This window comes from Rutidosis leptorrhynchoides, chromosome 4 (genome assembly GCF_046630445.1).
Source record: "Rutidosis leptorrhynchoides isolate AG116_Rl617_1_P2 chromosome 4, CSIRO_AGI_Rlap_v1, whole genome shotgun sequence".
Classification (NCBI taxonomy): domain Eukaryota; kingdom Viridiplantae; phylum Streptophyta; class Magnoliopsida; order Asterales; family Asteraceae; genus Rutidosis; species Rutidosis leptorrhynchoides.
The window spans coordinates 407147681-407219769 of record NC_092336.1 but is presented as its reverse complement, the minus strand read 5'-3'; the positions used below and the strand labels follow the sequence as shown (position 1 = coordinate 407219769).

General features: G+C 32.1%; 1 long non-coding RNA gene across 2 annotated transcripts; it reads left to right on the top strand.

The window, feature by feature from the left end:
* Positions 1 to 48349: 48349 nt before the first annotated feature.
* Positions 48350 to 53068, top strand: LOC139844130 (uncharacterized). 2 transcript variants are annotated; one of them, XR_011757834.1, is made up of 5 exons: positions 48350 to 48532; positions 52318 to 52444; positions 52555 to 52619; positions 52725 to 52877; positions 52960 to 53068. It is a non-coding gene; the product is annotated as an uncharacterized lncRNA (long non-coding RNA). The 2 variants fall into 2 exon arrangements; XR_011757833.1 differs by having other exon boundaries at positions 52283 to 52444.
* Positions 53069 to 72089: the final 19021 nt, after the last annotated feature.

The following is a 72089-nucleotide window of genomic DNA, read 5'->3' as shown; positions in this document are numbered from 1 at the left end:
TTGTTGACGTTTAAAGCATGTTTATTCTCAGGTTAATACTAAGAGCTTCCGCTGTTGCATACTAAAATAAGGACAAGATTTGAAGTCCATGTTTGTATGATATTGTGTAAAAACTGCATTCAAGAAACATATGTCGATGTTGTGATGACCCGGGAATTTTCGACCAAATTTAAACTTAATCTTTATATGATTCTGACACGATAAGCAAAGTCTGTAATGTTGAGTCTCAATTTTTAAAACAGTTTACATGAATTCATTTGACTTTGACCGATTCCGACGATTCACGAACAATGGTTATAAATAAATATATACATATAAATATAAATGTAAGTAGTGGAAATAATAAGATATAATTGAATCATTAAAATTTAATGTGTAAATTAACAAATAGAATAAATAAGTTATTAATGTATATGTGTGTGTATATATATATATATATATATATATATATATATATATACATATATATATATATATACATATATATATATATACATATATATATATATACATACATACATACATATATATATATATATATATATGAATCTATATACGATTTCTATTAATAAGTATAAACATATTGTATTATATTTAAAAGATATAAATCTTATGTGTTGAAATCTATAATACCTATTTCTATTATGAAATAATATATTATAGAAAATAGATATATAATATTATATATATATATATATATATATATATATATATATATATATATATATATATATATATATATATATATATATATATATATATATATATATATATATATATATATATATATATATATATATAACATTATTAATGTATTAATATTTACATATATAATATATGATGTAACAACAAGTTAAAAAGTATAATAGTAATGACAAACTATATTACTACTACTTTCATTATTATCAATATCATTATTAGGAATATTAAAATATGTTATATATTAAAATTTTAATAAATTTAAGATTATGATTATCAAAATAAATACTTAAATATAAACATTACTAAAAGAATGACTAAAATTTATATTTAGTTGTAAATTAAATATTATCTGCTATCATGATTTAAATTATTATTGATACTTTTATCATTATTTTTATTACCATTTTCATATAAAAACACTATTAGCAATACTTTTAGCATTATCCTCATTGTTATCATTATTATCATTATTATCAAAATTATTATTATTAATAGCATTTTTAACAATATTATTAACTAATATTATTACTATTATTATTATTTATTGTTAGTAATATTAAAAGTATTATAATAATTGTATTTTATTAAGTACTAATATTATTTATATGAAAATTATACATACAGATGGAAAAGAATTCGTGGAAGTTCAATAATCAGATTGTGTAAAATTTTGTCCCTGTCTAATAATGGATCACAAAATCGTACGAAATTAGTTGGCCATCTCTATCTACTTTATTTCTTTTTGTATTCAACTCCCTGGCTCCAATATGTGTCGACTGATTCCAAATCATATGAGTCGAATAGTTTATGTTTGAGGAGAATTATTTAACTTTCTATCATCAATATGCAAATGATAACTGGTACCAGTTTAGTCAAATAAATCAAAACAGAAATTTTATTTTATTTTTTCTCCTCGACACCTCTGTTATATCACTTTTAATCAAAACCTCAAATTAGTGTTAAATTTCAAAATTTGTAATCGCAGTGTTGTTAGGAATCCCATGTGACGACCCGGAAATTTTTGACCAAATTTAAACTTTAATCTTTATATTATTCCGACACGATAAGAAAAGTTTGTTAAGTTAAATCTCAAGAATTTTAAACTGTGTTTATACATTCATTATAACCTCGACCAAATTATGACGATTCACGAACCGTTATATATAAATAGATATGTATATGTATGTATATATATATATATATATATATATATATATATATATATATATATTATAACTTGAGAATATTAATAAAGTATTAAACGTATAATACTTTACAAGAACGAATTTGTTTCAATATGATTTTCGACGAAATTAAAAAAAATATATTAAATGATTGAATTATCAGAAACATTGAATTATGATTACAAGTCTCTGTTGAGAGGTCCACTATGATTTGAGAAAATCTATTCCTCTTAACGATATTCAGAATAATTTGTAAAGCTATTTATAAATAAAAACAAAAAGTGTCATTTACGAAAGTTAGACAAAAGTTAGTGGAAAATTGGTTTCCATAATATTCTATTAATCTATTTTCAAACGTACAAAGACGTTTTCAGTTTAAAAAGAACTTTATTATTAAAACGTATATAACTTTTATAAATATCTAGAATCACTTTTGACAACTCATTACTTAACCAGTATAATAAATATAATGATATTTATATTTTATTTTATTAAATATATATAATGATTTAAATAAATATTATATATATTTATACGTGTATTATACGTATATAGTTTTATACTTTTACTATACTTTAACTTTACCTTTACTTTACTTTTACTTTACTTTAACTTTAATAATTCATACTTTAATAATTCACTTTAATAATTCATACTTTAATAATTCACTTTAATAATTCATACTTTAATAATTCACTTTAATAATTTACTTTAATAATTCATACTTTAATAATTCACTTTAATAATTCACTTTAATAATTCATACTTTAATAATTCACTTTAATAATTCACTTTAATAATTCATACTTTAATAATTTACTTTAATAATTCATACTTTAATAATTCACTTTAATAATTCAAAAATCTATTATAAATAGAATTGAATAGGTTTCATTATTTCATAGAAACTTGAAAATATATTTCTCTAAACTCTCTCAATCGAATTACATATATATATTTTCTTTGTATTATTTCAACATATTATTAGTATACATAAAATACTACAACGGAGTTATACTCAGACGATTTCAAAATAAGTTTTCAAACGGGATAGAGCTAAGAAAATTATGGGTTATAGCTATGGAGGTTATGGGTATTGATCGAGGGTATTGCTCGTGAGGTCAACCTAACGTTTATCATTTTCGTTGCGTCTACGTACTTTCCTGCAATATTGAATTACAATATTGATACGTTCGTGAATCTGAGACAAACCCTGCACTTGTTCAGTGCCGTCATATACATAATTGCTACGAAATACAGTATTATGAGTTTCATTTGCTCCCTTTTATATATATTTTTGGGCTGAGAATACATGTGCTGTTTTATAAATGTTTTACGAAGTAGGCACAAGTACTAAAACTAATTCTATGTGGGTTTAAACCAGAAATATACCCTTAGCTTAGTAACATTAAACTACTTATCTATGTACGGTAGGCGCGAATCCTAAAGATAGATATATTGGGCCTGACAAACCCCATCCTGACTATGGGATGCTTTAGTACTTCGAGGTTATTTTAAACACACCTGATCTGGTGTACTTCAGAGGGTAAAACATGAACGTTAAGACTTGTTACCGGGTGCCTACAACTTATAGAATACTTTTATACACTTGCGAGTGTACATATATTTATAAACGGAAATCTTGTGGTCTATTAATATATTGAAATGATTGTTATGATAAACCTATGAACTCACCAACCTTTTGGTTAACACTTTAAAGCATGTTTATTCTCAGGTATTAAGGAAATCTTCCGCTGTGCATTAGCTCATTTTAAGGATATTACTTGGAGTCATTCATGGCATATTTTGAAAGACGTTGCATTCGAGTCATTGAGTTCATCAAGATTATTATTAAGCCAATTATAGTTTGATGTATTATGAAATGGTGTGCATGCCGTCAACTTTCGTTGTAAAGAAAGTTTGTCTTTTAAAAACGAATGCAATGTTTGTAAAATGTATCATATAGAGGTCAAATACCTCGCGATGTAATCAACTATTGTGAATCGTTTATAATGTATATGAACGGGTCCTTTCAGTTGGTATCAGAGCGGTGGTCTTAGCAAACCAGGCTTGCATTAGTGTGTCTAACTGATAGTCGTTAGGATGCATTAGTGAGTCTGGACTTCGACCGTGTCTGCAAGTAAAAAGTTTTGCTCATCATTTTTGTCGGAAATTACCTGCTTATCATTCTTAGTCTAGACACATCTTATTGCATTGATTGCATGAATAGTGTATAGACAAAATTCATATCTTAGCGTATCTGCTAATTCATATCTTAGCGTATATGTTACTGTAAACTTTGCATGACATATTCCGTAAATTCCTCCGTAATCTACGAAACCTTTTGCTCTATATAATTAGAATACCACCCGATAACCGGAAAATCATTTCATATCGAAAAATTCTTTATTCAATCGTACGAAATAGAATTCGTCATTAGTTCAAGTCCCTCAGATTCCGAAATGGAATCCCACTCAAGTTCCGAAAGCAGTGTGACCGGAATGGATTAACCAATTATGTAGTGACCCGTCCTAATCCATCTGGACGAAGTCTTCAACAGTTGGTCCCATTGCGAGGTTCTGACCTCTATATGTCATGAACGACTCCATGTAATATGAGCAAATGCACAGCGGAAGATTTCTTTCATACCTGAGAATAAACATGCTTTCAAGTGTCAACCAAAAGGTTGGTGAGTTCATAAGTTTATCATAAAACAATAAAATTCATCATTTTGATAGACCACAAGATTTAAATCCTGCATGGTACAGATGGGCCCGAATCCTATACCCACCTGTAATGTACATGCGATATCTTTTAAATACAGTATACCTTTCTCGTGTACGAAATCATCTTTCATAAATTTTAGTAACCGTACACATATCTTGTGCACAAAATAACATACACATAACCTGTGTATAAAATCATTCTCTCGATACATAACATTCATATCAATTGGTGGCAATTATCATGTCCACATAATTCAATGGTGACAATTTTCATGTCCACATAATTCAATGGTGGCAATTATCATGTCCACATAATTCAATGGTGGCAATTATCATGTCCACATAATTCAACAATAATCCGCAGAACTTCTGTCTGCATAATAATTCATTCGAGGAATGTTTTGCTTGTGTCTATCTCGTCAAACATTTATAAAAGCATTTCATGTATTCGCATTTCAAAATATATTTCAAAAGCATTTAGTAAAGCAGTTGTAAAAGTAGCGCATGTATTCTCAGTCCCAAAAATGTAAAGAGTAAAAGAGAGCTAATGAACTCACTATACGATATTTGTAGTATAATATGCATACGACAGAACTGAGTAATGCAAGGTTGGCCTCGGATTCACGAACCTATATCATTTGTATATATATTAACACATATAATCAAAATTGAACAGGTTTTTATATTATATCTTAAATTATGTATTATATATATATATATTTAATTTGTGTATATAATTAAAATAATTAATATTTATATAGTTATAAAAATATATATATATATATATATATATATATATATATATATATATATATATATATATATATTGATAATAATAGTTTTTAATAAAAATAATACTTTTACTAAAATGATACTTTTCATAATAATTCTAATAATGATAGTTTTAGAAATAATGATGTTTATAATAATAATGATAATAATAAATTTACTACTAATGATAATAATATTAATTTTATTAATTTAGTACTAGTAACAATTAACTTAATCAATAATAATAATAATAATACTTATATTACTAATGATAATAATAATAATAATAATAATAATAATAATAATAATAATAATAATAATAATAATAATAATAATAATAATAATAATAATAATAATAATAATAATAATAATAATAATAATAATAATAATAGAAAACTACCTCAAAGACTAAGTCCCAAAAATAAGTGTCCTTGCCCGGGCTCGAACCCGCGACCTCTCATTCCCCGATCACACGCCTAACCATTCCTCTGCTTATTTAATTTCTGTTTTAATCCCTAAACTAAACCCTTTAAACCCTTATTTGTTCTTATAACATCACTATGACTATCCTCATCATACATGAATTATAATCATTTTTCTAATCATCGAATCTTTATCATTATACACTGTCATCATCGCCATCAACATATATCATCATCTTCAAATATAAAATATGATGAAGTTCAATTGTAATCTAATTAAAACCCAAATGACCCATGTGATATTTTGGCCCAACAATCAGTCCAATAATCTTAATAATTCGACAGCCCAACTCAATATGTTCTTATGATTTCTTGTCGATAGAAAGTAAATCAAATCGTAAGGTAACCACAACATCACTAACATCGATCATCATCTTCATTGTTGTCTCTCATCAACATCATGATCATCACTTTACTATTTATCATCTTCTCGGATCATCATCAACCTCATCACTATACATCGTAATTCACATCGCTAGTCACCACCATCATCATCATATCATCTTCAACGGTTATCATCATCATTATTTTCCATCATAGTCGCTATCATCATCCTCCATTACTGTACATCATCATCTTTATCATCGGGCACCATCAACTTCCCACCATCTCACCATCTTCTTCATCGCCATCATGCACGATATCATCAATGGTTTCGATGGTTTTGTTTTAAGATGGACTGAAAGAGAAACAGCGAACCAGCAATATAGCAGCTCGAACATAGCAGCAATCATCGTGATAGTTTTTCATGGTGGTTTGTGGTGGTTCATGTTGCTCGACCAAAACAGAAACAGAAGAATATCGCATCAAAAAGAAAATGGGTTTTCGATGAAGAAAATGATGACGGTCGTGGTGGTTACTTAATGTGGTTGTCGTGAGGATGAAGGTGGTGGATGGTAATGTAGGGTGTATGTTGGTGGTTCGAAGATGATGATGGTACACAATAGTAGCTCGAAATAGCAGGCGAGATATTTGTGGGTTTGTGTCTCGTTGGCAACATGGTGATGGTTTTGATTTTACTTAACACTCAAAAAGAAAGACACAAGTGATTGTGGTTGATGGGTGTTGTGTTGTGTGATCAGAGAGTTGGTGCATATATATAAATATATACACATATGAAAATTACAAGTAAAAATTATGTGTAGAGTTTAAACGAATTTAAAGACACCAATATGCTATTATTGTGGTGGTGGGGTTAGAGATATGAAAATAATTGTCATGAGTAGATTTATAAGCAGAAAGTAGGAAAAAATTGGCTTGTGGGTCTTGTTATGTTTAAAGGAGTACATAATTATATATAAAGAGTTAAACAACCCATTAAAGTTGTTTGTTTTGAAAGTGAGGAAAAAAAATGAATGGTGATGGTTATTTGATCGTGCATGAAATAGAAATCAAGTAATATGTATGGGCATGTATCTATATGTAAATATAATATACTAATACTAATCTTATTTAACACCCAAGTAAATGACAAGTTATATTAATACTAATCTTATTTAACACCCAAGTAAATGACAAGTTAGAGTTGAAGTGATTTGTAACAGAAAGGAATTTGTGCAGAAACATAGTGGGGTTATGTGATAACTAAAGTCAAAAGTTGAGTATAATGTTGATAATGGATGTCCATTTACCTTCACACAAAAACTATATTAATCATTTGCTATAATTGCCCAACTTTGCAATAAGCGTCATATATTAATTAAACAAGTGCTTAGATCTTAATATTTGTCTAAATTTCTTTCCTACACACTAATTTATGTTCAATGGGGTGAACCAATAGCTTTACTTAACCAGAAACATCCTTACATCAATACTTAAAAGAAAGTCCACCCACATAGTTGCTATTAAAACTTCTATACTTACATAGAAGCTCAATTGTTACGGACCTTGATCAAAAAGATTCGTTAATTATTTATTTTATGTTCCAAATAATATGTACATAGTGCTAAAATTTAATCTAAAAAGGAAAAAATATTTTTCTCAAACCTAAAGTCTTCATAATCTATTTACAGTACAACTTTTATTTTAGATCTTCATAAACTCGTATTAGATCTATATCAACACTAGCAAAATGCCAACCGAGTATTATAATCGTTTACTATTTAAGCTCGAAATTATTTATTTTCAATATACTATATGTATATATAATTACATTTTAATATCATGTTTTTATATATAATTAAATATTTTAAATATATATTTTCAAATAAATAAATTTAATATTTAATCTTATATATTTACAATTAATATTCATGTATATATACATATACATATATATATTTATATATAATAATATTTCTCATTACATCGTATATTATTTTACATTTCTATTTCCAACAATTTAATCATATATTATTTCAAATAATATTTCAAATTATATTTCCAATTAATATATGTACATACACACATATTTATCTTCAATTTAGTGTTCGTGAATCGTCGGGAATAGTTGAAGTTAAATGAATGTAACTCAACCTAACAGACTTTGCTCATCGTGTCAAAATCATAATAAGATTAGGTTTAAATTTGATCGAAAATTTATGGGTCGTCACAGTACCTACCCGTTAAAGAAATTTCGTCCCGAAATTTGAGTAAGGTCGTCATGGATAACAATAAAAATGTTTTCATGACGAATATGAGTTGATTAATAGAGTTTTATTACCATAGAGTAATTTAGATGAAAAAATTGGATTGCTCGAAGAGTACGAGTGAAGCTATCGTAAAAGAGTGAAATGAGAAAAATAAAATTTCGTCTTATCTTTTGACGTAGGTACGATTGATTTCCGGAAATCAATGGATTTAAAGGAATCTTTGAAATCTGAGTGAGATCTGATTCTTCGGTGAATAAGGAGATTAAGATCTCTTCATTTAAATGCGATGATCTGCCTCGATAGCTTTGTCTGATATTTTCACTATAAATTTATCCTTTTCCGTTCCATTAGTTTTCACCACTTCATTAATTTCTTTCTTAATTCCCATTTCCAAAGAGTTTGGAAATGCTTAATCCGGTTCTAATCCTTGTACTTATCCTGACTATTGTATCTGTCATTCTTCTTTTCCATTTACCACCGGAGGAATCTATTCACTTCTACTATTTTCTTGGGGTTATAGTATTTTTTATTCTCCCGTGTCTTTATATTGCTATACGCATTGATATACACGGTTTGTAATTCCTGTACTGTTATCGGGCTTTATATTTTCTTTTATATTTCGGAGCTCCATGATTTCGTTTTCTCCTCCTGACTTCAAATCAAGAAATTAATGGTCCAGAATTCATAGGTATAGAGTTTCGAATGATACTGATGTTCCAGGCAGAGAGGAATGTAATAGCATGATTTGATTTGTCAAATTACTGGAATAACTGGGAAAGATAGAACTATCGAGTAATTATGTTCTTGATATGTTTAGAGGTTAATCAGAATGAAAGAGTTATGTAACATGACACACGATGATGGTATGATCTACTGTGAACCATCATCTCGTTTCATTAGAAATTTAGCATGACTTGCTGTAATATAATCACGTTGGCCGGGCGTCATTATATTATACTAACCCATGCTTCAATTCCCAACACTTCTCCATAATTCATTCATAATTTATATTTAGATTTTACAGAAGTTTCCAATATAATGGAATACTGAAGACACGAAAAGGTAGATAATTTCGGACAAGAATATTTATGAAAATATCCTCAGAAATATCGAAGATATTTATGATGATATTTTGGAATTTCTAAGTTCGAAGGTTGATGAACATGACTTCGGAGCAAGATATTCTCTAAAGATTTCATCGGACCCAGAATTATCTGGATTCTTTGAATATAGGGTTTGGTCCTTGTATTTGTCCTTGGTCTCCTTCATGGTTAGCTCAATCTGTTTTTCAATACCAAATTTTCTATCGAGCGTCCCCAACACTCCATTCTTTATCATTAAACTCTTGGCCATTTAGGCCATCGACAATTTTACTGTTTCCTCTGCATTTAATGCAGCCATATCTGAATCATCGGTTATCAATCCGAAGTGGTTTTAAGAGAATTGTGTTTTTAGATGATTAAACGCTGATGGTAATCGTCAAGATACGAATGATTGTTTAGGATGAAATCAAGTGGCAAACTTATATATCCAAATTATAATAAGGCTAATTCGAATGAAAGTCGAAGTTGATTTGCTGGAGCTGTGACAAAATTGGCTAATTTTGGAAAGGTATTGTAAAGTTATTTTCGGTAATAACACGCCAATGGATCTGGCACAGTTTTGAATTCAAAGTATGGCTTTGAAAGATGTATGAATCTAAAAGTGATGTATTCTGTTAAATCTTTGACTTGGATTTTGATCGGTCAAAATCCGAATATGAAATTAAATTTGAATGAAAATGGTTATTCTTTGGTGAACGGATACATATATCTGTGGTTGTAAGTAGGATAGTAAATGATTGTTGAATCAGATTTGAAGAATGTACAGTGCAACTGTTAATGTGAGATCTAAATTTTTCCTCGGGTATTACCTACCCGTTAAAATATTTTCACCATTAACAGTTTGTAAAAAAGAATTTTTAATTACAATTTTTATGAAAATATACCTAGATATATATTTTCTTTAGATGTAATCATGGATTGAATGAGTTAATATGATATTAATCTCATTTGATTTATTGTTAGAACTAGAGTACCTAATCTCTAAAACATTAGAGATTACATAATCGCCATGTCGAACGAAGATAAATGAGATAGAGCGGTACGTAGAACGAAGATAATTGATGTATAATAAGATGTAGAACGAAGATTATACTCGAGGTATAGAATGAGATGTTAAGGCATGTGATGTTGAAACTTAGGTTGTTAGTGGTACTGGTGGTGCTGGTGATGTTGCTGAAGCTGGTAAGTTTTGCACCATGTTTTCCAAATTGATTACTCGAGCGCGAAGCTCGTTTACTTCCTCCATTACTCCAGGATGATTGTCGTTCGGGACGAGCGGATGAATAAGGTTTAGAATTTTTGTTAAAATATAATGGTGTTTTGGACTGGTTCGCTGGTAAGTGCTTCAGGTTCTTTGCCAAGAGGGAAAGTCGATGTATGAAAAGGATTGCTTTCTTCTTGTCTCCATTGGTTTAGTCGACTACGAACCCATCCCCAATTCGTCCAGAATTGGTGATGACTGATTGGTTGATCCATTCTGGTTACACTGCTTTCGGAGCTCAAGTGTGTATCCATATCAGAATAGCTGTCGGAATAACTATCGGAATAGCTTATCGGAATCCGAGGGACTCGAACTGGTTGAGGGATTCATCTTGTACGATCAGGGAATTGATTTTCGATATGAAATAGATTATAGGACTTAGATTGATATTCTAAAATCCCATATGTTACGGAGGATTCTTCAAAACTGTCAGGCAAAGTTTACAATAATAGATACGCTATGATATGAATTTGTCTATACACTATCAATGCAGTAAGTGCAGTAAGACGTGTCTAGACTTTACGGATGATAAGCAAATAATTTTTGACACGAAATGATAAGCAAAACTTTTGACATGCAGCCACGGTCGAAGTCCAGACCCACTAATGCATCTAAACAACTATCAGTTAGACACACTAATGCAAGACCTGGTTCGCTAAGACCACCGCTCTGATACCACCTGTAGTGACCCGTCCTAATCCATCTGGACGAAGTCTTCAACAGTTGGTCCCATTGCGAGGTTCTGACCTCTATATGTCATGAACGACTCCATGTAATATGAGCAAATGCACAGCGGAAGATTTCTTTCATACCTGAGAATAAACATGCTTTCAAGTGTCAACCAAAAGGTTGGTGAGTTCATAAGTTTATCATAAAACAATAAAATTCATCATTTTGATAGACCACAAGATTTAAATCCTGCATGGTACAGATGGGCCCGAATCCTATACCCACCTGTAATGTACATGCGATATCTTTTAAATACAGTATACCTTTCTCGTGTACGAAATCATCTTTCATAAATTTTAGTAACCGTACACATATCTTGTGAAATGTCCCGTTCTTATTGATTAAAAACGTTCCATATTAATTGATTTTGTTGCGGGGTTTAAAAACAAACCATAACCTTTATTTCATCAATAAAGGTTTAAAAAGCTTTACGTAGATTATCAAATAATGATAATCTAAAATATCCTGTTTACACACGACCATTACATAATGGTTTACAATACAAATTTGTTACAACAAAATAAGTTTCTTGAATGCAGTTTTTACACAATATCATACAAGCATGGACTCCAATTCTCGTCCTTATTTAAGTATGCGACAGCGGAAGCTCTTAATAATCACCTGAGAATAAACATGCTTAAAACGTCAACAAAAATGTTGGTGAGTTATAGGTTTAACCTATATATATCAAATCATAATAATAGACCACAAGATTTCATATTTCAATACACATCCCATACATAGAGATAAAAATCATTCATATGGTGAACACCTGGTAACCGACAATGACAAGATGCATATATAAGAATATCCCCATCATTCCGGGACACCCTTCGGATATGATATAAATTTCGAAGTACTAAAGCATCCGGTACTTTGGATGGGGTTTGTTAGGCCCAATAGATCTATCTTTAGGATTCGCGTCAATTAGGGTGTCTGTTCCCTAATTCTTAGATTACCAGACTTAATAAAAAGGGGCATATTCGATTTCGATAATTCAACCATAGAATGTAGTTTCACGTACTTGTGTCTATTTTGTAAATCATTTATAAAACCTGCATGTATTCTCATCCCAAAAATATTAGATTTTAAAAGTGGGACTATAACTCACTTTCACAGATTTTTACTTCGTCGGGAAGTAAGACTTGGCCACTGGTTGATTCACGAACCTATAACAATATATACATATATATCAAAGTATGTTCAAAATATATTTACAACACTTTTAATATATTTTGATGTTTTAAGTTTATTAAGTCAGCTGTCCTCGTTAGTAACCTACAACTAGTTGTCCACAGTTAGATGTACAGAAATAAATCGATAAATATTATCTTGAATCAATCCACGACCCAGTGTATACGTATCTCAGTATTGATCACAACTCAAACTATATATATTTTGGAATCAACCTCAACCCTGTATAGCTAACTCCAACATTCACATATAGAGTGTCTATGGTTGTTCCGAAATATATATAGATGTGTCGACATGATAGGTCGAAACATTGTATACGTGTCTATGGTATCTCAAGATTACATAATATATAATACAAGTTGATTAAGTTATGGTTGGAATATATTTGTTACCAATTTTCACGTAGCTAAAATGAGAAAAATTATCCAATCTTGTTTTACCCATAACTTCTTCATTTTAAATCCGTTTTGAGTGAATCAAATTGCTATGGTTTCATATTGAACTCTATTTTATGAATCTAAACAAAAAAAGTATAGGTTTATAGTCGGAAAAATAAGTTACAAGTCGTTTTTGTAAAGGTAGTCATTTCAGTCGAAAGAACGACGTCTAGATGACCATTTTAGAAAACATACTTCCACTTTGAGTTTAACCATAATTTTTGGATATAGTTTCATGTTCATAATAAAAATCATTTTATCAGAATAACAACTTTTAAATCAAAGTTTATCATAGTTTTTAATTAACTAACCCAAAACAGCCCGCGGTGTTACTACGACGGCGTAAATCCGGTTTTACGGTGTTTTTCGTGTTTCCAGGTTTTAAATCATTAAGTTAGCATATCATATAGATATAGAACATGTGTTTAGTTGATTTTAAAAGTCAAGTTAGAAGGATTAACTTTTGTTTGCGAACAAGTTTAGAATTAACTAAACTATGTTCTAGTGATTACAAGTTTAAACCTTCGAATAAGATAGCTTTATATGTATGAATCGAATGATGTTATGAACATCATTACTACCTTAAGTTCCTTGGATAAACCTACTGGAAAAGAGGAAAATGGATCTAGCTTCAATGGATCCTTGGATGGCTCGAAGTTCTTGAAGCAGAATCATGACACGAAAACAAGTTCAAGTAAGATCATCACTTGAAATAAGATTGTTATAGTTATAGAAATTGAACCAAAGTTTGAATATGATTATTACCTTGTATTAGAATGATAACCTACTGTAAGAAACAAAGATTTCTTGAGGTTGGATGATCACCTTACAAGATTGGAAGTGAGCTAGCAAACTTGAAAGTATTCTTGATTTTATGAAACTAGAACTTTTGGAATTTATGAAGAACACTTAGAACTTGAAGATAGAACTTGAGAGAGATCAATTAGATGAAGAAAATTGAAGAATTAAAGTGTTTGTAGGTGTTTTTGGTCGTTGGTGTATGGATTAGATATAAAGGATATGTTATTTTGTTTTCATGTAAATAAGTCATGAATGATTACTCATATTTTTGTAATTTTATGAGATATTTCATGCTAGTTGCCAAATGATGGTTCCCACATGTGTTAGGTGATTCACATGGGCTGCTAAGAGCTGATCATTGGAGTGTATATACCAATAGTACATACATCTAAAAGCTGTGTATTGTACGAGTACGAATACGGGTGCATACGAGTAGAATTGTTGATGAAACTGAACGAGGATGTAATTGTAAGCATTTTTGTTAAGTAGAAGTATTTTGATAAGTGTCTTGAAGTCTTTCAAAAGTGTATGAATACATATTAAAACACTACATGTATATACATTTTAACTGAGTCGTTAAGTCATCGTTAGTCGTTACATGTAAATGTTGTTTTGAAACCTTTAGGTTAACGATCTTGTTAAATGTTGTTAACCCAATGTTTATAATATCAAAAGAGATTTTAAATTATTATATTATCATGATATTATGATGTACGAATATCTCTTAATATGATATATATACATTAAATGTCGTTACAACGATAAACGTTACATATATGTCTCGTTTCAAAATCATTAAGTTAGTAGTCTTGTTTTTACATATGTAGTTCATTGTTAATATAATTAATGATATGTTTACTTATCATAATATCATGTTAACTATATATATAACCATATATATGTCATCATATAGTTTTTTTACAAGTTTTAACGTTCGTGAATCACCGGTCAACTTGGGTGGTTAATTGTCTATATGAAACCTATTTCAATTAATCAAGTCTTAACAAGTTTGATTTCTTAACATGTTGGAAACATTTAATCATGTAAATATCAATCTAAATTAATATATATAAACATGGAAAAGTTCGGGTCACTACAGTACCTACCCGTTAAATAAATTTCGTCCCGAAATTTTAAGCTGATGAAGGTGTTGACGAATCTTCTGGAAATAGATGCGGGTATTTCTTCTTCATCTGATCTTCCCGCTCCCAGGTGAACTCGGGTCCTCTACAAGCATTCCATCGAACCTTAACAATTGGTATCTTGTTTTGCTTAAGTCTTTTAACCTCACGATCCATTATTTCGACGGGTTCTTCGATGAATTGAAGTTTTTTGTTGATTTGGATTTCATCTAACGGAATAGTGAGATCTTCTTTAGCAAAACATTTCTTCAAATTCGAGACGTGGAAAGTGTTATGTACAGCCGCGAGTTGTTGAGGTAACTCAAGTCGGTAAGCTACTGGTCCGACACGATCAATAATCTTGAATGGTCCAATATACCTTGGATTTAATTTCCCTCGTTTACCAAATCGAACAACGCCTTTCCAAGGTGCAACTTTAAGCATGACCATCTCTCCAATTTCAAATTCTATATCTTTTCTTTTAATGTCAGCGTAGCTCTTTTGTCGACTTTGGGCGGTTTTCAACCGTTGTTGAATTTGGATGATCTTCTCGGTAGTTTCTTGTATAATCTCCGGACCCGTAATCTGTCTATCCCCCACTTCACTCCAACAAATTGGAGACCTGCACTTTCTACCATAAAGTGCTTCAAACGGCGCCATCTCAATGCTTGAATGGTAGCTGTTGTTGTAGGAAAATTCTGCTGATGGTAGATGTCGATCCCAACTGTTTCCGAAATCAATAACACATGCTCGTAGCATGTCTTCAAGCGTTTGTATCGTCCTTTCGCTCTGCCCATCAGTTTGTGGATGATAGGCAATACTCATGTCTAGACGAGTTCCTAATGCTTGCTGTAATGTCTGCCAGAATCTTGAAATAAATCTACCATCCCTATTAGAGATAATAGAGATTGGTATTCCATGTCTGGAGATGACTTCCTTCAAATACAGTCGTGCTAACTTCTCCATCTTGTCATCTTCTCTTATTGGCGGGAAGTGTGCTGATTTGGTGAGACGATCAACTATTACCCAAATAGTATCAAAACCACTTGCAGTCCTTGGCAATTTAGTGATGAAATCCATGGTAATGTTTTCCCATTTCCATTCTGGGATTTCGGGTTGTTGAAGTAGACCTGATGGTTTCTGATGCTCAGCTTTGACTTTAGAACACGTCAAACATTCTCCTACGTATTTAGCAACATCGGCTTTCATACCCGGCCACCAAAAATGTTTCTTGAGATCCTTGTACATCTTTCCCGTTCCAGGATGTATTGAGTATCTGGTTTTATGAGCTTCTCTAAGTACCATTTCTCTCATATCTCCAAATTTTGGTACCCAAATCCTTTCTGCCCTATACCGGGTTCCGTCTTCCCGAATATTAAGATGCTTCTCCGATCCTTTGGGTATTTCATCCTTTAAATTTCCCTTTTTTAAAACTCCTTGTTGCGCCTCCTTTATTTGAGTAGTAAGGTTATTATGAATCATTATATTCATAGATTTTACTCGAATGGGTTCTCTGTCCTTCCTGCTCAAGGCATCGGCTACCACATTTGCCTTCCCCGGGTGGTAACGAATCTCAAAGTCGTAATCATTCAATAATTCAATCCACCTACGCTGCCTCATATTCAGTTGTTTCTGATTAAATATGTGTTGAAGACTTTTGTGGTCGGTATATATAATACTTTTGACCCCATATAAGTAGTGCCTCCAAGTCTTTAATGCAAAAACAACCGCGCCTAATTCCAAATCATGCGTCGTATAATTTTGTTCGTGAATCTTCAATTGTCTAGACGCATAAGCAATCACCTTCGTTCGTTGCATTAATACACAACCGAGACCTTGCTTTGATGCGTCACAATAAATCACAAAATCATCATTCCCTTCAGGCAATGACAATATAGGTGCCGTAGTTAGCTTTTTCTTCAATAACTGAAACGCTTTCTCTTGTTCATCATTCCATTCAAATTTCTTCCCTTTATGCGTTAATGCAGTCAAGGGTTTTGCTATTCTGGAAAAGTCTTGGATGAACCTTCTGTAGTAACCAGCTAGTCCTAAAAACTGGCGTATGTGTTTCGGAGTTTTCGGAGTTTCCCACTTTTCAACAGTTTCTATCTTTGCCGGATCCACCTTAATACCTTCTTTGTTCACTATGTGACCGAGGAATTGAACTTCTTCCAACCAAAATGCACACTTTGAAAACTTAGCGTACAATTTTTCCTTCCTCAATACTTCTAACACCTTTCTCAAATGTTCACCGTGTTCTTGGTCATTCTTTGAGTAAATAAGTATGTCATCAATGAAAACAATGACAAACTTGTCAAGGTATGGTCCACACACTCGGTTCATAAGGTCCATGAACACAGCTGGTGCATTAGTTAAACCAAACGGCATGACCATAAACTCGTAATGACCGTAACGTGTTCTGAAAGCAGTCTCTGGAATATCATCTTCTTTCACCCGCATTTGATGATACCCGGAACGTAAGTCAATCTTTGAATAAACAGACGAGCCTTGTAGTTGATCAAATAAGTCGTCGATTCTCGGTAGTGGGTAGCGGTTCTTGATGGTAAGTTTGTTCAACTCTCGGTAGTCGATACACAACCTGAATGTACCATCTTTCTTCTTGACAAACAAAACAGGAGCTCCCCACGGTGATGTGCTTGGTCGAATGAAACCACGCTCTAAAAGTTCTTGTAATTGGCTTTGCAGTTCTTTCATCTCGCTGGGTGCGAGTCTGTAAGGAGCACGAGCTATTGGTGCAGCTCCTGGTACAAGATCTATTTGAAATTCAACGGATCGATGTGGGGGTAATCCCGGTAATTCTTTCAGAAATACATCGGGAAATTCTTTTGCAATGGGAACATCATTGATGCTCTTTTCTTCAGTTTGTACTTTCTCGACGTGTGCTAGAACAGCATAGCAACCTTTTCTTATTAGTTTTTGTGCCTTCAAATTACTAATAAGATGTAGCTTCGTGTTGCCCTTTTCTCCGTACACCATTAAGGGTTTTCCTTTTTCTCGTATAATGCGAATTGCATTTTTGTAACAAACGATCTCTGCTTTCACTTCTTTCAACCAGTCCATACCGATTATCACATCAAAACTCCCTAACTCTACTGGTATCAAATCAATCTTAAATGTTTCGCTAACCAGTTTAATTTCTCGATTCCTACATATATTATCTGCTGAAATTAATTTACCATTTGCTAATTTGAGTAAAAATTTACTATCCAAAGGCGTCAATGGACAACTTAATTTAGCACAAAAATCCCTACTCATATAGCTTCTATCCGCACCCGAATCAAATAAAACGTAAGCAGATTTATTGTCAATAAGAAACGTACCCGTAACAAGCTCCGGGTCTTCCTGTGCCTCTGCCGCATTAATATTGAAAACTCTTCCGCGGCCTTGTCCATTCGTGTTCTCCTGGTTTGGGCAATTTCTAATAATGTGGCCCGGTTTTCTACATTTATAACAAACTACATTGGCATAACTTGCTCCGACACTACTTGCTCCGCCATTACTCGTTCTGACACCATTTGTTCCTTTCGTTCTATTAACCCCTGGTCCGTAGACCTCACACTTCACCGCGCTATGACCATTTCTTTTACACTTGTTGCAAAATTTGGTGCAGAACCCCGAGTGATACTTTTCACACCTTTGGCATAGCTGCTTCTGATTGTTGTTGTTGTTGCGGTTATTATTGTTGTTGGGATGATTGTTGTAGTTGCTGTTGCTGTTGTTGTTGTTGTTGTTGTTGGGCCGTTTGTTGTAGTTGTGATTGATGTTGCGATTATTGTTGTAATTGCTGTTGTTGTTGTATTGGTGATTCTTATCACCGTTTTCCTCCCACTTTCTTTTGACTTGCTTCACATTGGTCTCTTCAGCAGTCTGTTCTTTAATTCTTTCTTCAATCTGGTTCACTAGTTTGTGAGCCATTCTACATGCCTGTTGTATGGAGGCGGGCTCGTGTGAACTTATATCTTCTTGGATTCTTTCCGGTAATCCTTTCACAAACGCGTCGATCTTCTCTTCCTCATCTTCGAATGCTCCCGGACACAATAGGCACAATTCTGTGAATCGTCTTTCATACGTGGTAATATCAAATCCTTGGGTTCGTAACCCTCTAAGTTCTGTCTTGAGCTTATTGACCTCGGTTCTGGGACGGTACTTCTCGTTCATCAAGTGCTTGAATGCTGACCACGGTAGTGCGTACGCATCGTCTTGTCCCACTTGCTCTAGATAGGTATTCCACCATGTTAACGCAGAACCTGTGAAGGTATGCGTAGCGTACTTCACTTTGTCCTCTTCAGTACACTTACTTATGGAAAACACCGATTCGACCTTCTCGGTCCACCGTTTCAATCCGATTGGTCCTTCGGTTCCATCAAATTCCAAAGGTTTGCAGGCAGTGAATTCTTTGTAGGTGCATCCTACACGATTTTCTGTACTGCTAGATCCAAGGTTATTGTTGGTATGTAGCGCAGCCTGTACTGCAGCTATGTTTGAAGCTAGAAAAGTACGGAATTCCTCTTCATTCATATTCACGGTGTGTCGAGTAGTCGGTGCCATTTCCTTCAAAATAGTCAAATGGAACAAGTTAATCATACAGAATATTAAGAGTAGTTAATAGTATTTCGTAGCATAATATGAACTCATTTATAAAAGCTTTTTCTTCATATTAGCGTTTTATAAGTTTAAATTCGGGTAGTACCTACCCGTTAAGTTCATACTTAGTAGCTAATATACAATTCAACTACTACAATTCTATATGAAAAACTGATTATAATAATATTTCGCGTTCAAACTTTTATACAATATTTTACAAACTTACAATACCGCTTATTTTACATAAAGCATGAAATATAGCACACAATAACTTTGATACAAGATAGTTGTGAAGATAATTCTAGCTAGTACACAAGTCGTTCAGCAAAGGCAATAAAGACACGTAATTCATACGTCCAGAAACAAGTCATGCATTCTGGTTTTACTAGGACTACTTCCCATCCTTGGTCTTGTGGAACATAACCGTGATGGCCGTTGATAAGACAGCGTGTTGTAACGTCATCAAAGGGACGAGGGTTACGTAATGACCAACAGTCTCGTAATAACCTAAAAACCTCATTTCTTACCCCAATTACCGACTCCGTCACTTGTGGGAACGTTTTGTTTAATAGTTGTAGCCCGATGTTCTTGTTCTCACTTTGGTGAGAAGCGAACATTACTAACCCGTAAGCATAACATGCTTCTTTATGTTGCATGTTAGCCGCTTTTTCTAAATCACGAAGTCCTATATTCGGATATACTGAGTCAAAATAATTTCTTAACCCGTTGCGTAAAATAGCATTTGGGTTCCCCGCAATATATGCGTCAAAGTAAACACATCGTAACTTATGGATTTCCCAATGTGATATTCCCCATCTTCCGAACGAAAGCCTTTTATAAACCAAGGCATTCTTGGAACGTTCTTCGAATGTCTTACAAACTGATCTTGCCTTAAATAGTTGTGCCGAGGAATTCTGACCGACTCTAGACAAGATTTCATCAATCATGTCTCCGGGTAGGTCTCTTAAAATATTGGGTTGTCTATCCATTTTGTGTTTTTATACTGTAAAATAGACAAGAGTTAGATTCATAAAAAAAATACTTATTAATACAAGCAATTTTTACATATATCATAAAGCATAAGCACACTATATTACATATATTACACCACACGAATATAACTATCTTATTCCGACTCGCTCATTTCTTCTTGTTCGGTTTTGGTTCGTTTTGCCAAGTTTCTAGGGATATATGATGTTCCCCTAATACGAGCCGTCGTTATCCACATTGGTTTAGAAAAACCTGGTGGTTTAGAGGTTCCCGGGTCATTGTTACAACTTAAGGACTTCGGGGGTTGACGATACATATAAAGTTCATCGGGGTTGGAATTAGATTTCTCTATTTTTATGCCCTTTCCCTTATTATTTTCTTTTGCCTTTTTAAATTCAGTTGGGGTAATTTCTATAACATCATCGGAATTCTCGTCGGAATCCGATTCATCGGAGAATTGGTAATCCTCCCAATATTTTGCTTCCTTGGCGGAAACACCATTGACCATGATTAACCTTGGTCGGTTGGTTGAGGATTCTCTTTTACTTAACCGTTTTATTATTTCCCCCACCGATTCTATTTCTTCTTCCGGTTCCGATTCTTCTTCCGGTTCCGATTCTTCTTCCGGTTCCGACTCTTCTTCCGGTTCCTCTTCGGGAACTTGTGAATCAGTCCACGAATCATTCCAATTTACATTTGACTCTTCATTATTATTAGGTGAGTCAATGGGACTTGTTCTAGAGGTAGACATCTATCGCATAATATCAAACACGATAAGAGATTAATATATCACATAATATTCATATGTTAAAAATATATAGTTTCCAACAAAAATGTTAAGCAATCATTTTTAAAGAAAACACGGTCGAAGTCCAGACTCACTAATGCATCCTAACAAACTCGATAAGACACACTAATGCAAATTTTCTGGTTCTCTAAGACCAACGCTCGGATACCAACTGAAATGTCCCGTTCTTATTGATTAAAAACGTTCCATATTAATTGATTTTGTTGCGAGGTCTTGACCTCTATATGAGACGTTTTTCAAAGACTGCATTCATTTTAAAACAAACCATAACCTTTATTTCATCAATAAAGGTTTAAAAAGCTTTACGTAGATTATCAAATAATGATAATCTAAAATATCCTGTTTACACACGACCATTACATAATGGTTTACAATACAAATATGTTACAACAAAATAAGTTTCTTGAATGCAGTTTTTACACAATATCATACAAGCATGGACTCCAATTCTCGTCCTTATTTAAGTATGCGACAGCGGAAGCTCTTAATAATCACCTGAGAATAAACATGCTTAAAACGTCAACAAAAATGTTGGTGAGTTATAGGTTTAACCTATATATATCAAATCATAATAATAGACCACAAGATTTCATATTTCAATACACATCCCATACATAGAGATAAAAATCATTCATATGGTGAACACCTGGTAACCGACAATGACAAGATGCATATATAAGAATATCCCCATCATTCCGGGACACCCTTCGGATATGATATAAATTTCGAAGTACTAAAGCATCCGGTACTTTGGATGGGGTTTGTTAGGCCCAATAGATCTATCTTTAGGATTCGCGTCAATTAGGGTGTCTGTTCCCTAATTCTTAGATTACCAGACTTAATAAAAAGGGGCATATTCGATTTCGATAATTCAACCATAGAATGTAGTTTCACGTACTTGTGTCTATTTTGTAAATCATTTATAAAACCTGCATGTATTCTCATCCCAAAAATATTAGATTTTAAAAGTGGGACTATAACTCACTTTCACAGATTTTTACTTTGTCGGGAAGTAAGACTTGGCCACTGGTTGATTCACGAACCTATAACAATATATACATATATATCAAAGTATGTTCAAAATATATTTACAACACTTTTAATATATTTTGATGTTTTAAGTTTATTAAGTCAGCTGTCCTCGTTAGTAACCTACAACTAGTTGTCCACAGTTAGATGTACAGAAATAAATCGATAAATATTATCTTGAATCAATCCACGACCCAGTGTATACGTATCTCAGTATTGATCACAACTCAAACTATATATATTTTGGAATCAACCTCAACCCTGTATAGCTAACTCCAACATTCACATATAGAGTGTCTATGGTTGTTCCGAAATATATATAGATGTGTCGACATGATAGGTCGAAACATTGTATACGTGTATATGGTATCTCAAGATTACATAATATATAATACAAGTTGATTAAGTTATGGTTGGAATATATTTGTTACCAATTTTCACGTAGCTAAAATGAGAAAAATTATCCAATCTTGTTTTACCCATAACTTCTTCATTTTAAATCCGTTTTGAGTGAATCAAATTGCTATGGTTTCATATTGAACTCTATTTTATGAATCTAAACAAAAAAAGTATAGGTTTCTAGTCGTAAAAATAAGTTACAAGTCGTTTTTGTAAAGGTAGTCATTTCAGTCGAAAGAACGACGTCTAGATGACCATTTTAGAAAACATACTTCCACTTTGAGTTTAACCATAATTTTTGGATATAGTTTCATGTTCATAATAAAAATCATTTTCTCAGAATAACAACTTTTAAATCAAAGTTTATCATAGTTTTTAATTAACTAACCCAAAACAGCCCGCGGTGTTACTACGACGGCGTAAATCCGGTTTTACGGTGTTTTTCGTGTTTCCAGGTTTTAAATCATTAAGTTAGCATATCATATAGATATAGAACATGTGTTTAGTTGATTTTAAAAGTCAAGTTAGAAGGATTAACTTTTGTTTGCGAACAAGTTTAGAATTAACTAAACTATGTTCTAGTGATTACAAGTTTAAACCTTCGAATAAGATAGCTTTATATGTATGAATCGAATGATGTTATGAACATCATTACTACCTTAAGTTCCTTGGATAAACCTACTGGAAAATAGGAAAATGGATCTAGCTTCAATGGATCCTTGGATGGCTCGAATTTCTTGAAGCAGAATCATGACACGAAAACAAGTTCAAGTAAGATCATCACTTGAAATAAGATTGTTATAGTTATAGAAATTGAACCAAAGTTTGAATATGATTATTACCTTGTATTAGAATGATAACCTACTGTAAGAAACAAAGATTTCTTGAGGTTGGATGATCACCTTACAAGATTGGAAGTGAGCTAGCAAACTTGAAAGTATTCTTGATTTTATGAAACTAGAACTTTTGGAATTTATGAAGAACACTTAGAACTTGAAGATAGAACTTGAGAGAGATCAATCAGATGAATAAAATTGAAGAATGAAAGTGTTTGTAGGTGTTTTTGGTCGTTGGTGTATGGATTAGATATAAAGGATATGTTATTTTGTTTTCATGTAAATAAGTCATGAATGATTACTCATATTTTTGTAATTTTATGAGATATTTCATGCTAGTTGCCAAATGATGGTTCCCACATGTGTTAGGTGACTCACATGGGCTGCTAAGAGCTGATCATTGGAGTGTATATACCAATAGTACATACATCTAAAAGCTGTGTATTGTACGAGTACGAATACGGGTGCATACGAGTAGAATTGTTGATGAAACTGAACGAGGATGTAATTGTAAGCATTTTTGTTAAGTAGAAGTATTTTGATAAGTGTCTTGAAGTCTTTCAAAAGTGTATGAATACATATTAAAACACTACATGTATATACATTTTAACTGAGTCGTTAAGTCATCGTTAGTCGTTACATGTAAATGTTGTTTTGAAACCTTTAGATTAACGATCTTGTTAAATGTTGTTAACCCAATGTTTATAATATCAAAAGAGATTTTAAATTATTATATTATCATGATATTATGATGTACGAATATCTCTTAATATGATATATATACATTAAATGTCGTTACAACGATAAACGTTACATATATGTCTCGTTTCAAAATCATTAAGTTAGTAGTCTTGTTTTTACATATGTAGTTCATTGTTAATATAATTAATGATATGTTTACTTATCATAATATCATGTTAACTATATATATAACCATATATATGTCATCATATAGTTTTTTTACAAGTTTTAACGTTCGTGAATCACCGGTCAACTTGGGTGGTCAATTGTCTATATGAAACCTATTTCAATTAATCAAGTCTTAACAAGTTTGATTTCTTAACATGTTGGAAACATTTAATCATGTAAATATCAATCTCAATTAATATATATAAACATGGAAAAGTTCGGGTCACTACATCTTGTGCACAAAATAACATACACATAACCTGTGTATAAAATCATTCTCTCGATACATAACATTCATATCAATTGGTGGCAATTATCATGTCCACATAATTCAATGGTGGCAATTATCATGTCCACATAATTCAATGGTGGCAATTATCATATCCACATAATTCAATGGTGGCAATTATCATGTCCACATAATTCAACAATAATCCGCAGAACTTCTGTCTGCATAATAATTCATTCGAGGAATGTTTTGCTTGTGTCTATCTCGTCAAACATTTATAAAAGCATTTCATGTATTCGCAGTTCAAAATATATTTCAAAAGCATTTAGTAAAGCAGTTGTAAAAGTAGAGCATGTATTCTCAGTCCCAAAAATGTAAAGAGTAAAAGAGAGCTAATGAACTCACTATACGATATTTGTAGTATAATATGCATACGACGGAACTGAGCAATGCAAGGTTGGCCTCGGATTCACGAACCTATATCATTTGTATATATATTAACACATATAATCAAAATTGAACAGGTTTTTATATTATATCTTAAATTATGTATTATATATATATATTTAATTTGTGTATATAATTAAAATAATTAATATTTATATAGTTATAATATATATATATATATATATATATATATATATATATATATATATATATATATATATATATATATATTGATAATAATAGTTTTTAATAAAAATAATACTTTTACTAAAATGATACTTTTCATAATAATTCTAATAATGATAGTTTTAGAAATAATGATGTTTATAATAATAATGATAATAATAAATTTACTACTAATGATAATAATATTAATTTTATTAATTTAGTACTAGTAACAATTAACTTAATCAATAATAATAATAATAATACTTATATTACTAATGATAATAATAATAATGATAATAGTAATAATAATAATAATAATAATAATAATAATAATAATAATAATAATAATAATAATAATAATAATAATAATAATAATAATAATAATAATAATAATAATAATAATAGAAAACTACCTCAAAGACTAAGTCCCAAAAATAAGTGCCCTTGCCCGGGCTCGAACCCGCGACCTCTCATTCCCCGATCACACGCCTAACCATTCCTCTGCTTATTTAATTTCTGTTTTAATCCCTAAACTAAACCCTTTAAACCCTTATTTGTTCTTATAACATCACTATGACTATCCTCATCATACATGAATTATAATCATTTTTCTAATCATCGAATCTTTATCATTATACACTGTCATCATCGCCATCAACATATATCATCATCTTCAAATATAAAACATGATGAAGTTCAATTGTAATCTAATTAAAACCCAAATGACCCATGTGATATTTTGGCCCAACAATCAGTCCAATAATCTTAATAATTCGACAGCCCAACTCAATATGTTCTTATGATTTCTTGTCGATAGAAAGTAAAGGGGTGGGGTTCGGTTTCAAAAGGATCGTAAGGTAACCACAACATCACTAACATCGATCATCATCTTCATTGTTGTCTCTCATCAACATCATGATCATCACTTTACTATTTATCATCTTCTCGGATCATCATCAACCTCATCACTATACATCGTAATTCACATCGCTAGTCACCACCATCATCATCATATCATCTTCAACGATTATCATCATCATTATTTTCCATCATAGTCGCTATCATCATCCTCCATTACTGTACATCATCATCTTTATCATCGGGCACCATCAACTTCCCACCATCTCACCATCTTCTTCATCGCCATCATGCACGATATCATCAATGGTTTCGATGGTTTTGTTTTAAGATGGACTGAAAGAGAAACAGCGAACCAGCAATATAGCAGCAATCATCGTGATAGTTTTTCATGGTGGTTTGTGGTGGTTCATGTTGCTCGACCAAAACAGAAACAGAAGAATATCGCATCAAAAAGAAAATGGGTTTTCGATGAAAAAAATGATGATGGTCGTGGTGGTTACTTAATGTGGTTGTCGTGAGGATGAAGGTGGTGGATGGTAATGTAGGGTGTATGTTGGTGGTTCGAAGATGATGATGGTACACAATAGTAGCTCGAAATAGCAGGCGAGATATTTGTGGGTTTGTGTCTCGTTGGCAACATGGTGATGGTTTTGATTTTACTTAACACTCAAAAAGAAAGACACAAGTGATTGTGGTTGATGGGTGTTGTGTTGTGTGATCAGAGAGTTGGTGCATATATATAAATATATACACATATGAAAATTACAAGTAAAAATTATGTGTAGAGTTTAAACGAATTTAAAGACACCAATATGCTATTATTGTGGTGGTGGGGTTAGAGATATGAAAATAATTGTCATGAGTAGATTTATAAGCAGAAAGTAGGAAAAAATTGGCTTGTGGGTCTTGTTATGTTTAAAGGAGTACATAATTATATATAAAGAGTTAAACAACCCATTAAAGTTGTTTGTTTTGAAAGTGAGGAAAAAAAATGAATGGTGATGGTTATTTGATCGTGCATGAAATAGAAATCAAGTAATATGTATGGGCATGTATCTATATATAAATATAATATACTAATACTAATCTTATTTAACACCCAAGTAAATGACAAGTTATATTAATACTAATCTTATTTAACACCCAAGTAAATGACAAGTTAGAGTTGAAGTGATTTGTAACAGAAAGGAATTTGTACAGAAACATAGTGGGGTTATGTGATAACTAAAGTCAAAAGTTGAGTATAATGTTGATAATGGATGTCCATTTACCTTCACACAAAAACTATATTAATCATTTGCTATAATTGCCCAACTTTGCAATAAGCGTCATATATTAATTAAACAAGTGCTTAGATCTTAATATTTGTCTAAATTTCTTTCCTACACACTAATTTATGTTCAATGGGGTGAACCAATAGCTTTACTTAACCAGAAACATCCTTACATCAATACTTAAAAGAAAGTCCACCCACATAGTTGCTATTAAAACTTCTATACTTACATAGAAGCTCAATTGTTACGGACCTTGATCAAAAAGATTCGTTAATTATTTATTTTATGTTCCAAATAATATGTACATAGTGCTAAAATTTAATCTAAAAAGGAAAAAATATTTTTCTCAAACCTAAAGTCTTCATAATCTATTTACAGTACAACTTTTATTTTAGATCTTCATAAACTCGTATTAGATCTATATCAACACTAGCAAAATGCCAACCGAGTATTACAATCGTTTACTATTTAAGCTCGAAATCATTTATTTTCAATATACTATATGTATATATAATTACATTTTAATATCATGTTTTTATATATAATTAAATATTTTAAATATATATTTTCAAATAAATAAATTTAATATTTAATCTTATATATTTACAATTAATATTCATGTATATATACATATACATATATATATTTATATATAATAATATTTCTCATTACATCGTATATTATTTTACATTTCTATTTCCAACAATTTAATCATATATTATTTCAAATAATATTTCAAATTATATTTCCAATTAATATATGTACATACACACATATTTATCTTCAATTTAGTGTTCATGAATCATCGGGAATAGTCGAAGTTAAATGAATGTAACTCAACCTAACAGACTTTGCTCATCGTGTCAAAATCATAATAAGATTAGGTTTAAATTGGATCGAAAATTTATAGGTCGTCACAAATTAGTCATCATCTATTCTGGATGAATTGGGGATGGGTTCGTAGCCTCCTTAATCATTGGAGACAAGAAGAAGGTGATCCCTTCCATCCACTACATTGCCCTCTTGGCGAAGAACCTGAAGCACTTACCGGCGAACCTATCCGAAACACCATTTTCTCTCTTATTTCTAGAGTATCTAGTCACGATTACATACTACACCAAATTCTAGATTTTATTTATCCGCTCGTCCGAACCTACAATCACCCCGGTGTAATAGAAGAAGTCAACGAGCTTCGCGCTCGGGTAGTGGCTTTGGAGAATATGGTGCAAAGGTTACAAACACCAGCAGCAGCACCAGCAGAATAAACAGTACCACCATCAGCAACACCAACAGTACCATCACCACCACCAACAACAACATCCACATCCCACACCGCAACATCACAATCTGTATCTCAAACATCAACGTCATACACCCTGTAAATATCCAAGAATATCAACAACAACAAACGATGAAGTATTAATTCATAAACTTCATTGAAGAGATATCTCTGCGACAGTTATGTAATCTCCAAAATCTTAGAGATTATTTAATTCTGACCGTAAATCGGATGAGTGAATGAAGATGGTAGAGTAGAAACTTTGATCAAAAATGGTGTACGATTTACAAGCTAGAATTGTTTTACCAACAGCATCAACAGGACCGTAGCATCATCAACACAGTCAGTGCCGTCAGTATCGTCAGAATCAACAGCACCTGTAACATCACAAACTCTGTCAGTTCAAGAATCATTGTGGACATCATTACGAATCAACAACAAATATATTGTATCAACGAGTTATGAAGTATTAACTCATTTCCAATCGAAAGATTTATATGTATATTTTATATGTATAAATTTTTAAACCATAATAAATCTTCCCGTACTAAGCTATTATGTGTGAATCTTAACTACTCAGTTAATTCATATTACAAATATGCAATGATGTACGTCCTTCGTCCGCAACTTAACCATCGTTAATTACAATCTCTGTCTCAATTCAATAAAAATCCAATTCATAATAAATCAAGTGTATTATTCGAATATATGTTTGATTTTACACTTTCATCATCGATGTACTCGAAACTTTTCAAATAACATCATTCGTACCTTGCGAAGTTCACAATAATTTCACGAAAACCAACAAATAACAAAGTAATGATTCATAATTTCAATATTATTGAAGAAATACTTATGCAATTTATAAAGTTTTAGGGATTACTCAATTCTAGTTCCAACCATAAAATAAATGAGTTTAATTTAATATTAACTCATTAAATCTATATTACATCTAAAGAAAATATACACATATATTTTCATAAAGACTGTAATAAACTTCTTTTGTACAAAATATTAATTGTGAAATTTTTTTTAACGGGTAGGTAATACCCGAGAGATATATAAATTCACAATTAATATATTACATTTTTCGAAACTGATTCAGCAATCATCAACTATACTCCCTACTTTCACAACAATATCCATTCTTTCATATAAATCAAAACAATCATACTCATTCAAATTCAATTACATATTCTGATTTTGAAATCGCATAATTCAATTCGAAATATAACCAGTATCATCACTCTTAGATTCCTATATCTTTCAAAGCTATACTTTGACTTCAAAACTGTGTTAGAACATCATATGTATTAACGATTACAATATGTGCTCAAACCCTTCGAAATTCCTGAAGACACTTCAACTAAGGAACAATCGAGATGATGATCCAACCACATGTTACCCACAGTTATACACCTGAAAAACTCTCAAAACCCAAGTCATAGTTCGACAAGTATCCGTGTTAGACCCTTTGGCATTTACTAGCTAAAATAACTTTTCAATTCCGTTTCAAAATAGACAGTTTTGTCACAGCTCCAGCAAGTCAACTTCGACTTCTCAATCAAAACAGTCTTATTATAACCTCGATAGATACGTTGCCCTTTCACCAACGTTACCTGGAATCGTTTATATTCACCACATTAGCAATAAACTTACCAACAACTTCACTGATCTTTGACTTTAAAAAAAAATCATTATAATTATCGAAACCCTATCATATACTCATTCGTACCTTATAACAAGAATTGCCATACCAATTATTGAGAATCAGCAATCAGTATTTTGAAACCTCGCAGCATGTCTACATCAACAATTACATATACACACAACGTCTACCTCCAAGACTTACATTCTTTGAATGAGAAATTTCTGAAAAACACCCTAAACTGCGAACCAGTTCTCGAAATTTTGAAAAATGCTGATGAAGCAGCAAAAACTGTAAACGACCTTAACAGTAAAAAGTTGGATGATAAAGGATAGTATATTGGCAAAGCTCAGAAAAAGAGAAGCTTTGGAACTGGAAAACGGATTGAGCAAAGTATGAAGGAGGCTGTGGACAAATCACAAAGGCTGAACCTGCCTTTAAAGAATCCAAATGATTCAGTACTTGCTGAAGTCATTAACGAATACCTTGCTCCTGACTCTAAACCCCTGCAGACAATATCCTTCATCAACCTCTGATATTAGACATTCTAAGATATCATCGTATCTTTCATTATAAATATCATCCATACTTCTGAAGATATTTTTATAATTATTCTTATCTGAAATCATTTACCTCTTCGCGCTATCTGTATTATATCATAAAAGAAACTATTTTAGTTTCTAAATTCTGAAACATTCGAGTTTAAAATAGGAATATTCTTGAAGAAGTGTTGGGAGCTGAAGCATGAGTTAGTATAATATAATGACACTTGATCAACGTGATTATATTACAGTAATTCATGCTGAGTTTCTAAATGGAACATGATGATTCACAGATAATAACGTCATCATGTGCTATGTTACACGACTCTTGTATTCTCTTTGATCTCTAAATATCAAGAAAATATTTCTTGATGATTCGGCCTTTTCTGAGGTATTCTGGTAATTTGACAAGTCAAGATCGTGCCATTACAATTTCCTTCCTAGAACATTAACAATGTTCATTCCAAAATTTATATCTGCGAATTCTGGACCATTACAAGCGGTGCTTAATCGTAAGAAGAAGAAACAAAAGGACAAAGCTCCGAACTAGAAATGGGAGTATAAATCATAGCAAATAGAAGAGAGCATTAACTGTGGATGACAATGATTATAGAAGAAGTACGGACTTTGAAATATAAGGGAAGATATAAAACCCAACAACAACCCAGAAATCACAAACTGTATATATCAATGCATATAGCAATATAAAGACACGGGAGAACTAAAAACACTATAAAACTAAGAGTATAGTAGAAGTAAATAGATTCTTCCGGAGGCAGATGAAAAAGAAGAGCGACAGATATGAAAGTGAGGAGTATATCAAGAATCAGCACTGGATGAAGCATATTGACAAATACTTTAAAATATGAGTTGAGAAGGTGTGAGTTGTAAGAAAATAAGTGAGGTGGATTTATAGTGAAATATCCGACAGAGAAATCAAAATGGATTATCGCATTAATTCGAAGAGGATCATAATTTCCTTAATCGCCGAATAATCAAATCCAATATAGATTACAAAGATTTTCTTTTCGGAGATCAATCGTGATGACGTCAAAAGATACGACGAATCACTATTATCTTATTTCATTCATTTACGATAAACTTCACTCACACGCTTCGAGTAATCGAATTATTTTATCCATTCTTTTTAAACATGATAAAACTCTATAATTGTTATAATAACATTCTCATTGTTAGTCATGACGACCTTTATCAAATTTCGAGGACGAAATTTCTTTAACGGGTAGGTACTGTGACGACCCGGAAATTTTTGACCAAATTTAAACTTTAATCTTTATATTATTCCGACACGATAAGAAAAGTTTGTTAAGTTAAATCTCAAGAATTTTAAACTGTGTTTATACATTCATTATAACCTCGACCAAATTATGACGATTCACGAACCGTTATATATAAATAGATATGTATATATATATATATATATATATATATATATATATATATATATATATATATATATATATATATATATATATATTATAACTTGAGAATATTAATAAAGTATTAAACATATAATACTTTACACGAACGAATTTGTTTCAATATGATTTTTGACGAAATTAAAAAAAATATATTAAATGATTGAATTATCAGAAACATTGAATTATGATTACAAGTCTCTGTTGAGAGGTCCACTATGATTTGAGAAAATCTATTCCTCTTAACGATATTCAGAATAATTTGTAAAGCTATTTATAAATAAAAACAAAAAGTGTCATTTACGAAAGTTAGACAAAAGTTAGTGGAAAATTGGTTTCCATAATATTCTATTAATCTATTTTCAAACGTACAAAGACGTTTTCAGTTTAAAATGAACTTTATTATTAAAACGTATATAACTTTTATAAATATCTAGAATCACTTTTGACAACTCATTACTTAACCAGTATAATAAATATAATGATATTTATATTTTATTTTATTAAATATATATAACGATTTAAATTAATATTATATATATTTATACGCGTATTATACATATATAGTTTTATACTTTTACTATACTTTAACTTTACCTTTACTTTACTTTTACTTTACTTTAACTTTAATAATTCATACTTTAATAATTCACTTTAATAATTCATACTTTAATAATTCACTTTAATAATTCATACTTTAATAATTCGCTTTAATAATTTACTTTAATAATTGATACTTTAATAATTCACTTTAATAATTCACTTTAATAATTCATACTTTAATAATTCACTTTAATAATTCACTTTAATAATTCATACTTTAATAATTCACTTTAATAATTCATACTTTAATAATTCACTTTAATAATTCAAAAATCTATTATAAATAGAATTGAATAGGTTTCATTATTTTATAGAAACTTGAAAATATATTTCTCTAAACTCTCTCAATCGAATTACATATATATATTTTCTTTGTATTATTTCAAGATATTATTAGTATACATAAAATACTACGACGGAGTTATACTCAGACGATTTCAAAATAAGTTTTCAAACGGGATAGAGCTAAGAAAATTATGGGTTATAGCTATGGAGGTTATGGGTATTGATCGAGGGTATTGCTCGTGAGGTCAACCTAACGTTTATCATTTTCGTTGCGTCTACGTACTTTCCTGCAATATTGAATCACAATATTGATACGTTCGTGAATCCGAGACAAACCCTGCACTTGTTCAGTGCCGTCATATACATAATTGCTACGAAATACAGTATTGTGAGTTTCATTTGCTCCCTTTTATATATATTTTTGGGCTGAGAATACATGTGCTATTTTATAAATGTTTTACGAAGTAGGCACAAGTACTAAAACTAATTCTACGTGGGTTTAAACCAGAAATATACCCTTAGCTTGGTAACATTAAACTACTTGTCTATGTATGGTAGGCGCGAATCCTAAAGATAGATCTATTGGGCCTGACAAACCCCATCCTGACTATGGGATACTTTAGTACTTCGAGGTTATTTTAAACACACCTGATCTGGTGTACTTCAGAGGGTAAAACATGAACGTTAAGGCTTGTTACCGGGTGCCTACAACTTATAGAATACTTTTATACACTTGCGAGTGTACATATATTTATAAACGGAAATCTTGTGGTCTATTAATATATTGAAATGATTGTTATGATAAACCTATGAACTTACCAACCTTTTGGTTGACACTTTAAAGCATGTTTATTCTCAGGTATTAAGGAAATCTTCCGCTGTGCATTAGCTCATTTTAAGGATATTACTTGGAGTCATTCATGGCATATTTTGAAAGACGTTGCATTCGAGTCATTGAGTTCATCAAGATTATTATTAAGCCAATTATAGTTGGATGTATTATGAAATGGTGTGCATGCCGTCAACTTTCGTTGTAAAGAAAGTTTGTCTTTTAAAAACGAATGCAATGTTTATAAAATGTATCATATAGAGGTCAAATACCTCGCGATGTAATCAACTATTGTGAATCGTTTATAATGTATATGAACGGGTCCTTTCATCCCACAAGTAAACTTTCTGCAAAATCTCATCTGTCAATTCATTATATTGAGCTCTAATTGCGGAGTCAAAGTTTAGAATCCAAAAGTCAACATTTTTGTTCTTCACGAAATTTAAGCTCGTTTTAAGGTTTATGTTTAAATTAATTGTTCAGAAAGATTCTAGGGTTGTTTTGCTACCTATGTTGTGAAGAAAGTTTTGATTAAAACTGTCTCATTTTTGAAATCACCATTTGAGTTTCTCCACGATGAAACATCGGTTTTTTTTTTAATTAATTTTTTTTCGTTTACTATTTAATACAAACAATTTATAAGGATCGATTCTGTTTTTGTTTAAAAGCTTTAGAATCAAATTCGTTGCTGTTTGCTTGTATGGATCTCTGATCGATTATTAGAGAAGAAGATGAAGAGAGTAGAAACAGAATAACAATACGGGTTAAAGTAAATTGGTTCTAGAAATAAAATAGAAAAGCAAGCATAGTGGAATGGTTTAGGAGAGTGTCGGGGAAGCGAGAGGTCTCGGGTTCGAGCCCTGCTCGCCACATTTTTTTTAAGGGAGGCTTTCTAAAGGTAGTTTCCATATCAAGTTATTATTATTATTATTATTATTATTATTATTATTATTATTATTATTATTATTATTATTATTATTATTATTATTATTATTATTATTATTATTGTTATTGTTATTGTTATTATTACAATTATGATTATTATTATTTTTGTTAGTATTATGATTGTAATTATTACCACATTTATATTTATAAGTATTATAATTAATAATAGTGTAAGTATTATAATTACTATGATTATTAATAATATCATTTATGAAATATAGTTATTGTTACTAATATATGTATTAATATTATTATGATTAGGGTTATTACTATTATTATAAAATATAAAACAAGTTATCATGTTTCTCATTAATATTAGTACAAGTATCACTTTTGTAACTATTATTATTATTATTAAACAAAGGTCTCATTATTAACATTATCTTTATTAATATTATCAATTTTAACAAAGTTATTATTATTATTATTATTATTATTATTATTATTATTATTATTATTATTATTATTATTATTATTATTATTATTATTAGTAAACCATTAATATCAAAACTATCTTTTTTTTAAACAAATAAATATTTTGTACATAAAACATAGTTATTACATATACTATAATTATATTAATATTCCGCAAAACTATATATAAAAAAAATATATTAACATTTCATATATACAAACTTATATACAACAAATTAGGTATTTATAATATAATACTAAATATATATAGATATTAATATAACTATATTAATCACTTTAAATACATATACAAAATAATAAATATATACAAAATATTTTTTTTTTGAAAGGCAAGAAAATTTGATTAAAATATAAAAGATACACGAGATAAAAACTAGCAAGGAGCTAGACAGGACACGAGGCAACACACAACCGCACAATTAAAACGTACACACAACCATAAACACGAAACTATATTGGACACACAAACAAGAGGACGTTAGATGCAACACGAGACGATACTAAAATAAATTATGTTTTCGAGTCCGATGACGCGCATGAAGAGCAGCATGAGCAACAATCAGTATTCTCTTCCGAATCATTCATCACATTCTCGATAAAGTATCGCTCATGCCATCGAAAATTATCCCGACGTCGGTTACGCTTCATATTTCTCTTACCCCACACATGTTTAATAAAAAGACTTTTAATCAAAGGATGAGCTTTTTTCCTTTTAACACGAAAACGAGCTACCACGGTATATTTTGAACAAGAGGACACGTCTTGCGAGTCAGCACAATCACTTCCGTTTGGGTTAGGGTCACCTACATCACGATCGTCTGTACCCAGGCCCAGCCTATTTGAGACATCATTGTCCAATTCATTCTCACAAGGGTGGTCTGGCCCAAAATTATTTAAGTTGACAAGTCCTTCATTTCCAATACCAAGATTAGCACCCAAATTACATGGGCCCTTTGGCCCAACTGAAATATATTCAGTATTGCCCGCCAACTCATCACGTTTTTGAACAAAATTCATTTCACATGGAATCTTGGGAACAGAAACAGTAACTTTTTCTTTTTCATTTTCACACGGCAAGGAAACACCATAGCCGCTTTTTTTATTGGAACCATCACAATCATAATCGGGTAACGAGAAAGAATCACGTGAAGACTCTTGATCACCCTCTACCAACGGATCTATTGCACTTTCACTTGCCGGAATACCATCAACCGAATAAACGTCAGAAATTGGATTAGAAGGAATAGAAACTGGGATTGATCGTTCAAACGAATCACCAAAATTAGACCTTTGGGATACCGCTTCCTTCAGCCCCTTGGAACCTTCACTGACCGGAAAATTAACCGAAAAATTAACCGACGAAGTTGGGATTTGAGAAACAGGCTCCACATATTCTGAGGACTGCTTGTTGACAAACATATTAGGGACACCAAAAGTGTTGTTCTCTTTCTTTTCAACAGAACCGATAGGATTCGGAATTGAATCCTCAACCCCAAAACTGTCCAAACCATTGTAACGAGTAGTAGAATTACTCTTTTCGATCAAAGTCCAGGAATAACGTTCCTTGTTAAAGCTAAAAATGAGATTATGGTTGTTAACCGAATCAGGGAAATTAAACACGAATATTTTACCATCAACTTTTACTTCGATAATATGATTAGCAAGATTGTGGACCTCACCGGAGCTGCCACACTTGTGATGAGATACCGGAACATGCTCAACACTATTAAACGAAGAAGATGAAGGATTTATATTATTACTTGCAAGAGCATCCACAAAACTCCTTCCGTCCCATTTCGTACCTCCCGATGAAACCGTATTTCTTAATGGTTTCGAGGCATCTACACCCCTTCCCGTCTTCATCGGATCGGCAGTCACATCGAAACCTGAACGATTAACGAAAACCTTTTTTTTTCTCCATCGCTTTGTAAGCTCGAAGTCTCCGACCGTCAATTCGAATAGTGTTTAGGACTTTAGCAAAATTATCGACATCACTGAGCCCTTCAAACCTCAAGAATCCAAATTGTTGTCCGCTCGATAATAGTTTCTTCGGTAGATACACATCTTTAACGGGGCTGTATTGATTGAATAATCTCCAACAATCGACTCGTTCCCAGATTTCTGGGAAGTTGAAAAATAAAAACGACGTGATGTGGTTCGATTCAATAGTTGAAGTCATATCACTCGAGTTGAAAAACGCCTTCTCGCACACTCTCACAGACATAATACACGAAGTGCCTCACATTGCTCTTGATGAAGCAATTAAAGTTGATTTGAAAGGAAATTACTTGTTGCCATATTGATTTGAGAAAGCAGATGGGTACAAATTGGTTCCACGGGTAGGAAAAAAAACACTTTAATATATTATGTATATACAACATATAATTTAAGATATAAAATAAAGTATATGTTTTAAATAGAATCTAGTATAAATCTTATATAACTACGAAATATATAAATAATATATATAAATAAATAAAATTATGAGATTTCTATTATATGTTTTAATAGAAATACAATTGATATAGGTTCGTGAATCTGAGGCCAACCCTGCATTGTTCAATGTCGTCATATATATTTTTACTACAAAATACAGTATTGTGAGTTTCATTTGCCTTTTTATCCTTTATATTTTTGGGCTGAGAATACATGCGCAATTTTTATAAATGTTTTACAAAATAGACACAAGTAATCGAAACTACATTATATGGTTGAATTATTGAAATCGAATGTGCCCCTTGTTATTAAGTCTGGTAATCTAAGAATTAGGAAACAGACACCCTAATTGACGCGAATCCTAAAGATAGATCTATTGGGCCTAACAAACCCCATCCAAAGTACCGGATGCTTTAGTACTTCGAAATTATATCATATCCTAAGGGTGTCCCGGAATGATGGGGATATTCTTATATATGCATCTTGTTAATGTCGGTTGCCAGGTGTTCAATCCATATGAATGATATTTTTGTCTCTATGCATGGGACGTATATTTATGAGAACTGAAAATGAAAATCTTGTGGTCTATTAAAATGATGGAAATGATTATTTATGTTAAACTAATGAACTCACCAACCTTTTGGTTGACACTTGAAAGCATGTTTATTCTCAGGTATGAAAGAAATCTTCCGCTGTGCATTTGCTCATCTTAGAGATATTACTTGGAGTCATTCATGACATATTTAAAAGACGTTGCATTCGAGTCATTGCATTCATTAAGATTATTATTAAGTCAATTATAGTTAGATATATTATGAAATGGTATGCATGCCATCAACTTTCGATGTAATGAAATATTGTCTTTTCAAAAACGAATGCAATGTTTGTAAAATGTATCATATAGAGGTCAAGTACCTCGCGATGTAATCAACTATTGTGAATCGTTTATAATCGATACGGACTTCTTCCGGATGGATTAGGACGAGTTTCTACAGTTGGTATCAGAGCGGTGGTCTTAGCGAACTAGGTCTTGCATAAGTGTGTCTAACTAATAGTCGTTTAGATGCATTAGTGGGTCTGGACTTCGACCGTGTCTGCATGTCAAAAGTTTTGCATATCATTTCGTGTCGAAAATTATTTGCTTATCATCCTTAAAGTCTAGACACGTCTTACTGCCCCTATTGCATCGATAGTATATAGATAAATTCATATCTTAGCGTATCTGTTATTGTTACCTTTGCCTGACAGCTTCCGTAGATTCCTCCGTAACTTATGGAATTTTAGTATTATATATGCATATGTAGATTATGTATTGCAGGGTACTAATCTACATTCTATAATCTATTTCTTATCAAAAATCCTTCATCTGATCGTACGAGATAAATCCCTCAACCAGTTCGAATTCCTCGGATTCCGACAGCTATCCCGATATGGAGTTTCACCTAAGCTCCGAAAGCAGTGTCACTAGAATGAATCAACCAATTCATCTGATGGGTTCGTAGTCTACTAAATCATTGGAGACAAGAAGAAGGTGAGCCTTTTCACCAACCGAATTCACCTCTTGGCAATGAACCTGAAGCACTTACCGGCGAACCTGTTCGTAATACCACTTTCTCTCTCATTTCCAGAGTATCTCGTCATGATTATATACTATCTCAGATTCTAGATCTTATTCATCCACTCGTCCGAACCGACAATCATCCCGGAGTAATACAAGAATTCAATGAACTTCGTGCTCGAGTAATAGCTTTAGAGAATATGGTGCAAAACTTATCAGCTTCAACAACATCACCGGCACCAACAGTACCATCAGTAACAGCACCAGTACCATCAACAATCCGTGCCTCAACATCTCATTCTCTACCTCGAGTATAATCATCGTTCTACGTATCGTTCTACATCAATTATCTTCGTTCTTCATGGCGATTATGTAATCTCTAATGTTTTAGAGATTATGTACTCTAGTTCTAGCCGTAAATCAAATGAGTTTAATATCATATTAACTCATTAAATCCACGATTACATCTGAAGAAAATATATGTGTATATATGTTTTCATAAAGATTGTAATTAAAAATTCCTTTGTACAAACTGTTAATGGTGAAAATATTTTAACGGGTAGGTAATACCCGAGGAATATTTAGATTTCACATTAATAAGTTACACTGTACATTCTTTCAATCTGATCCAACAATCATTTACTATCCTACTTACATCCACCGATATACAAATCCGTTCACCACAGAATATCCATATTCATCCAATTTCATATTGGGATTTTGATTTATCAGAATCTAACAAGTGGCATAATGAAGAAAACATTTGACAAAATAAAATTTGTTAGAAACAAACAAATTAACTATGAGAAATTTTGTTAAGAATCCACGCTAACTGTTCCTAGCTAATTGTTCCTAGCTAACTGATTACATTTTATTTATCGCAATTTACATTCTCGCAACTTTATTTATCGTTATTTAATTTTTGTTATTTATTTTACGCACTTTAAATATCGGGACACGTATACAAGGTTTTGACATATCATATCGAAGCATTTATATATATTATTTGGAATAACCATAGACAATCTATATGCAGTAATGAACGAGTTCTCTATACAGGGTTGAGGTTGATTCTTAAAAAATATATATAGTTTGAGTTGTGTTCGAGTCTGAGACATGTACACGCGTCACGATATGTATTAAATTAATTCGAATATTATATAATAAATTACATATGAATTATTGAATTGCTAACTGTGGACTATCAACTGAGGACTACCAACATTGAACAAATTAAAATGAATTAAAATATTGATTATAACATATGAAACTAAACAATTCTTCAAGTTTGCCACTTGATTTTATCTTAAACCTCATTTGTATCTTGACGATTCCAATCTGCGTTCAAACATTTCATAATTCTTGAAAACACTTCAGTCGAGAGGATGAACTAACCGCACTTCATCTACGGAAGAAAAGATTTATGAATATTGTTATGCACCTGAAAACACTCGGAACCTGAGTAAACGTTTAACGCGTAGCTGTGCTAATTCCTTTAGCGTTATTATTACCGAAAATAACTTCGCAACTCCTGTTCGAAATAGCCAGTTTTGTCACAGCTCCAACAAGTCAACTTCGACTTTTCGTTTGAAACAACCCTATTATAACCTTGATATATATGCGTGCTCTTTTATTGTTACCGGGGAACCATTTATATTCCCCCATATTACCAGCAGACGTACCAGCAACCTCGTTACTTCTTGACTTAAATCTCTCTGATAAATCATTATATTTATTCATTGAAACCCTATCATATACTCATCCGCATCTTGTAACGAGAACTGACATACCAATTACAGAGAATCAGCAATTAGCACTTTGAAAACTCACAGCATATCTACGTCAACAGTTATATGTATAACATTCATCTCTTAGAATTATGATCTTTCATTCTGAAATTCTGAAAATCACTCAGTCTACAAATCAATACTCTGAATGTTGAAAAAGCTGAATGAAGTAGCAGAAACTGTAGACAATCGCAAACGACTTTAATCGTCGGAAGTTTGATGATAAAGAATAGTATGTTAGAAAAGCTCAGAAAAGTTGGAACTGAAAAACGGATTGAGCTAACCAGGAAGAAAACCGTGGACAAATCACAAGACTAAACTTGTACATTAAGAATCCTGATGATTCTGTTTCGGATGAAATCTTTAGCGAATACCTTGCTTCTGACTCCAAACTCTTGCGGACAAATTTTCTTCACCATCCTTCGATATTAGAAATTCCAAGATATCATCGTATCTTTCATTATAAATATTCTCCATATTTCTGAAGATATTTTTATAACTATTCTTATCTAAAATCATTAATCTCTTCGTGCTATCAGTGTTACATCATATAGAAACTGTTAGTTTCTATATTCTGTAAACTTTCGAGCTTAAAATATGAATGTTATTGAAGTAATGTTGGGAACTGATACATGAGTTAGTATAATATAATGACACTTGATCAACGTGATTATATTACAGTAAGTCATGCTGAGTTTCTAATGGAGCGTGATGATTCACAGAGCATAACATCATCATGTGCCATGTTACATAACTCTTTCATTCTGCTTAACTTCTGAACATATCAAGAAAGTATATTCTTGATAGTTCTATTCCCAGTGATTCTGGTAATTTGACTAATCAAATTGTGCTATTACGTTCTTTCTTGTTTAGAACATTAAGTTCATTCTAAACTCCATACTTACGAATTCTGGACCATTACTCGCTTTACTAGAGGTCGAGAAGAGAATAAAAAGTCAAAGAGCTCCAAAATATAAGAGAAAATATGAAGTCCAATAACAACACGGAGGCTACAAACCGTGAATATTAATACGAATAACAATATAAGACATGGTATAATTAAGAATAGTAGCACCCCAAGGTTATATTAAAAGTAAGCAGATTTTTCTGGTAGAAGATTGAAAAGAAGGATGACATATTGATAAGTAGGAAAATATTAGGGATTAGAGCTGGACTAAGTATTTTCACAATCTTTTGGATGTATGAACTAAGAAAGAAAGTATAGGAATGGTGAGAATAATGAAACGGAAGAGCTTAAATTTATAGTGAAAATATCAGACAGAGTAATCGAGGCAGATCACTGTATTTAATTATAGAGATCTTAATTTCATTTTTCACCGAACAATCAGATCTTTTATAGATTACGAAGATTTTCTTTAAATCCCTTGAATTCCGGAAATTCAACTATGACTAGTCAAAAGTTATGATGAAACTTGTCTTTCTCATTTCACTATTTAGTGATAGCTTCACTCGTACTCCTCGAGTAATCGAATTGTCTTATTCATATTACTCAATGATGATAAAACTCTATTTATCAACTCATATTTGTCATGAAAATATTTTTATTATCAGCTATGACCACCTCACTCAAATTTCGGGACGAAATTTCTTTAACGGGTAGGTACTGCGATGACCCGGGAATTTCCGACCAAATTTAAATTTAATCTTTATATGATTCTGACACGATAAGCAAAGTCTGTAATGTTGAGTCTCAATTTTTAAAACAGTTTACATGAATTCATTTGACTTTGACCGATTCCGACAATTCACGAACAATGGTTATAAATAAATATATACATATAAATATAAATATAAATGTAAGTAGTGGAAATATTAAGATATAATTGAATCGTTAAAATTTAATATGTAAATTAACAAATAGAATAAATAAGTTACTAATGTATATGTATATATATATATGAATCTATATACGATTTCTATTAATAAGTATAAACATATTGTATTATATTTAAAAGATATAAATATTATGTGTTGAAATCTATAATACCTATTTCTATTATGAAATAATATATTATAGAAAATAGATATATAATATTATATATATATATATATATATATATATATATATATATATATATATATATATATATATATATATATATATATATATATATATATATATATATATATAAAACATTTTTAATGTATTCATATTTACATATATAATATATGATGTAACAAGTTAAAAAGTATAATAGTAATGACAAACTATATTACTACTACTTTCATTATTATCAATATCATTATTAGGAATATTAAAATACGTTATATATTAAAATTTTAATAAATTTAAGATTATGATTATCAAAATAAATACTTAAATATAAACATTACTATAAGAATGACTAAAATTTTTATTTAGTTGTAAATTAAATATTATCTGCTATCATGATTTAAATTATTATTGATACTTTTATCATTATTTTTATTACCATTTTCATATAAAAACACTATTAGCAATACTTTTAGCATTATCCTCATTGTTATCATTATTATCAAAATTATTATTATTAATAGCATTTTTAACAATATTATTAACTAATATTATTACTATTATTATTATTTATTATTAGTAATATTAAAAGTATTATAATAATTGTATTTTATTAAGTACTAATATGATTTATATGAAAATTATACATACAGATGGAAAAGAATTCGTGGAAGTTCAATAATCAGATTGTGTAAAATTTTATCCCTGTCTAATAATGGATCACAAAATCGTACGAAATTAGTTGGCCATCTCTATCAACTTTATTTCTTTTTGTATTCAACTCCCTGGCTCCAATATGTGTCGACTGATTCCAAATCATATGAGTCGAATAGTTTATGTTTGAGGAGAATTATTTAACTTTCTATCATCAATATGCAAATGATAACTGGTACCAGTTTAGTCAAATAAATCAAAACAGAAATTTTATTTTATTTTTTCTCCTCGACACCTCTGTTATATCACTTTTAATCAAAACCTCAAATTAGTGTTAAATTTCAAAATTTGTAATCGCAATGTTGTTAGGAATCCCACAAGTAAACTTTCTGCAAAATCTCATCTGTCAATTCATTATATTGAGCTCTAATTGCGGAGTCAAAGTTTAGAATCCAAAAGTCAACATTTTTGTTCTTCACGAAATTTAAGCTCGTTTTAAGGTTTATGTTTAAATTAATTGTTCAGAAAGATTCTAGGGTTGTTTTACTACCTATGTTGTGAAGAAAGTTTTGATTAAAACTGTCTCATTTTGAAATCACCATTTGAGTTTCTCCACGATGAAACAGCGGTTTTTTTTTAATTAATTTTTTCTTTCGTTTACTATTTAATACAAACAATTTATAAGGATCGATTCTGTTTTCGTTTAAAAGCTTTAGAATCAAATTCTTTGCTGTTTGCTTGTATGGGTCTCTGATCGATTATTAGAGAAGAAGATGAAGAGAGTAGAAACAGAATAACAATACGGGTTAAAGTAAATTGGTTCTAGAAATAAAACAGAAAAGCAAGCATAGCGGAATGGTTTAGGAGAGTGTCGGGGAAGCGAGAGTTCTCGGGTTCGAGCCCTGCTCGCGAAATTTTTTTTAAGTGAGGCTTTCTAAAGGTAGTTTCCATATCAAGTTATTATTATTATTATTATTATTATTATTATTATTATTGTTATGTTATTATTACAATTATGATTATTATTATTTTTGTTAGTATTATGATTGTAATTATTACCACATTTATATTTATAAGTATTATAATTAATAATAGTGTTAGTATTATAATTACTATGATTATTAATAATATCATTTATGAAATATAGTTATTGTTACTAATATATGTATTAATAATATTATGATTAGGGTTATTACTATTATTATAAAATATAAAACAAGTTATCATGTTTCTCATTAATATTAGTACAAGTATCACTTTTGTAACTATTATTATTATTATTAAACAAATGTCTCATTATTAACATTATCTTTATTAATATTATCAATTTTAACAAAGTTATTATTATTATTATTATTATTATTATTATTATTATTATTATTATTATTATTATTATTATTATTATTATTATTATTATTATTATTATTATTATTATTAGTAAACCATTAATATCAAAACTATATTTTTTTTAAACAAATAAATATTTTGTACATAAAACATAGTTATTACATATACTATAATTATATTAATATTCCGCATAACTATATATAAAAAAAATAATATTAACATTTCATATATACAAACTTATATACAACAAATTAGGTATTTATAATATAATACTAAATATATATAGATATTAATATAACTATATTAATCACTTTAAATACATATACAAATTAATAAATATATACAACATATAATTTAAGATATAAAATAAAGTATATGTTTTAAATAGAATCTAGTATAAATCTTATATAACTACGAAATATATAAATAATATATATAAATAAATAAAATTATGAGATTTCTATTATATGTTTTAATAGAAATACAATTGATATAGGTTCGTGAATCCGAGGCCAACCCTGCATTGTTCAATGTCGTCATATGTATTTTTACTACAAAATACAGTATTGTGAGTTTCATTTGCCTTTTTAACCTTTATATTTTTGGGCTGAGAATACATGCGCAATTTTTATAAATGTTTTACGAAATAGACACAAATAATCGAAACTACATTATATGGTTGAATTATCGAAATCGAATATGCCCCTTGTTATTAAGTCTGGTAATCTAAGAATTAGGGAACAGACACCCTAATTGACGCGAATCCTAAAGATAGATCTATTGGGCCTAACAAACCCCATCCAAAGTACCGGATGCTTTAGTACTTCGAAATTATATTATATCCGAAGGGTGTCCCGGAATGATGGGGATATTCTTATATATGCATCTTGTTAATGTCGGTTGCCAGGTGTTCAATCCATATGAATGATATTTTTGTCTCTATGCATGGGACGTATATTTATGAGAACTGAAAATGAAAATCTTGTGGTCTATTAAAATGATGGAAATGATTATTTATGTTAAACTAATGAACTCACCAACCTTTTGGTTGACACTTGAAAGCATGTTTATTCTCAGGTATGAAAGAAATCTTCCGCTGTGCATTTGCTCATCTTAGAGATATTACTTGGAGTCATTCATGACATATTTTAAAAGACGTTGCATTCGAGTCGTTGCGTTCATCAAGATTATTATTAAGTCAATTATAGTTAGATATATTATGAAATGGTATGCATGCCGTCAACTTTCGATGTAATGAAATATTGTCTTTTCAAAAACGAATGCAATGTTTGTAAAATGTATCATATAGAGGTCAAGTACCTCGCGATGTAATCAACTATTGTGAATCGTTTATAATCGATACGGACTTCGTCCGGATGGATTAGGACGGGTTTCTACAGATGTAATATATTTCTATTGTAAACCATTATGTAATGGTCATGTGTAAACAGTATATTTTAGATTATCATTATTTGATAATCTACGTAATGCTTTTAAAACCTTTATTGATAAAATAAAGGCTATGGTTGTTTTAAAAATGAATGCAGTCTTTGGAAAACGTCTCATATAGAGGTCAAAACCTCGCAACGAAATCAATTAATATGGAACGTTTATAATCAATATGAACGGGACATTTCACTAGTCACAAACGACCAAAACATATTGACCCTCGCTCTGTGCGTTTCGAAACCATACGAACGGCAACAATAACTATAGAGCGAGCCCAATTGAATTACAATTACAATACACAGAGATTACATAAAATCAAGACTATCAATCATAAGCCTACACACATACACATAAACCCGACCCCGTAACCAACCCCTGCATCAACACCCCACAGAAACCGCAAATTCAACACAATCACCGGGCAACCCAAAAATACTAACCTGAGGCTTATTTACCGAAGTTAACTACGTTAACAGCGCCGAAAACAACATCAAGCCCACAAGAGACCTAACGACGGGAAAATGGAATGAACGAACCAAACTTACGGCAACCAAACAGATCCAAATGCGAAATCAACCCGTAAAGGAACCAGTCATCTTCACCAATTTTCTAAGAACATTAACAATCCCACAGAACTCCAGCGGTCCAACAACATCCTCTAGCAGTCGCTAGTAACAACCGGCGACCGCCCGCGACAACCAACCACCACCATCACCACTTTAAGTTACCAAAGACCACTAGGGATGTCAACAACTAAACCAGTCGTTGCCAGCCACTACCGGCCGCCAGACAACCACCAATGGCAGCTCGCGGTGGCCGTCGACCACTGTCTGCCACCTCCTTAAACCGCCGAGAACCAGTAGCAGCTGCTATCAACCACTCAAGGTCGTGAGCAGCCACCTCCACCCCTCGACAGTCTCCGACGGCGGCCGGACCACTTAGATCTGCTGGATTTCAACACAAAACACGTTCCACCTAAGCCCCGCCAAATCAAACCCACCTCCACCTAAAATTGAAGCCCAAGTTAGTGAGATGTAGAGTTCCAGGCGGAACTCGTCGCCTACAAACCAAACCGAGAAGAGAAACAACGGAGGAGACGAAGACAAGATACGACAAGGCTTACCTACCACCGCCGGAAACGCCACCAAGAAACACCCCAAACCCTTACGGTTTCCAGAATCCAAGACCCGGATTCGTCGCCTGAAAACTAGAGGAGATACCGGAGCATTAGATCGACGCAAAAAGCCGTCGGAGAGGAACGAAGGACCTTTATTCTTGACGGTAAGCTTAGAAACACTGAACCACTGGCGAGATGTCGGTTGTCGGAGAGGACATCATCACTAAAACCTTCAAAATGTTAAAAAAGGGAGAAGCCCGTGGACTTGATTGGAAGAGATAAGTGTCGGAGAAAAGAAAAAGTTGAAAAAAGTAGATATGAAAATGAAAGATCGGAAGCCCAACGACCCTTTACTCCTTTAGTCTAGTTTCTAGTGTTGACTTTAAATCTCCATTTTTAGGGTTTATTTTATATTCATCTCTTTCAGCTGCTTCCGTCTCACAACACCACCAATCAACCACTCTTCTATCCATCTACTCGTCTCTCTCCGGCTGCTTTTTCATCAAAGGTGTGCCAATCGATATTTTTACCGATCTATACTATAGTTCATTCATATTTCTATTTATCATTTTCCGTTGTTGTACTTATTATAGGTTTCTTTTGTATCTTGATTGAATGAATAGCAATTTAAGTTTGATTATGGTTATAACAGTCGTCGATCTTTAGACTTAGAAGGAAGATTAGGTCTGTGTTTTGAATCATTTTGGCTTCTTTTTCTGGATGGATCTTCATCCACTAACGGGTGCTGATTCAAAGTGCTATCATGTTTACTACTCCCTGACCAAAATTTTTATGGATCTTGTTGCTAATTTTGCACCTAACATGTGTTTAAAGTGTATATTTGTTCTGATGATTTATCATAGCCAGTTTTTTTTTGTTATTTTTTTAATTTAATTTCACACTGAAAGGGCTGTATTGATGTTGAATCTTATATCGAGTTCATTTGAAGGGCATTAAACATTGTGCTTCGTTTTTGGAATTGTATGTCTTGTATCTTATAAAACTTCAATCTACTAAACTAATATGCATGTGAAATGTGGTTTTTAAGGATTTGTTGTGTTACATGGTCTGATCATAGTGTTGGAAATTTGGAATTGATGGTTGTTATTAAATCAACCGTTACGAAGGAGCAAAACGACGGGGTGGGGGGTGGTAAGCTAATAATATAACATCTAACATCTAACAAGTGATGTTTTACATCGGGAATCTTGTTATTATCATTGTTGCAATATACAAGTAATTAGCTTTAATCGCATATACCTGAACTATATTCCTGTGATAAACTTTCCTTTCTTGATTCGATGCTTATTTTTGTTGTTTACATTATGATGACATGGAAAAGCGGAGGGAAATGACAAAGAAATCTATAGGAATATACACTCACTATTATGAAAGATGGGCTGTACACGAATCACTAAGTTTTATCTTTCTAGTCAATATTGTATCCGAATACTATATTATTATTGTTATATTTGTTTGGATAAGAACCTTTTGTGTGATGTATTAATATTAATTTATTAACGCATCTTCTCATAAATATGTTCTACTTTGCAGTCCACACAAAGAGTTTTGAAAGATTGGCAATCCAATGTAAATATGTATGGAAGAATCTATATGGCTACTTTACATTTCAACTATAACCCTAATAAAACTATCTGCCGACCTATTATATAGACTTTTCACATTTGTACGTGAAATCATCTACCTCTTGCCTTTCTTGGATATTTTAAATGAGCATCCGATTACTTAATAAGAATGTTCTTTTTTTTTCCGCTGTAGCTCACAGTACTAAGTATCATCCGTACCCGATGGGGTCATAGCTTCTGTTTGTAACAAATGCCTGGCAACATGGGAACAGGAAAACGGAGCATTATTATTTAATAACTAAATGCTAATTTAAAATATCCAAGAAAGACTAGTGGTAAGTGATTCACGTATAAATGTGGAAGGTCTTCAGATATTTAATCTTACTAGGTTTATAAATGAAAATTAAAGTAGTCACATATATATATTTTTCCATACATTTTTGCTTTGGATTACCTGAAGATCTTTCAGGCCCTTTGTCTAGACCGCAAAGTAGAAAATATTAATGAAAGGGGACGATAATAATTTAATATTAATATTAATAATACGTCACATAAATGGTACTTATATCAAGAAATAATAATGCTATAGTAGCCAAATACAATATCCACTAGAAGATAAAGCTCGATGATTCCGTGATTCGTGTGCTGTTCATCTTTCATGATGGTCGGTGTATATTCATATAGATTTCTTTATTATCCCTCTCCGCTTTTCTGTGTCATCATAATGGAGACGACAAAATATGATAAGCATTGATTAATGAAGGAAAGTTGATTCCACGAATATGATTCACATATATGCGATTAAAGCTAAATAATTTAATATTGCAACAATGGTAATAACAATTGATTGATTTTCGGTGTAAAATAGCACTTGTTAGATGTTATATTATTAGCTTACTACTACCTTTTATTTTGTTGCTTCTTAACGGTTGAATTTATAAAAATCTCATGTTCTTACACCATAGTCAGTCTGTGCACCACAACAAATCCTTAAATACCACATTTCACATGCGTATAAATTTAGAAAAGTGGGTTCTTTTGTTTTAAATCTATCATAAAAGGCTCGTTTCTCGCTTTTAATGTGACAATTTTATAGTCCGAGTTTTCAGGTCCCTTCCGTTATTTTAGGACAATATTCAAAAAAATACATGTATTAATATAAGAAGGTGCTTTTATCTTTTGGGTATATGAGGTCATCAAAGACTGAATTAAGGTCAGCGATGAAGCCATCTTTTAGTGTCTCCTCAGATAAGAAGTGTAGGATCGTTTTAGGCCCTATAACATGTTGGTGCTTTTAATGTCATCGGTCATTTTGTGTGATAAGGTGATTTACTTGAGATAAATGGATTTCGAGTTAAGCTTTATAACAAGTTAGGAGGGTGTGGAGTACACGTTTGTTTAAGCTAACTAGAGTCATTTAATTGAAAGGTTATGTTTGTTAGTTGGTGCCTTTTTGTCCAATAAACACAACTATTAATGAAATGGTGTAAGCTTTTCATGAAATGGTGCAATTTCGAAGTGGTGTAACTTTTCATGGTACCATTTCACCAAAAGGTGTGACCATTCATGGTACCTTTTTGTCAAAGGGTGCAACCTTGCATACTCTATATATAGAGCGTGTTTGTCTCACATTCAAGAATGATGAGGGATGAAACTTTGAACATTCATAATATACATAAACCTATATGTTCTTAACTCCACATATTAATCGCCTATATAGGAGTTGTTGCCTTTGTTTTATCATGAATAAAGATTTCGTGTAACCCTAAGACAATATATATATAGGGTCGAAATACTTTATCGCGAAAGTGATTACACGATTCAAAGGTTTATCCGGACAGTCAAACCCTACATCCAACACAACACATAAGCTCATGAGTCCCTAGTACTCTAACACCAATTGGTAATAGAGGGAGGTTCCCCTAATCTTATGTGCTTACATTTGTTTCTTCTCATATCCGATGTGGGACTTTGGTTTGCACCTTTTAATCGATTCTCTCCAACAATCACTCCCTTAATCGGTTTATCCTTTGTACTCGTTCATCACACATAATGCGGCACGTTCAACACCATCTCGACTCTTTCCGGACCACGACCTCTTCCCCGGTCTCGTTCACAATCATTTCGGTTTGAACGTCTACTGTTACAATGATTACACTCGTGTGTCATCTTCATTTAGGGTCTGCCACTCGGCGCCATCCACACATCTGGTTCCGTAGCTCTAATACCAATTGTTGCAACATGTCTTCAATTAACTCACAAATTCAGATGAATTATGAAAATTAAATGAGTAACAAAGCACATACCGATGAAAAAAAGGAAAAAAAAAAAAAGAAAAAAGAAAAACTATCTTGCCATTTTTGTTAGTCTTGATACCTTGCCAACTTGCTGATAACCTCTTGCTATTTTGTTGGTGCCTCTAATCAAATTAATACTTCTTCTTGCTTCTTTCTTCTGCTGTTGTAAACTGCTTCTTTCTTGCTAATCTGCTGCTGTTGCTACTGCCACTACTTCTGATCACATATTATGATCAAAATCATACTGCAAGCTACATGTTACTTGTTTTTGATCATGAGTTGTGATCACCTTCCGCTTGCTACTTTTTCGCTACTTGCTACGAGAAGCTTACTGTGATAACTTGTTGATTACCTATGCTACTTTCTTTTGATCAGATTCACCTTACTACACATTAAGTATATGCATATAGGGAAAAGTTGCAGAATAGTGATACAGAAAATATCACTGATTTCGATTTGAGATGAGTTATTGTTGGAGGTAAGGATGTTTCCGAAGAAAACATAGATCTACTTGCACAAGCTTTTGTTATATTTCAGGTGAGTAGTTTCTATATTTTTATGTTTTTGTATTCTGGTGGTAACGGATTTTGTGTATGCTAAAGTAGTTAGTACATAGTAATTTTTATTCGTTAGTTTAATGTTAACAGGATTGCTTCCATCCTATCATAGATTCGGAGACTGGAAATGATTTTATACCATCAATGACATATGGGTAAGCATATATACATTATTTTGTTTTCTATTTGTTTTTGCTATTGCTATTGTTATTGTTATTTAGCATTTATGACTAATTTTCCTTTGTTTCTCTATCCAATAGGATCATTGGATGACAATGGGTGACTTGGACTTTTCCGGGGTACATTGCGTGATGTTACTGATGATAAAGTAAAACTACTCTCCATTATTTTTGTTTATTTACGTAAAGGCACGTGGATTGAAAATTTGGCTTTAAAGAAGTGACCCCGAACAGGTACGCAGTTTTTATGCATTTTTCCTGACGGTCCGCTCAGTTTTAACACTAGAAAATCGATACATGCTTTTGTTTGTTACAGATCTTTGAGTACCGGAAAACCCGGTCGATGATAAGGTTTATTAGAACGGCGTTGTTGGAGAAGGAGGTTTCTCAAGCTGAACGTACTTGTGAATATGATGGCTCTTAGTTAAAAATTCAAGTGTTGTAATACAGTTAATCTGTTGGATTTTGTTCGGTTTAAGTTACTAAACGAGATGTATTTAGGAAGGGTTTTCTTGTCTGTTTTATGTAGTTTTTTGCTAGTTAAAGTGACTTCAAAAGCTTGAAATTGGCTGTTGTTTACATACTTTTGGAGATTGATGGTGTACATAGCATCACAAATAAATGTTAGTTTCTCTCGTAAATGAAACGAAGTATTTCAAGTATTATTTTACCATTGGAACTAATGTTGTACATACATTAGTTTTGATGGATACACTGAGTTTTCAACATCTTGAGGATACTTTATGCATTAGTTGTACAAGTTAATACTTTTATTTGGTGAATATATTAAAAAGTACATTTGTTTGGTGAATTTATTGAAAACTTTGTTGTAAATATCATTGTCATCTAGAGCTGTAAACGAGCTGAGCTCGAGTTTGGCTCGTTTGATTTTTGTAAAGTTTGAGCTCGGCTCAAGTCAAACCTTTATTTTTCTGTTCGAGCTCAACTCGTAAAGAGTGCAGTGGTTCTTATTGATTTTGATGATCAATCAAGTAGCAGTAGAAATTGAGAGACTTGTTTGTTATCGAAACTAATTGCTTGATTATGAAGAAATAGTAGACATAAACCGAGAAGAAATGGTAGGTGCAAAAAGAGTTTTAAAACCTTTCCACACTGAAATACATATCCCAAGTTTATAAATTAAGTTAAAATTATATAATAAAAGGATTATCCAAGTTGTAATCGTTGCATGACTTCATTTTTCGATGATAGTCTACCGAGTTTTTATATATGTTCTATTTTTTTTTTTTAAAAACAATGACACTAAAATCATATAATGAAAATTTTTAATCATGATACATCTCAAAATAAAATACTGAACAATAAATTAAAGACGTAGCGGCTTTTCAATCTTAACAAATAATAATAATAATTTCAATAATACTGTACTTAGAAAAGAAATAGAATAGAAAATTGTATGATTATACGGTTAAGCCTAGCACACGTCTAATCGCATGTTCCCAATTTTATTCATAGCAGCTTTCTGACGTCAGTTCATTTCCCCCATTTAAACCTAATTTCATATCCCAAACACGAAATTCCGATTGTTATTGTACAAATTCAAAATCCGATCAACAATGGTGATGAACAGTCCGTTAGTGGTAGCAGTAGCCAATATCTCCGCCGATTTATGTCAATACATAGCTTGTAATCCTGAACGATTAAGCAGCGAACAAGTTTTAAATCTAATTTTCTGCTTTCCCTTTCAACAATTTCGTCGATTCGCACTTTGTTTATGGACGTTTTTCTGCTTTCCTGTTAATTCTAATTTTTATTCATCATCATCGTCATCATCATCTTCGTTTTCGTCTGATGATGATTCGCACTCTGATTGATCGATCGATCGATCGATCTTTTGATGAATTTGTTTAGCTATACCTAATGTTATATTATTCTTGTTAGCTGTTTTATTGTGATAATATGTAAATTTACTTGTTTAAATTTATTGTATTATTACTCAAGCTGTTCTAAATGTTATGTTTCACATACTTAACTGAAATGAATTGTCTTCGATTCCACATAATCGATGTTGAATTTGTGTGTCTGCAGAAATTTGATTATATATGGAGTATGTGTGAATTTAGTCTGAATTTAGTCTGAATTTGCTTTGAATCTGCGAACTTGAGGTTTAATTATGCTTTGAATCTGCAGAATCTAGATTGAATCACCTTTGAGTCTGTGGAATTGTGTTTGAAATTCCATTGAATATGCAGATTTGAGGTTTTATTCTTTTGTCAATATGCAGAATTGATGTTGGATTCTCTCCGAATCAACACAATTCGGTTTGAATTTACTTTGAATATGCAGAATTGAGATTGAATTACTTAGAATTATATGCGAATTCAACTAATGTCCATTTACTGTACAAACAAAGATGCTGTTTTGAGTCTGCCAGATTTGAGGTTGAATTTGTTTGAACCTCCTGAATTGAGGCTGAAGTTGTTTCAAATCTGCAGATTACAGGATGATTTTTTATTTTTTTTACTTCACAATTTCGGTTTTTAAGTTAGTTTACAATGTGGAGATGCGTATTGAATTTGCTTGAAATGTTACCGATACTATCATCTAGCTATATTGTTACTGATTTTTGTTTATAACTAGCAATATGTCGGGCCAAAAGTTCAGAATATGCATTTGATATCGATGACTGAACGTGCAACAGAATAGAGAGTATATGTTGATTTATAGTGTTTTTGCTGTTTTAACTCTATACTTGATACAAACTGGTAACAATGGTTTGTGCAATTTGGCTGAGAGGAATATCATACATTCATGCTAATAGGTCTGTTCTTGTAATCGTATAATATTGTTTTATGTGTGTTACATTTGATTAGTTTAATGTTGTATGCTATTAGATTAAGATAAGGATGGATGAATTGATTGAATTGTTATGACAACTTGCCCAACGCACCCACACTAGCGGAAGCGAGGATATAATTTGTTTTAGACAAACTTGCGAGAAATAATAGAAAGCAAAATAAAGTAACTGATAACACGACGATTTAACGTGGTTCGGCAAAACCCTGCCTACGTCCACCCCGAGAGTTCCCTTTATTCTTATAATATAAAAGAACCCGATACAAGAAAAAGTACACTATGAGTTAAACCCAAACCCAAGCCCTTTAGATTTTAGTATAAAATCTAAGTTTTTCGTACACTCTTTTACAATCCTTACAAGAATAAACTCTCGACCTCACAAATAAACACACTCCGTTGACAAGAATAAACTCTCGACCTCACAAATAAACACACTCCGTTGATAAACCTATCAACTATGTTTTTCTTTCTCTTTGTGATGATCTCTTGTTTTTGCATAATCACCTATTTATAGATGAAGGCATACATGCATACACTTCATTTGGACATTTCTAGCCACTTGTTGCTTTCCTTCTTTGACTTGTAGGAAACAAAACCAAACTTTGCTACAATAACAACAACTTGACATGTGATTAGAAAGAAGAGAATTTTAACCTTCTTTCTTTAAGCATACTAAAGTCACATTTCTTGACTCCATACACATGCAAAAGACAATTTGTATTTGTCTACTAAATGTGAGTCACAAGTTGTTATGTAAGACCCAATATTTATTCTACATAATGTAATTATGGTGTACGATGCGTGTATGAAGTGTATGAAGCATGTACGTGTTGCTTGCTCGAACGTCGAAGGAAAACTGGACGTTGTATGAAGCATGTACGTGTTGCTTGCTCCGATCCCGTCTGATGCAATTTTCAGCCTTTTTTAAAGGGTAAATGAGGGGTACTTTGCTCCTTTCACTTATGGACGGATTTGTGGCCTTAATATCAGTTTTAGATCCACTTTTGGATCATTTTGACATCCACACAACACTCACATCTTATCTTAGAGAGAGAGAGAGTGAGTTCTAGAGAGAGGAAGCTTGAATGGATGATGAAGATGGTGATTTTCGCCCAAATTGGAAGCGGGTTTTGGTTCTCCTTGGTGTTTCTAGCTACTAGAGCTCGTTTTGGTGCTTGAGGTAAACCCTAATCCGAATTTCATTGTTAAGATTATTGTTTGAGTTAGGGTTTGTGTTAGTTAGTGTTATAAACCCATTTTTATTGTGAAATTTGGGGGTTTTGGGTAAGATTCAATTAAGTAAGCCTAAATGGGTGAATTAGGGTTTCGAGTGATGAAATTATGAGTTTGGGTCTTGCGTGTGTTGGTTAAACGTTAGAACACTTGTGTTGACTTGGTTTTTGGGTGTAAACCCTAATTTAGGTCAAAACGGGTCAAGTGGATATTTCGGGACAAGTAAGCTTGATTCGGTGTTAAATTAAGTTTTAAGTCAAGTTTTGGTAAATCAAGTAGGTAAATACTTGATTTAAGTGTTAGTGGTTGTCTTGAAAATATAATCACTAGTCGTTAGTGATTTTGGGGCGTTTTATGACTTTGGTCAAAATGAGCAATTTGAATTGGGTCAAAATTGAGGATGACACTAATTTGGATTATTTGGATGTTAAACGCTTTGGTTAAGTGTTAAATGATGCTTTTGATGTAATTACTCGCGAGAAGTGATTTTAGGTTAAAATTTGGTGTTTTAGCAATAAAGTCAAACTTGGTCAACCATGGAATGGGTTTTGTGTAAAATACGAGCTAGTATGCGTTTAAAGGTTAAAGTTGACATATTTGGGTATTTCGAGAACGCGGAAACTAGTCTCGTTAGTTTTGGATCTTCGGGTAGCGTTAAAAGTGCAAAAGGGTATATTTTGCACTTGTTGTTCATTCGGGCGGGTCGAGAGTCCAAATGAGGTTGTATGTTGATTATGTGTATACCTATATGCGTATTATAGGTAAAATCTTGCTCGGTCACGTGTGGTGGGGATTTCGCGCATGGTTTGTAATGCTCGAGTTCACGAGGTGAGTGGAATGATTATACATGTGTGTATATAATGTATCTATTTGTAGGGCGGGGGATGGGGCCGGGTATACGTGTCTATACCACCAAGAGTTAGTGATATATTTCGTTGTACACTAACGATGGATATTTCGTTGTCCAAATTGCCCAAGAGTTAGTGATATATTTCGTTGTGCACTAACGATTGCTTGAACGGATATTTCGTTGTCCGTGTCGCCTAGGGGTTAGTGATATATTTCGTTGTACACTAACGGTTGTTACGAACACCGATGGGAAATTCGAAGTACCATTCCCTTGTGTTATTGGTTAACCATGGTTATTATGTTGTAGTGCAGCATATTATATTGTTAGGGTTATATATATGCTATTGTTGTGCTAGCTTGTGGTATTGGAGGTTTATAGCTTTGTATTTGTGATGATAAGCTATTTGTGTTGCTAGCATGTATGCGGTATGTGAGTAAGTGTTTGCAAGTAGGTATATTATATATGTATGTGTATAATTATTGCATTCACTAAGCTTTCATAGCTTACCCTCTCGTTGTTTACATTTTTATAGATTCGCGTGGAGGTGATGGCTCGGGTAATCGTGAGAACCATTGGATTGTGTAGGTTGCTTTAGAGGACGTGCTTTGGATTGATTAGGATTGGGTAGCGTATCCCCAATCGCCATGCTCGGTCTAAGTTTTGTATTAAACTAAAATGGGTCGAAATGGTCACTTGTTGTAAATTGGGTCGATGTGGGCCCGGAGTTGTAAAACTTGTTTTATTATGAAAACGTGTTAGTTTTACTTACTTTATCGTGTTGTAAAAACCGTTTCGTCTAAAAGTGCCCGGAAGTGGACGATCTTTTTGTCAAAAAAGGGAAAGAGTGGACAGACCACTTTGGAGCGCCGCGCCGAATGCTGAACTGGCCAGATTTGATAAAAAAAAAATTTTTAAGCGTTGTCGGTTGGATAACGGGTTGGGTTGTTACATGTTAGCTAGCAAATGTGGACTAACGTCCAACAATCTCCACCTTGACGAACATTTATTTTCTTCATCACCGGAAATACTATCGCCCAGTATTTTTCCGATTGGCCTCCGTTATCACCGCTGCACACATCTTGAATCACCTCGGTCCTGAACTCAGATTCAAATTAAACGGCCAATAATCATGTGCAGCTGACCCCGTTAACTTACATAGTTGATTCCGGAGAGGAGTCTCGAATCATCTCTCCCACAGTAGGATTTTCCTTCTCACCATCGCCTAACTTGATCAAACATGTTGTCACATGTTCCCGATCAATTTTTCGTGTGCACACTTTCCAAACCTTCGAGATACGAGTACATCTAGTACTCCCCACCAGACGATACAAACCCTCAAACTTCTCTCCAATCATCAGGACCTTCACGCCACGTGTGATTTTCATAACTCCACCTACGGCCGAATAGCCGTATCCTTGAGAATCTAACTGGCTTAAGGAAATTAGATTTTTGCATATCTTTGGTGTGTATGCTACGCCACCAAGAGTGTAAGCAGCACCGTGAGAAAAATTTATTTTTACCATGCCAACACCCTCAACATCACATGTTGAACCATCACCTAAAGTCAGCACCCCCGCCTTCTTTAATATTAGCTTATCAAAATAAGATTTCGTGGAACACACATGCATCGTACAACCAGAATCTAAAATCCATTCATCTTGAACAGAAGTAGAACTTTTGGAGACTGTGAGAACATCTCCTAAATTAACCGACTCATTAACTGCTACTGCAACTGATGAACCACCATATTTATCTTCACCATTCTTCCAGAGTGGACAATCCTTCTTGTAATGACCCCACTCTTGACATTTGAAGCACTGGACACCCTTCACACCGTCTCTTGATCTGAACCTACTTTTATTATCAGATCTCTTTTCGGCAAACCTTCCCTTTCCATGACCAACCATAGCAAATTCATGCTCAAAACGGTCATCGGATCTTCGTCTCTTATCCTGAGATAAGAGTGCCGATACTACCTCATCCATCTTTACAGTAGCTTTTCCGTAAAGAACATTAGTAACCAAAGTATCATACGAACTGGGAAGAGAGGTAAGAAGAATAAGGGCTTTATCTTCTTAATATTAACCTCAACTTTTGCAAGTTGATCCACCTGACCATTAAACACGTTCATGTGTTCAATGATATTTCCTCCTTCCTCCATGTGACGATCGCTCCAAATCCATATGAACGAATACGTCATTCATTGATTTCATTGCGAGGTATTTGACCTCTATATGATACGTTTTACAAACATTGCATTCTTTTGAAAAGGGTATACCATAAATGAATATTTAAATACAAGGTTTTCGACATCTGATGATTTCTACATATAGACAATCACAGTAAATAATGGTTTTCAATAATACTTTCGTTGACAATGCAGTCAAAATATGATACGTGGTGATGATTTTGTGAATGCACTGTTTCCTTGAAAAATATGCCCTGTATGACTCCATGCACATAGCTTGTCTAACATATAAGCAAACAGCGGAAGACTTCTAGGAACCTGAGAATAAACATGCTAACAAGTGTCAACACAAAGGTTGGTAAGTTCATAGTTTTAATGTTGCGCATAATCTGTATATAAAGGTGGATCACAAGATTTCAGTTGTTTCATCCAGAAACGTTTATCAAAATATTCTACGAAATTGAGCACCCTGGTAACTAAACTTTAACGTTATAATAAGTACCCCTGTTTTAATATACATGCAACCAACATGTACAATACACGCAAACCAACGTGTACTAATCTCAAATAGTATACGTCTGTTTTATAGTTCAGGCTAGAGTTTCTATACCTGGAACAGACAGGGATGTCAAGCCCTATGGATCCATATACAACTACTCGCGCCCACCAGTTCTTATAACTGGCAGTTACTAGTTACCAAAGCTAAGGGATTTTCGGTTCAAACTCAGTGTAGAATTTAGTATGTACTTGTATCCATTGCGTTTAAAATAAAGTGCATGTATTCTCAGCCCAAAAATATAGATTGCAAAAGCAATTAAAAAGGGAGCAAATGAAACTCACCTTAGCAGCACATAAAGTTGTTCATCGAAATGTGACCGAAACTCGGAAAGCCAAATAACCATAGATCTCAACCTAGAGAACATATGTTGGTCAATAAATGTCTATCAAGCTAGGTCAGGTCATAGTGTATCACAATCCTAATGCTCGAGATCGATATACAATAGTTATCAAAAGTTATTTCAAAAAGTCAATCTGACTCCATACAATAGTTGAATGATCATGGCAATCGAATCATTTTAATATTTCACATAGTTTCCCAATTCTTGTAAGATTAAACTATAGTTTTTATAAGGCTTTAAAATATGATAAAACAATTAGTTTTAACAATTGTTCAACAAAACGAGACGTGTCTTATATAAGGATTTATTTTCTCGGTTGGTAATATTCAAAAATCCATTTTATCAATCTCGTAAACAAGTTGTTTAAATATTAATTGCAGATTCAAAAGCAATTCCAATTAACGTCAATTATAATTCAGTTGATCATATCTTTTAATCCGTTCATCGAAACTATTCGATATCTAAATGAAAAGTTATTGATTTTTCGCCAGCTTTCCAAAAACATGTATATCATATACCTTTTACCAGTAATATATGTATTTAATTCGTGATTCATTATAACCCATATTTTCCTTAGCTCTATCCCGCTCGTAAAACTTGTTTTTAAATTACTCGAACGGCACTCCGTCGTAGTATTTTATGTATAATACTAATTAATAATACTAACTAGAAAAAATCCGACCGCGCGTTGCTGCGGTTGTATTCGACGCGCGGTCCAATTTGGATATACGATGTCCGTTTCGCGTATAGTTAGTCGTGTTGTATATGTATATATATGTATGTAATATAGCCCGAAATATTTATTTTTTTTAACGATGTCCGTTTCGCGTATAGTTAGTCGCGTTGTGTTCGTAAAATTATTTCGAGTTGAACGGTGGTCTCGGAAAAATTTAACTCGCACCGAGCGTGAATATAGGGCCCGTTATTTAGTGTTTTTTTAACGATGTTCGTTTTGCATATAGTTAGTCCCGTTGGGTTTGTGAGATTTTTTCGAGTTGAACGGTGGCCTCGGAAAAATTTAACTCGCACCGAGCGAGAAGATAGAGCCCGTTATAAATTCGGGTAGAGTAAGGTTTTTTTATTTTAATTAAATTATAAATTTACGTTTTTTACCCCTGAAAAAGTGTAAAGTTGAGGGGTTGTTGTGTAATTTGTGCGAAATTTGGAGGACCATTTGTAGTGTGAACGCAAACTCAAAACGACAACTCGTTAAAACTGAAACGACCAAATTTGGGGGGAGGTTTAGTATATAAGTATAATAATATTAATAAGATTAATAATAATATTAATCTTACTAATAATAATAATAATAATAATAATAATAATAATAATAATAATAATAATAATAATAATAATAATAATAATAATAATAATAAATAAATAAATATAATGCATACGGAGTGAGGATAGATTGATAGATGAAAAGGTGTAAAAAAAACTGAACCCAAACTCGAGCAATTTATAGGACCTGAACTGAAATAGTACCCCATGCGATCGCATGGGGTTTGCACTGGTTTGCCATGCGATCGCATGGCTGTAAAATCCAGCTCACATTTGATTTGTAATTTAGCTTCTCGGCATAATTTAATATAATATATTTAATTTATATAATTAATTATATATTATATTAAATTCACGTGCATAGTTGATTTGTAATTTTTGGTCCGTTGATTCGTACGTTGTCACTCGACTTATGTCCCGGTTACGGTTTCTCGAATGCATTTTCGTACGCTTAGAAAACTAGTACTTTTCGTTACGCGACATGTACCTTTATCAAAAATTAAACTTAATCATTGATAAACTATGTCACTCGAAGTGTATCTTTAATCAATTAAGTGTTTTGGTTAATTGCTTCTATAAATCATCGTCTCGTAGTATATACATATACATATATATACATTTTCATTTTGAAATAGTGTTTACTGTAGCAAAGTTTTTTTACTGTAGCAAATAGTGATTTTCGAAAACACTGTAGCTTTTCAGGTACTGTAGCAATTCGAAAAACACTGTAGCAAATTAGTGTTTTACTGGTTCATCTTAAATGTTTTAGTTAACTTATCTAAATATCAATCGAATCAATAATCGAATGTTACTATCGTTTACTAAATAACTTGAAATCATATATATATATATATATATATATATATATATATATATATATATATATATATATATATATATATATATATATATATATATATATATATTGTTCGTGAATCTTCGAGAATAGTCAAAGAATAATTGATTACATGAATATAGTTCCAAAACTTTGAGACTCAACATTACAGACTTTGCTTATCACGTCGGAAATATTTAAATCATATAAAGATTAAGTTTAAATTTAGTCAGAAATTTCTGGGTCATCACAGTACCTACCCGTTAAAGAAATTTCGTCCCGAAATTTGAGTGAGATCGTCATGGCTAACAATAAAAATATTTTCATGACGAATATGAGTTGTTAAATAGAATTTTATCACCATTGAATAATACGGATAAAACAATCCGATTACTCGAAGCGTATGAGAGAAGTTATCGTAATAGAGTGAAATGGAGAATAGAGATTCGTCTTATCTCTTAACGTAGTAACGATTGATTTCCGGAATTTAAGGAATAGAAAATCTTCATAATCTAAATAAGATTTGATTCTTCGGAATTTAAGGAAATTAAGATTTCTTTTGATTAAATGCGTAATTTTCCTTGATTGTTATGCTTGATATTCGCTATAAATTGTCCTCTTCCATTTCATTATTTTCATCACTCTTACATCTTCTTCCTCATTTCCTATTTTCAAAAGATTGTGAAAAATACTTCATCCAGTTCTGATTCTTGATATACTCCTAACTTTCATATCTGTCATTCTTCTTTTTCATCTACCACCGGAGGAATCTGCTTACTTCTACTTTGCCCTTGGGGTTATAGTGCTTTTAATTCTCCCGTGTCTTTATGTTGCGATAAACATTGATATACACGGTTTGTAATTTATGTGTTGTTATCGGGCTTTATATTCTCCCTTATATTTCAAAGTTCCTGCTTCTGTCTTCTATAATTATTGTCATCCCCAGTTAATGCTTTCTTTTATTTGCTGCGATTTATACCTCAATTTCTATTTCGGAGTTTTGTCCCTTCGTTTCTTCTTCTTGTGAGTAAGCATTGCTTGTAATGGTCCAGAATTCGCAGATATGAATTTCGGAATGAACATTGTTAATGTTCTAAGAAGAAAATGGTAATGGCACGATCTTGATTTGTTAAATTACCAGAATATCCCGGAAAAGGCCGAATCATCAAGAAAAATAATTTCTTGAGAGGTTAAGTAGGATACAAGAGTCGTGTAACATGGCACATGATGACGTTATGATCTGTGAATCATCACATTCCATTTAGAAACTCAGCATGACTTACTGTAATATAATCACGTTGATCAAGTGTCATTATATTATACTAACTCATGCTTAAGTTCCCAACATTACTTCAAAACATTCATAATTTGAGTTCGAATTTTTCAGAATTTAGAAACTAAAACAATTTCTTTTATGATGTAACACATATAGCGCGAGAAGATAAATGGTTTCAAATAAGAATAGTTATGAAAATATCTTTAGAAATATTGAGGATATTTATAATGAAAGATATGATGATATCTTAGAATATTTAAGATAAGATGATGATGAAGAATATTGTCCGTAAGGGTTTTAGAGTAAGGAGTAAGGTATTTACTAAGGATTTCAGCAGATACTGAATCATTTGGATTCTTTAAAGGCAGGTTCAGTCTTTGTGATTTATCCACAGCCTCCTTCATACTTTGCTCAATCCGTTTTCCAGTTCCAAATCTTCTCTTTTTCTCAGCTTTACCACCATACCATTCTTTATCATCAAACTTTTGATTGTTAAGGTTGTTTACAGTTTTTGCTGCTTCATCAGCATTTTTCCAAAATTCGGAGAACTAGTTTCGTAGTTTGGGGTGTTTTTCAGAAACTTCACATTCAAAGTATGTAAGTGTAGAAGATAGACATTATATGTATATATATAACTGTTGGCGTAGAATTGCTACGATATTCGAAATACTGATTGTTAATTCCTGGTAGTTGGTATGGCAATTACCATTACAAGACGTGGATGAGTACATGATAGGGTTTCAATGAGTATAATGATTTTTCGGAAGATCAAAGATCAATGAAGTTGTTGGTAAATTTACTGCTAATGTGGTGGAACATGAAAGGTTCCCCAGTAACAAGAACGTATATGTCAAGGTTATAATAAGGCTAATCTGAAAAGTCGAAGTTAACTGGTTCGAAGTGTGATAAAACTGGATACTTTGAAAAGGTATTGTAAGATTATTTTCGGTAAACACAATGCTAAAGGATCTTGCACAGTTTTGAAGTCAAAGTATAGCTTTGAAAGATGTAGAGATCTAAGAATGATGTCACGGATTCAGAGTTATGACTTGGATTCTGATCCGTCAATATCAGAATATGTAATTGAATTTGTATGAAAACGATTGTATATCGTTGTGAAGATAGTGAGTATAGTTAATGATTTTTGAACCAAAATTGATGAATGTACAGTGTAACATATTAATTGCGAACTTAAATATTTCCCGGGTATTACCTACCCGTTAAAGATTTCACAATTAATACTTTGTACAAAAGAATTTTTTTTATTACCGCCTTTATGAAAATATATGTATGTATATTTTCTTCAGATGTAATACAGATTTAATGAGTTAATATCATATTAAGCTCATTTGATTTTTGGCTTGGATGAATAATCTCTAAAACATTAGAGATTACATAATCTTCGCGGAGTATTTCACTAATGAAATCAATACTTCATTATTTATTCTTATTGATATTCCTCGGTGAAGGATGTTGATGCTTGTGGAATTCTTGCGAACTTTGCAAGGCACATATGATGTTTTCTGGAAAGTTTTGAGTATATCAAAAATGAAAATGTAAAATCAATTATGTAATTGAATAATACACTTGGTTTATTATGAAATGGGATTCATTAAGTTGAAACCGAGATTGTAGTTAATAATGGTTAAGTTGTTAAGGAAGGATGTACATCATTGCATATTAGTAATATGAACTAACCGAGTAGTACCTACTAGTTAAGATTCACACGTAATAGCTTAGTACGAAAAGATTTATTTTGATTTAAAAATTCATATATATTAAATATACATAAAATTTCTTCAGGGGAAATGAGTTAATACTTCATCGGTTATTGTTGCTGGTATTTCTTGGTAACTACGGTGCGTATGACGTTGATGCTCGTGGAACAGATTGTGAAGTTGAGGTTTGCGATGCAGATGTTATTGGTGGTGGTAATGGTACTGTTGATGCCGGTGATGCTGCTTGTGCTTGTAACCTTTGCACCATATTCTCCAAAGCCACTACCCGAGCACGAAGCTCGTTGACTTCTTCTACTACATCGGGATGATTGGCGGTTCGGACGAGCGGATGAATATGATCTAGAATTTGAGATAGTATATTATCGTGACGAGATACTCTGGAAATGAGAGAGAAAATGGTGTCTCGAACAGGTTCGCCGGTATGTGCTTCAGGTTCTTCGCCAAGAGGGCAATGTGATGGATGGAAGGGATCGCCTTCTTCTTGTCTCCAATAATTAAGTAGGCTACGAACCCATCTCCAATTCATCTAGAATAGATGATGGCTAATTGGTTGATCCATTCCAGTTACACTGTCTTCGGAATTCAGGCGAATATCCATATCGGAATAGCTGTCAGAGTTTAAGGAATTTGAACTAGATACGAGATCCATCATGTATAATTAGGGAGATGATTTTTGATATGAATTAGATTATAGAATTTAGTTTGGTATTCTTCAATACATAATTTACATATGTATATATAATACCAAATTCCATAAATCACGGAGAAATTTTCGGAAGATGTCAGGAAAAGTTTACAGTAACAGATACGCTAAGATATGAATTTTTGTCTATACACTATTTATGCAATAAATGCAGGAAAACGTGTCTAGACTTAAGAATGATAAACATGTAATTTTCGACAAGAAATGATAAGCAAAACTTTTAACATGCAGACACGGTCGAAGTCCAGACTTACTAATGCATCCTAACAACTATCAGTTAGACACACTCATGCAAGATCTGGTTCGCTAGGACCAACGCTCTGATACCAACTATGAAGATCGCTCCAAATCCATATGAACGAATACGTTATTCATTGAATTCATTGCGAGGTATTTGACCTCTATATGATACGTTTTACAAACATTGCATTCTTTTGAAAAGGGTATACCATAAATGAATATTTAAATACAAATTTTTCGACATCTGATGATTTCTACATATAGACAATCACAGTAAATAATGGTTTTCAATAATACTTTTGTTGACAATGCAGTCAAAATATGATACATGGTGATGATTTTGTGAATGCAACCTTTCCTTGAAAAATATGCCCTGTATGACTCCATGCACATAGCTTGTCTAACATATAAGCAAACAGCGGAAGACTTCTAGGAACCTGAGAATAAACATGCTAACAAGTGTCAACACAAAGGTTGGTGAGTTCATAGTTTTAATGTTGCGCATAATCTGTATATAAAGGTGAATCACAAGATTTCAGTTGTTTCATCCAGAAACGTTTATCAAAATATTCTACGAAATTGAGCACCCTGGTAACTAAACTTTAACGTTATAATAAGTACCCGTTTTTAACATACATGCAACCAACATGTACAATACACGCAAACCAACGTGTACTAATCTCAAATAGTATACGTCTGTTTTATAGTTCAGGCTAGAGTTTCTATACCTGGAACAGACGGGGATGTCAAGCCCTATGGATCCATATACAACTACTCGCGCCCACCAGTTCTTATAACTGGCAGTTACTAGTTACCAAAGCTAAGGGATTTTCGGTTCAAACTCAGTGTAGAATTTAGTATGTACTTGTATCCATTGCGTTTAAAATAAAGTGCATGTATTCTCAGCCCAAAAATATAGATTGCAAAAGCAATTAAAAAGGGAGCAAATGAAACTCACCTTAGCAGCACATAAAGTTGTTCATCGAAAAGTGACCGAAACTCGGAATACCAAATAACCTTAGATCTCAACCTAGAGAACATATGTTGGTCAATAAATGTCTATCAAGCTAGGTCAGGTCATAGTGTATCACAATCCTAATACTCGAGATCGATATACAATAGTTATCAAAAGTTATTTCAAAAAGTCAATCTGACTCCATACAATAGTTGAATGATCATGGCAATCGAATCATTTTAATATTTCACATAGTTTCCCAATTCTTGTAAGATTAAACTATAGTTTTTATAAGGCTTTAAAATATGATAAAACAATCAGTTTTGACAATTGTTCAACAAAACGAGACGTGTCTTATATAAGGATTTATTTACTCGGTTGGTAATATTCAAAAATCCATTTTATCAATCTCGTAAACAAATTGTTTAAATATTAATTGCAGATTCAAAAGCAATTCCAATTAACGTCAATTATAATTCAGTTGATCATATCTTTTAATCCGTTCATCGAAACTATTCGATATTTAAATGAAAAGTTATTGATTTTTCGCCAGCTTTCCAAAAACATGTATATCATATACCTTTTACCAGTAATATATGTATTTAATTCGTGATTTATTATAAACTGTTTAATGACGAAATTTAGCATACAAGCATGCTTAAATATATATACTCGAGCACTAGACATGGATACACAATTAATATATAAAAGATAAAATATGAGTGCTTACGTATCAATATTGAGATTCAATATTGTAGAAAAGTACGTAGACACAACGGAGATGATAAACACTAGGTTTGACTTGCGAACAGTACCCATGAATATTACCCATAACCTCCATAGCTATAACCCATATTTTCCTTAGCTCTATCCCGCTCGTAAAACTTGTTTTTAAATTACTCGAACGGCACTCCGTCGTAGTATTTTATGTATAATACTAATTAATAATACTAATATTAATAAGATTAATAATAATATTAATCTTAATAATAATAATAATAATAATAATAATAATAATAATAAATAAATAAATAAATAAATATAATGCATACGGAGTGAGGATAGATGGATAGATGAAAAGGTGTAAAAAAAACTGAACCCAAACTCGAGCAATTTATAGGACCTGAACTAAAATAGTACCCCATGCGATCGCATGGGGTTTGCACTGGTTTGCCATGCGATCGCATGGCTGTAAAATCCAGCTCACATTTGATTTGTAATTTAGCTTGTCGACATAATTTAATATAATATATTTAATTTATATAATTAATTATATATTATATTAAATTCACGTGCATAGTTGATTTGTAATTTTTGGTCCGTTGATTCGTACGTTGTCACTCGACTTATGTCCCGGTTCTGGTTTCTCGAATACATTTTCGTACGCTTAGAAAACTAGTACTTTTCGTTACGCGACATGTACCTTTATCAAAAATTAAACTTAATCATTGATAAACTATGTCACTCGAAGTGTATCTTTAATCAATTAAGTGTTTTGGTTAATTGCTTCTATAAATCATCGTTTCGTAGTATATACATATACATGTAGCTTTTTTTACTGTAGCAAATAGTGATTTTCGAAAACACTGTAGCTTTTCAGGTACTGTAGCAATTCGAAAAATACTGTAGCAAATTAGTGTTTTACTGGTTCATCTTAAACGTTTTAGTTAACTTATCTAAATATCAATCGAATCAATAATCGAATGTTACTATCGTTTACTAAATAACTTGAAATCATATATATATATATATATATATATATATATATATATATATATATATATATATATATATATATATATATATATATATATATATATATATATATATATTGTTCGTGAATCTTCGAGAACAGTCAAAGAATAATTGATTACATGAATATAGTTCCAAAACTTTGAGACTTAACATTACAGACTTTGCTTATCATGTCGAAAATATTAAATCATATAAAGATTAAGTTTAAATTTAGTCAGAAATTTCTGGGTCATCACACTCCATCTTCAACCGATAAAGATCACGCTTCAAGTTCAGCTTTGTGGTCATATTCTTCCCGAGATATAACTTCTCGAGGGCCACCCATAACCCCGTCGCGGTTGTCTCGCCACTGACATTATTAATGATCTTATCACTGATGGAAAGGCGAATGGTACTGACACATCTTTCCTCGATGTCATTCCAATCGTCATTAGCCATCTTTTCTGGCTTGCCGTCCTTTTTACCCTTTAATGGCTTTGCCAAGCCCTGTTGAACCAGAACATCTTTCAACCTTGCTTGCCACAAGGTGAAATTCCCGGTTCCTTCAAATGGCTCCACCTTAAACTGCATACCGCTATTTCCCGCCATCTCAAACCAAAAATATCCGATAAACCTGAATACGCTCTGATACCACTTGTTATGACAACTTGCCCAACGCACCCACACTAGCGGAAGCGAGGATATAATTTGTTTGAGACAAACTTGTGAGAAATAATAGAAAGCAAAATAAAGTAACTGATAACACGACGATTTAACGTGGTTCGGCAAAACCCTGCCTACGTCCACCCCAAGAATTCCCTTTATTCTTATAATATAAAAGAACCCGATACAAGAAAAAGTACACTATGAGTTAAACCCAAACCCAAGCTCCTTAGATTTTAGTATAAAATCTAAGTTTCCAGTACACTCTTTTACAATCCTTACAAGAATAAACTCTTGACCTCACAAATAAACACACTCCGTTGATAAACCTATCAACTATGTTTTTCTTTCTCTTTGTGATGATCTCTTGTTTTTGCATGATCACCTATTTATAGATGAAGGCATACATGCATACACTTCATTTGGACATTTCTAGCCACTTGTTGCTTTCCTTCTTTGACTTGTAGGAAACAAAACCAAACTTTGCTACAATAACAACCAACTTGACATGTGATTAGAAAGAAGAGAATTTTAACCATCTTTCTTTAAGCATACTAAAGCCACATTTCTTGACTCCATACACATGCAAAAGACAATTTGTATTTGTCTACTAAATGTGAGTCACAAGTTGTTAGCTAGCAAATGTGGACTAATGTCCAACATGAATATCTTTGTTGGTTTGTGAACGTTCAAGGTTCAGCAGTCTTGCATTTCCATACTTGACGTAACAACGAAATTAAGCTCCAGGTTTCTTGCATTGTTTAAGTAAATAGGTGATCAGTTTCAATGAATCCTTTCTTGATAAATATATGATAAATTGTATAAACAGGTACTTAAATTAAAATTTACCAGAGTTCTTATTTTTTCTGTCAAAGTTTTGGTCAGCCAATCAAACTTATTTGAGATATTCAAATCAAGGTTGATCAAATTCTTAATGCCTATTGAGTGTATAAATTTACGTTTTAAAAATAGTGGAGTATATGCATTTTTAGATAATTAGAAAAGTGATTGAATACGATTATTATGTCATATGTTATTTGATAATCGTAATAATCACTGTTGCAAAAGACCCCGTCTCGACCCGTTGCGACGCCCGTTGTGACGGTTTGGTGACTAGACCGTCCCGTCTCAAAGAAAACCGTCTAATATTACAGTCAACGGTCAAAATTCGGGCCAAAGTTGAAAAAAATTGGGTCAAAGTCGTTCAAAATTCAGAAAAGCCAGAAAGTCGGTAAGATCGGTCACATTTGTTGTATTTTAGTTTGAATTTTTTTGTATTAAATTAACGGTGATAGCGATTATGAATACAAATTAATCAATTAAAGTTTTTGACTTTAAAATATGTATACTTATATACATTTATATACTTATATATTTAGAAGTCAACTTTAGTCAACGTCAGTCTCGACCCACGTCTCGACCCCGTCTCGAACGTCTCGACCTTTTTAGGACCAGACCGTCTCGACCCCGTCTCATGTCTTTTACAACCTTGGTAATAATAATAAACTAATTATTAACTTGTTTAAAATTAATAAGTCGGTTTATTTAATGGGTAACTTAACATTTAAAATCGCAAAAGACACATTCATATTTAATAAACGTCTTTCTTAAGTGAGGCATCAGCAAGCGTCGATTAATTCGATTAATTGGCGACTCAAGTGCTACTTAGAGCCTAAAGTGAATACTAGCTAAAGTGAATACCAAGCAAGATTTTGAAACCCATGAAATTTTGATTCTACCATTTTCATAGCGTCTTTGTTTTAATATGCATGGACTTTTTTTTTTCTTTTTTAACTACTTATAGGTCCGAGGTCACTTTGAAAGCAATCTCTTTAGCCATCGAATAGAGGGAGAGAAAACGTTCTTCAATCTTGGAGTGTTTCACTCGGGGTGGTGAAAAGACTTCTCTTTATGAGCTATGTATATAAAATTTCTAACGTTAATCTATAGTTAATATTAAAATGCTAAAATGATGATGTCATTATTGTAGTGACCTGAACTTTTCTATGTTTATATATATATTAAATGAAATT